This window comes from Polypterus senegalus, chromosome 12 (genome assembly GCF_016835505.1).
Source record: "Polypterus senegalus isolate Bchr_013 chromosome 12, ASM1683550v1, whole genome shotgun sequence".
Taxonomy (NCBI): domain Eukaryota; kingdom Metazoa; phylum Chordata; class Cladistia; order Polypteriformes; family Polypteridae; genus Polypterus; species Polypterus senegalus.
The window spans coordinates 76,881,684-76,943,008 of record NC_053165.1 but is presented as its reverse complement, the minus strand read 5'-3'; the positions used below and the strand labels follow the sequence as shown (position 1 = coordinate 76,943,008).

Sequence of the window (61,325 nt, the reverse complement as noted above, 5' to 3'; positions counted from 1 at the left end):
GCTCAGGCGCTTTGTCGTCTTGCGGCTGTCAGGATTTTCTGTGTCCATAACGTGATGACGAGGGACTCATACTGCAGTTTGACTCCACGTCATCCCCCCTCTTTGGACCCTCGTTTGCATACCCAGAAGCCACCACACGCACTGATCAGCCCTTCCCATATGTTAAACTGCCCAGTCACAGCCCCTCAGATGCCCACATTTATGAAAAGTGCCAACCTGTGCGTTTCGGCGCCACTCCTCTTTTGGCATATACACCATGTGACTGTGGGTGTCGGTTGGACCTCGTAGATCTGCCACTACAAGCCCCCGGACCCCCCTCGGCTGCTGGCCCTCTCGGTATCTCTGGTCAGCTCACCCATCTAAACGGCTGAGGATGTCACCAGTGTGTTCAGGTGACAGTAATGAGTGTCCCTCTAATGAGCAGTAACAGTGAAAGGCAGGTGACACAAAGTGTCCCGCAGGTGACGAGCCCGAATTGTCTACTCAGCTCCTAAGAACTTCCATGCTGATGCCGATCTTTAAGCTTGTGGGTGGCACAGTACCCAGTGCTGCTGGCCCACCAGTCCATCATCTTAACATGGAATACCACAAGACAAGACAAGACAGACTTGGGCAGTGGGGGGCTTCAGCCCTGGCAGGATTTCATTAAGCCCCCCTTTCTTATTATGAACCCCTTACTTTACTCTACTTTACCATCAGCCAGACACTAAGGAGATGTGGCACAGGCTGGCAGATGACTACCTATCTCGGGGGTCTCAGACTGAGCGCCCATGGTTTTTTTCTTGCGCCCGCTGTTGAGCTCGATGGCCCCCTCCTGCTCTCTTTCTGTCATGTCAGCCGTTTCTTCTTCCTGCCCGCTCGCCACACTGGAGCTCACAGCTTCACTTTTTCTCCAAACACAAATGGAGTCAAATCAGCGGTTTGCATCTCCTGCTGGTCTGACTGCCGGTGAAGGAGAAAGAAAACAGAAGGCCTGTGAGTCTGAGACCCAGCAGCAATATGGGGGCTTCTAATGGGACCTGGGAGTGGCACCACATCTTAAGCCAATTTACTCTGCCCATGTGCCGTTGGCATGTTCTCCCAGGGTCCTCAGGGTTTTTACAAACATGGGCGGGTGACTCTGAGGTGGTCAAGCGGGCCCTGCGTGAGTGGACCCTGTCATGGACTGGCACCCATACTACTGCTCTGCTCCCCTGGGCTGGTGAAGTGAATTTGTCAGTTGACGTCATCGTGGCACCTCGAGATCATTACACTGAAAATCGTGCCTGGCAGCCACACCCCCTGCCACACACACCAAGGTTTGTGTGAACAAAGCTGGCGACGTGAGAATGCCAACTCCATGACCCGCCGCAGAAGGACACCCCGCATGCACGCTCCGTGTCACATCACCTCTGGACAGAGTGACACCCCATGCCGTTGGTCCACAGCAGGCGCTTTGCTCTTCTGCTTTTTGGATTCTTCTTCTTTTTGAGAAGCCTGCTGTCTCCGATGAGAATCGCTTACACAACATTTTCCTTTTCAGTGTCTTTGTTGTTCCTCTTACTCAGTAATTCGACATCAAGAAATGAGAAGTCAGGCCACTGGGGCACACAGGAAGGACGGGGGGGATGGGGGGGGTGTCAGCAGGGGGCATTGTCTAACATCGTGTTCCATGCCACCCCATCCTTATTTCAGCTTGGCTTTGTGGGAGTCTCTGGGTGACATTACAGTGCTCACTGGCGCCCCCATAGACTCACTGGGGTAATATCGGGCAGGCCTTTCAGGTTTCCTCTCAGTGGCCATTTGCCAGTCTTCGCCAGGGTTCTGCCTCCACTGCTGTGAGGCTTTTCTTGAGTGGCGGGAGGCCAATCAACCCCTGCCAGCTGTGCCTCACTGCCAGTCCACTGGGATGTCTGTGCCACCGTCACCTACTGGACCTGCCATTTCAACAGGCCATTGAGAGGCATCTCCTAAGCTGGCATCCTGGCTGTGTGCCCATGTTGCGTCTTTGGCATGGTTTCACTTTTCTGACAGCTGAGCATTGGGACTCGGCTACAGAGGTGTCCATGTGACAAGTTAAGCACTCCAGTATGCCAGCCAGGGCACCAACTATGGCAAATGGTCTGATAAGGTCTGCTTGGTTAACCTCACCCTCAGCAAGTCACATCCTGGGCTCGCATCACCGCCGAGCAGGAAGTTAAAAGTCTGAACTCAAAGAAAGCGCAGCAGAGAAGGAGGAAGCAGCCAAGTGCCGAGTGCAAAGCGACCTGAAAGCCACCGCAAGGAGACCAAAGGGCCGCGGGCGTGCTGGAGAGCTGAGGACAGCAGGGCTTCACCCACCTTGACTTGAGCGACCGGGAGAGCAGGTCTGAGATGAACCTCAAAAGAGAGCAGAAATGGGGTAAGACCAGCTAGGGGGGCATGTGGGCGACGGTGGGCAGCCTGAGGGTCTGGGCTGACACGTCCAATGCTGGACGAGCCACGTGCCCCACCTGTGGCTCTCCAGCTATGGTTCACAGTGCTGCCAAGCACCTGAACCTCCTCTGCAGCATTTGGGCATCATGCCACTATGCCAGGGTCTTGTGAAGAAGTGCCAGCTCATCATTTCCATAAGATACATGATGGTCGCAGATCGAAGCCCTCTGTCAGCTCTACAACTGATCCACAGCTTTAGCTTCGCACCCTGGACGCTGTGTGTGCTCCATTGACTTGAAAACCAGCTCAATCCGGTTTAAGGGGCTGCTGGGCAACAGACCCGACCCCACACTGGATCTCGGCCCATAACAGGGGGCACTCGCGCACAACCAGGGCCCCTTTAGAGTCTGGGAGAGCCGAGGAAAATCATAGAAGAGCGGACCAGGGACGCAACTCCATGTCATTAGCCTGGCATTTGAACCCGAGACCCTCAAACTGTAAGGCAGCCATGTTAGCCACTCTGCCAAGCTGAAAAACAGTAACAGACAGAGTGGGGCATCAATGTGGCCACATGGCATGTCACACACTTAACTCTGTGATATAGGCACCGGCTGTCCGTCAATGGGCAAGTGTGCCAAACCAGCCAACAGCACAGTGGCACTCAGCGTGACATAAGGCGCTATATGAGGTAAGAACAGCCTGTATGGCACACAGCGGCCACCGAGGCTGCCACTCATGGAATAACCAGCGGGCGCCCATTCCAGTGTCACCCACCGTGCCCGCTTGCCCCCTTGCTGTAGCGCTTTACGCCCTTTCCTTTCTCACACTGATAAGCCTCTGTGAAGATGTTGGTCAACACGGGTGGGCGGCTCTGGTGTCCAGATTGTCATCTTTGACCTGATAAGGGCTGACTCACCGCTGCCTCTCCACTTCTCTTTTCACAGCTCTGCTGCTTTGGCTCCTCAGCCTCGTCCTGCCCACGTTCAGCAAAGGTGAGTCCTGGTGCCGATCAGAGGGACCACGGAGGGGACAGGTGTGGTGACCGGGGTGACCTCTGCCTGCACTCATTTCTTGCAGATCACGGGTGTGAAGAGGAATTCTTTGAGAAGGTCGCCCAGTGCAACAGCCGCCCAGCCAGCGGGTCTGGTCAGTATGAGGACTTCACTCCTCGCTCTTTGTCAAAGGCTTATCGATATGACGCTTGCTGTGAAAGGCGCTATATGCAGGGTGAACTCCGTGATTTGTGGAGCTCCGTCTCTCTGACATGTGATGGACGGAGCTGGTCACTTGATGGCAGTCAGGAGGTGAGGGGACGGCGCTGACCGTGTTTCCTTTTTTACTTTGCAGGTGACGGACTTGTCCAGTGTGCCACCAACGTGTCCTGCCAGGTGTCCACTCAGATCACTCTCGGTCAGTGATACAGGATAAGGGGAGGTGTGGGTGCGAGGAGCTTGGGGACAGACACTGATTGGTCGGTTCAGCGCTGACCTCAGTGGACTCAGTTCAAGCGTGCTGTTGCTAGGTTACCATGTAAACACTTCTCCTGCAGATGTGGACGAGTGCCAGCTGTTTCCGGGCCTCTGTGGCTCCAACGCCAAGTGCACCAATACTGAGAGCGGGTATTACTGCAGCTGCCACCAAGACTATCTGCCCAGTACGGGCACCAAATGGATTGTAAATAAAACCCAGTGCCAAGGTAAGCCGAGCCCATGTTGGGATCTGACCACACAGCCTTTAGTTCTCTGTGCCAGAGATGATAACCAGGCTGGCAGAGGGGCGGATCACTTTGGCAGTGCAGGGCAGAGTTACCTTGAACTCTGATCTCCCCGCAGAGTGGGCCAAATATAATTAGACTGTTCCTGAAATGCCCCCCAAAGATGCTGACATTCGTGGGATGCCAAGATGAATGAGAAGGGCACAATAGTCAGGGTAAGAGCAATCCACTGGGCTGTCATGCCAGGGCAAGCAGCAGCAAAGAAGTGGTGGACCTGCTGAGCCTGATGAAGACGCTGGTGGCCCTGGTGGTCCTGGTGGCCCTGGCACCTCTGGCCTGCCAGTGCTCAGTCCTCTCACCTTTTTCTCATTTCAGAAATTCAAGTGAAGAATTTTAAAGGTGACTGCGAACTTTCTAACCCCAAGGCAAGTAAAATGGCACCGGGGGGCTGCTGGGTGGGCTGTGGAAGGGGAGAGCAGCTGCATATTTTCTCATAGTAAACTCCCCCCCTTCAGCTATTCCAATGGCCACTCCCATTTGTTTCAAGTGCCAAATAAGGGCTTAGCTCCTCCCCTGAACCAAATACTGCCTGGCATAGCCAAGGCTCTGGCAATTCAACGATGCAGGTGGGCTTTTTGCCTCTCGAATTTGTCCAGGATTCTCCAGTCAGTCACCTGACCCCAGATGGGTGGCTGATCTTCTTGCTGCTCCTCCAGTCCTCAGTGCCCATCATTCTCTCGTTTTTCATTTTTTCTCTTGTTTTCTCTGCCAGAACACCTCCACGCCTGAGTTGTGCTTCCTCTTGAACTTCAGCCAGGGGTTAAATCAGAACTTCGACGGGAGCATCAGCTCCACACAGCAGCTGCAGGTTAGCCTGAGCTTTACTGTCCACTCGTCTGAGGCGGCTGAGTGGCACGATGAGATCATCTGATATCGGGGTCATCGGCCAGCTGCTCTTCTTGTGTGTGAAACACCTCAGGGGCTCATGATGTGACCAAGAGGATGAGAAAAGAGGACAGAGTGAGGGGCAGTCTGGTGACGAGGAGGACAGCTGTGAATATGCGAGGAAGACCAGAATGGAAGGCCTGGAGTGACCAGGCATACAAACTCGTAATGACAGACAGGCCACCAGAGACCCCCGATTAGACCTCCAAGTCCCACCCCTCAAGGCTGTGCCTAATGTCCACCCGAAGAGCTGGTTTTGGACTTGTTCTTTTATTTTGTCCTTTAAATTTGACGCCATTTTATTTTCTTCTTAGTAATATGACTGCTGTGGTGCAAAAGTGGTTGCTAAGGGCCGTGTTCCCAAAGGTGACATCCCAATATACGCACACACACGAGCCGCATGTGGTCATCTCTAAAGCGTTCTCAAAGATTTCCAGGCTCTGTTGTGCTGGACTCTGCTTTGGCGTAGTCGGCAGGACAGCCTGAGTTTTGCTGGTTTGCTGCTGTTGTTTTTGCCGAACCAATATTTGGAACAAGCCCCCCAGGTCTGTCTGGCTGGCTGGCTGTCCAGTACCCCTCCAGTACCCTCCACACGTCAAGAGACCCTGGCAGTCAATCGATAATACAGTAGAGTCTCGCCGATTAACCCTAATTTCATTTAATTAGAACTTCAGATGAGGATCCAACTTAAAGAAGCAAATGCTATGGCAGCAGTGCTGGGGTCAGTGGTCATGTCTGGACCAGATCCTTGAGCTCAGTGGCACCCCCTGCCCTTGGTAGATAAGCAGGACCAGGCATCTTCTGCATCCACACTATGGCCATGAGTTCTTATTTACGTTTCTCTCCTCCTTTTCAGCAAGTCGTGTCGGTCCTGGCCACGCCCGTTCGGACCACCTCTCTGTGGAAGAACCTGACTGTAGAGCAGAAAGCGCTGGCAGCGGACACATACCTGAAGAATGCGGAGAAGGCTGTCTTGAGTCTAGTAGACAAGTCTGTGGGGCAACCAAGAACAAAAGTGACCACTGAAAATCTAGGTATGACAGCGGCACTGCAAGGCGCTATAAAGTAAATCAGAGCTGGGGACTCAGTCCAAGGACAAGGCCCTCGGTCACTCAGCTCCACACACTAAATGCCAGGCTGGACATCCCCACTGGTCCTGTAGCCTCCTGGTAGTCCAGCAAGTGGTCTGCGTTGATGGCACTGTGTGGCACCTCATTCCATGTGTGAATTTGGCATTAGAAGCTACTATCTCAGGGTAGGCATGGTGCCAGTTAAGGGCAGGCCACATTTGAGACCTGCACAGGGCATTCATTCTTTTCACCTGTGTTGCTAGTGTTGGTCAATGAAAAGCTCAGTGTCATGGCGAGGGTCTCCAGCCTGAGGGGCAGGAGGTGAACGTCCAGACTGTATGTTGAGATTCTCCTTATCAGACACCAAGACATCAACTGAGTCTGAGATTTTCATCCCATTTCACTGTTTGTGTGGCACTTCTGCATGGGCGCCCATCAGTGTATGAGACCTGCTCATTATGAACGAGTGTCATAAGGTGAGTGGCACTGTGGCAAAGTGCCTAGTGCTGCCACCTCTGGGGTACAGTGACCCAGGTTTGAATTTTGTGCCCAGTAGATATTCTTTACACATCTCCATAGACGTTGCATCTCTGTGCCATGCATTGGACTGGCACTGTGCCCAGAGTCATTTCACAGTGTACTGCTGGCACTGGCTTCAGCTCAAGTGACTCTGGAGTGATTTAAGAGGGTCTCACAATTGTGGGGTCCAAAGTCTTACAGACATTTTCCACAGTTGGTTCACTTGCCTATGTCAGTGTGAAAGCACATGTCGGTGTTTCGGGCATCTAGATGTGTAAATGGACTGGCATCCTTGTTTTATTTGATGGAGTGCCACCCATCGAGGTCTTGCACCTTCACGGGTTGGCAATACAGGGGGCGGTGCCCACTTTGACAACTTTCTTGTGCTTTTAGTTGAAATGTCATCAGATGCCAGTCATGGGTTGTTAACAAACTGATTGACAAGGGGGTCCTTCCTGCTGCTGATGTACCCCGAGACTATCTGATGTCAGTCACTCACTCAAGAAGGTCTAGTGACTGCATGTCACTCTCTGGAATGTAAAGTCGGTCCGTTTTATGCGTTCAGACGATGAGGACATTGGCAGAGCCGAGCTGAAGGGAGGCACCGGGCACCGCGACACGCCATTGGCTGCTCACTCTCTCTCTCTTTGCTGTTCCTCTCAGCCATCCTCCTTTCCTATCGGCCCCTCCCACTGTCATGGTCCCACCTCTTCAGATCCTCTCACGTGGCACACCTGGGGTTGGCAGTCACCGCTCGACTCGCGCGCTCCGCTCGTGTGCCCCACCACTAAACGTCTCTTCTTTCTTTGAAGCTGTGGATGTGCTGAGGATTCCATTCAACGAGACGCTGCTGGACACAACGGAGGTCTTAGAAGCGGGCGAGAACAAGCTGGAAGTGGAGGTCCGGAGTCTTTTTGAGGACAAATCCAAAGGTAAGCCCTCCTGTCTCCTGTCCTCTCGCTGTCACTTCCATCTTTTATCTTTTTGTGCTGATCTTCTCTCATCTCATCTGAGACCCTGACCTTGGACAACTGCAGACTCCTCACCGTCAAACATAACTGGAGCCCCACGCCAGTCTCTGTGCCCCTGTAGGGCGCTTTATAGATGGCCTCCCTGCTCCAGGTGAGCACCATGTGCACCCGCCGCCAAGGTCCTCTGCAGCCAAATCTGTCGACCACTGCCATGGAGCAGAGGGTGGGATGGGGGGGGGGTAGAGCAATGTCAGGCTCAGAGCGGACAGCTTGCCAGGCGCTATATGAAGTGACCTCCATCCTCTTGGGCTGGGACACACAGAATCTGGCGGACGATCAGTGGGCACGGGGGTCCTAAGCAGGATCTCTGAGTTCTATCAAGCTTGCATGCCCGCTGCCACCATCAGCACAGAGGGGTGTCGCGTCAGAGGGTCTCCTGTCTCTTTCTCTCTTCACAGGCTTCTCCATGATCAGCTTATTGTCCTTTTCTGGAATGGAGTCCATCTTTAATAGGAACTTCTTAGGGAACGCAAACCTCTCCCAGGTGGTGGCAGTGGCCTTGGACAGCGGGCACCCAAGGAATCTCTCTCAGCCCATCAAGATTTACTTCTCCCACAAAAAGGTAATGATATGAAATGAAGCCACTGGACGTCACTCGGTAAGGGAAGTCACAAGAGCAGGGAGAAGGTCACCTGTCAAACTGACACATGGCCACGTCCCACGGTCTTTACTCTGGTGCCATGTCCCCAAGCTGAAAATGTAAAAGAACCAGAAAAAGGAGACAAGAATCACGCAAATCTAAGAGAAATCTGAGACAAAGACCAAAATGGCGCCCCCTGGATACTGGGAGGGCATGAGAGTCCTTGAGGGTCTGGAAGACATCTGGGGGACTTGGCGGCTCCCACCACCCAGGTCACACTCTCTCTGTCTCTGTAGGGTGGCTAAGCTGTTGTCTTTATGTGACAGCTGGATTGTCCCCATAGCCTACTGTCCTTGTCCTCCTTGACAATGGCCTTGTGTGTCGTTCACCGGGTGCCCATTTTGCCTCCAGCCACCCTCAATCTGATCACGTCCCACCACATCCCAGGGGTCCAGCCGCCCAGTGCCCTCCTGCCTCCTAATGCAGGTGGTCACCTTCTGTTTTGCAGCACCAACGAGGTCACGTGCAGTCATTCTGTGTCTTCTGGAGGTTTAATGGACAGGTGGGCTCCTGGTCCCAAGAAGGCTGTGACATCTTCAACTTGGATGACAACTTCACCGTGTGCAGGTGCAGCCACCTCAGCAGTTTTGCAGTTCTGATGCAAATGTCGGAGTCCAAGGTACTGAACTGGGAATGCCAGGTTAAGTCCTCCTGAGTTGTGGGCACCCCGGGTGTGTAGACGTAGTGGCCGGGCAGCTGGCCTGAGGGGTCAGAGTTTCTTAGCCAATCAGCTGCTGTCCAAGCTCCTGTACAAAGTGGATGGGGATGCCCAGAGAGCCCACCTGTTAGTCCTAACTGGGCCCCTTCTGCTTTCCTCAGAAATCCGAAGATCCCATCCTGTCCCTAATAAACCTCATCCTGATCACCACATCCCTAGTGTGCCTCACCCTGGCGATTGTCACCTTCCTCTTCTGCCGCTCCATTCAGAAGGCCACCAAAGCCATCCACTTGCACCTCAGCCTCTGCCTCTTTGTGGCACACCTGCTCTTTTTGGTGGGAATATCCAGGCACAGCATGAAGGTACATCAGGGTGAAGTGGGTGGGCAGCCGAGCGAGGCACTGTACCCATTCTGGTGGGGTGGGGTCAGGGCACCAGGCTCAGTGCCTTGTGCCCACACGTCCGTCCTTCTCCCAGGTCCTGTGCTCCGTCATCGCCGGCCTGCTCCACTACTTCTACCTGGCCTGTTTCGTCTGGATGTGCCTGGAGGGGGTGCAGCTCTTCCTGCTGGTCCGTAACCTGAGAGTGGTCAAGTACAGCACCCGGCAGGGCATGCGGCGCCGGTACCTCGTGCTGATGGGGTACGGGGTCCCGGCAGTCATTGTGGCCGTAGCGGCTGGGACATTTTCAAAGGGCTATGGAATGGACCAGTTGTGAGTAGCGCCGTGCGGTGTCTTGTGTGTGCCCGCTTGCTTGGCTGTTTCCCCGTTTAGTGCCCATCTATCTTACATCTCCAACTCGTCCTGTCTTTGTCTGCAGCTGCTGGCTGAGCAAAGAGAACGGGTTCCACTGGAGTTTCCTCGGCCCCATTTGCTTTATCATTACGGTGAGTGTTTGATGATGGCAGCAGGGGGCACTCAGCACCAGTGGCCTGACGTGGCCGTTTGTCTCCACAGGTCAACATCATCCTCTTCATCTCCATCCTGTGGATTCTGCGATCAAAGCTGGGCGACCTCAACACCGACGTGTCCAAAGTCAAAGACAAGAGGTGCCCGTCCTTCACGCCTCACGGGGTCTCCTTCACTGAATGTCAGCCTCGTGCTTGGGTTCAAACATCCAACCTACCAGGCCTGACTTTACACAGTGACACATGGTGCAAATGTGCGGGTAGGTGGGTCCTTTGGCAGACCACCTCTAATCTCCCGTGACTCTCTCTGCTTTCACTCCCATTAGGATGCTGACCTTCAAAGCCGCCTCTCATTGCTTCATCATGGGCTGCACTTGGATCTTGGGCTTCTTCCAGGAGTTCATAGTGTTTGAATACCTCTTCATCATCGTCAACGCCCTGCAGGGACCCTTCATCTTCCTCGTGCACTGTGTGCTCAACCACCAGGTATGTCCGTCCAGTCAAATGATGGGGTCAGGGCTCCCGTTGAAGTGGACTCCGCCCTATGCCAGTTAGCCTCTGAGCCCGCCCATGAGCAGGGTGGGCGTGTACTTTGGGCGGAGCTCCAGCACTCTGCTTTCGCCTGTGCTGCTTTCTGGATTGTGGGTGTCGCGTTGTCTGTTTGTCCATCTGTCTGTCTGTCTGTCTGTCTGTCCACCGGCCTACCTGCCTGTCTGTCTTTCTGTCCCTTAGTCCATCCATATGTCTGTCTGTCTCTGTCTGTCTGCCTGCCTGCCTGTCTGTCTGTCCCTCAGTCCATCCATCTGTCTGTCTGTCTCTGTCTGCCTGTCTGCTTGTCTGTCTGTCCCTCAGTTTGTCCATCTGTCTGTCTGCCTGCATGTCTGTCTGTCTCCTCCTTTTGCTTTGCAGATTTCTGCCTGGACCTGCTGATCCTGACCTCCACGTCTGCCACGGCTCACTCTTGTCCTGCTGCCCCTCAATCCAAATCTGCCCGCTTCACCCACCATTGAATGGTCATCCTGGTCTGAGTGACGGCGGGGAGACTTATGGTGGGATGCACCTTCCTGCAGTCGACAGTCCAAGTGGTCTTGTGTTGTCAAAGAGATGACCGCCAGGAGGCAACTGAGATGACCGGAAATGCATGGCATTGCCACCTCAGTGCTAACCTGCTGTTTCCACCTCGGCAGATCAGAGCAGAGTACAAGCAATGGCTGAGCGTTCTCCACAGGAAGAAGGACGTGTCCGAGTCCTCGGTATCAACAGTTGCAATGAAGACCCTGATGGTAAGACTCCGGGGTCACTCACACCATCAGGTCCACACATGGCTCACATGGGTAGCTTATGCCCCCCAGCTGCCACTAAAGCCACTGCAATGCCTGCCTGTGAGGCCTTAAGGGACACCCTAAAACACTTGCAGGCCCCTCATATAACCCCAGGGTCCACCAGGTAAGAGTGAGGGGTCACCAGGTGTGCCCATTCCCTGCCACCTCTAGAGCCATCCTCTTTCTGAGCCCCTTTACTGTGGCTGGGCACTGCTGTGCATCACAGGGTCAGGGCAGGGGTACCCACCTGTCATCTCTGAGATTTCACCGTCTTCTCTTTTGATCTTTTCAGACGCCAGCGACCTCAGACATGGCTCAGTAGTCGCCGATGTGGACGTGTGTCAATGCCAGGGACGCAGCTGATGGCCGCCCGCTTTCCGCGCTTGTGTTTAAAACCCAATAAATGTTTTCTGTCACCTTGTGTGTGGAGTGCCAGTCTGTCCACGTGTTTGAGAAGCCCCTGCCTTGGATTTCTGTGCGAGGCACAGCGGGCAGCTGACTTGGCCACAGTTACTTCAGCGCGGCTGCCCTTGCAGTTGGCTTTTCTTGAAAGAAGGAAACTCACTAATTATAAACATCCATGCCAACATGGCGGAACGGGGCACTCGATGGACGGTGAGCTGTGTGTACCAGGGTAGCCATGAAGGCTCATTATTGCGGCCACTAAAGTCGAGCGGACTAAAGTCTGGCCGTCTGGTCACTTTTCACATGGGGACACAGAAGCCATCTGAGACTCGTGGTGGTGGCCGTCACCTCTTGTGTCCTTTCATGACCAGAACTGCTGCCTTCACTCACCTGAGGCTGGCATTTAGGACAGCCTGCCCGTCTTATATAATGGGTGTCTGACCCACTAACCACAGACCTCCGCCATGATGCCATGAAGACCCCCAGGCCAGCAAGTGACAGTCGATGACACACGGCAGGGACAGATGGCAATCTTCAGCATGGCCTTTCAGAGCATGGAGGTGTATAGTTCCCAGTGGGGGCTTTATGGGCTCCACTGGGTCCAGAGTTGGCACTAGTAGCTGCCAGGGCTGTGAGAGGGGTGATGGGCAAGGGTTCAAGGTGGGTCTTATATGTTGTGCCCCCAGCTTTTCTGTTATTTTTCATAGACCTGTGGCTCCTTGGCATTTTTGTGGCCTGCAGAGACAACACAAGTGGACTCGCTGACCACGGTGTTGCCCATTAAGCTAATCAAAGCCATGCCACTGGCGTGCCACACTTGGTCTCGTCTAGCTGAACTCGTGTCCTGCAAGAGTCAAGTCAAGTGAGCCGGTGGGAGTGGGTGGGCCAAGCAGCCAATCCGAAATGGAGAAAAGCGTGACATGACCAAGGGGCAGCTGCTGTGGTCAGTGGGACGCCTCACCAGCCTCTGAGCCACAACGCCAGGGGCTGGCAGAGCCGCCGCTTCACTTCCTGATTGGCAGAACATAAAAGCCGCCAGCAGCGAGCCGAGAACAGACAGCGCAGCACTCAAGTCACACGTCCTGCAGCAGAGCGGCCACGAGGGGCTGGATGGCAGGTAAGTCGGGGTGGGCGCCGTGAGCCCCTCGCTGACCTCATCTCATTGACAGGACTTCATTGTGACTGTCCTGTCCATTCTGCTGGGATGTGAGGGTTCAGGACCCCGGGGTCTCGGCTTGTTTTAAGGGTTAAACAGATAAGCCCCCTGGCAGTGCCCCTGCCGAGTGTTGCGGTATCTTAGTGACCACTTCTAAACATCAACCCCAATGACTCCTGGGTGGTCCTGTCGCCTTGAGGTTTAAAGGGCATGAAGATCTGCGGCATACTGAGTGCCAATGTCATGAGGCGAGGGTCAGCTTTAGGGCTGCGTCTCTGTGCCCTATTTGTGTGGCATCTCCTCAGTGCAGTTGGGTCAGCTGATTGGAAGGATGGCTAAAGTCAGCTTGTAGCAGAGACACAAGGACAAGGGGGCAAAGACAAGGGGGGGGTGGCATGGTGCCCACTGGCTGGAGGACAAATTCTAATGGTGTGCAAAAAAGAGCAAAGGCAGCCAAGTGGAGAGAAATTCTCGTTTAGACCATCAGGGGGCAACACTGAGAGCTCAGCCCCCCAGACAACCATTTGGACTGACTTGATAGAACTGGGTGCACTGGCATGAGCAGAAGGGCTGCTGTGCCTCACCTTGTGATGCCAACCATGTGCCAGTGTGCCCAAGCCAGTTTCTATGCCTATCACTCCGAGCTGCACCACGGCTATCACATTTATTCAGGGTGGCATGGTTGAGAGGGTGAAGGTGCCAAAGGTATGCCACCTCAATGCCAGCTCCACCACAGCAGCTTTCTGCTACTGTGCTCGTCCCTCACCAGGCAATTGCAGCTGTGCCCACTGTCTGTAGGTACCCGAGGTGCTCGTCAAGCCCACATGGAAGGAGAATCAAAAGCCAGCACAGAGGTCGGGCACAGCTGGTGTTGGCTCCGTTCAGCACCACGCAGCTGTGCCCATGTGGTTATTCTGTATTGGGGCACGATGCCAAGCCGAGCCGATTAAGAATCGGGCAGCGCAGCGGGAAAGCAGAAATGAAAATGACGCCCCTCGCTTGTCTCGCTTGTCTCTTTTCCAGGTTTCGCTCGGATTTGTTTGCTTCTTTGGGGTCTTTATGCCGGTAAGCGCAAGTGGCGTCGCTCCGTCCCGTTGCCTCCTTGAAAGTGTCTCATGACGTCAGTGAAACAATCCTGGGGGTCTCCTTGCAGGTACCGACGAGTGCGAAGAGACCCCGCATCTCTGCGGTCCTCACGCCGAATGCGCCAACACGGCACGGGGCTTCTACTGCACCTGCAAGGGGGGCTACACATCCAGCAATGGCATGAGGACCTTCAGAGCCCTCCAGGCCACCTGCCTAGGTAAGCACGTCGTTCGGCCTCAGCCCCCAAATCCTAAAAGGCTGACCACATGGTGACCCTCATCCCCGTGTCTCCCTAACAGCTGACTGGAGAGGCGAAGAGGCGGCGCCGGACGGCATGAGGTAAGAGCGGCCGGGGGGCTGCGGCGTCGGGGAGTCCGGGGGGCTACGGGAGCCTCGCCGCCTCCTTCTGACCGCTCGCTAATTCTTGAGTTTAATGGGTGAGGGAGTCGAGAAAACCTGGGAAGGAGCGGAAAACACGGCGCTGAGCGGCCATGTGCTCCCCTGCTGGAGAACGCGAAAAAGGCAAAGGAAAGAAAGAAAGAAAGAAAGAAAGAAAGAAAGAAAGAAAGAAAGAAAGAAAGAAAACGCGATCGTGTGATGCCAGCTGGTCAGCGCCTTCGCGCTTATGCCGACCTCCGTGGGCACTGAACGACTACGGAGAGATGACAGCCGATGACAGAGAGACCGGCGGGCACAGGCGGCACTGGACGAGTGGGCGTCGGGGCGGCACGAAGGACGCGGGGGTTTCTAATGCAGCCCAACCTTCTGGGGGGCTCGCGATGGCTTTAGCTGGCGTGTCCGCGGTTTCAGACTCATTTTGCCGTTGAGTTGGGGTCCTTGTGGTCAGCCGACATGTTTGAGGGAGTCGTGAGGAGGTCTCAGCTGGTCAGTCGGTCCTCGGATGCCCATAAGTGGTGTCCACATCCACAGGTACTGGTGTGTGATGATGATGATGATGATGATTATCTCTTCCTTTTTTTAAGGCGGTCTCCTCACTTCATATCACAAAGGGGACTCCCGGAGACAAGTAGGTCATCTTCTAGATGTCACATCAACTCCTAAGATTAGAGGTCACTGCTCCCTTCTGAGGCACACATGTCACTTCGCAGCCTCCCTGGAGGGTCTTCAGGTGACCACGGGGTTTAGAAGCCACCACCCCTCATTGTTTTGTTCTTTTTTTTGTCTCTGACATTCCCACCAGGAGCGAAGATGGCTACGAATACTACCCCCATGAAGATTTCGGGTTCAGGTGAGTGCGGCTCTGGGGGTCTTTCTGACTGATTGAAAGGGGTAGGGGTGTGGAGGGGGTGCACCGGTGGGCGATGTGCCAGTGTAAAGAGTGGGCTCTTACAAATCAAGGTGCTAAAGTGGTTCTTCACAGCGATGCCATAAGGGAAACATTTCTGGTTCTCTGAAGTTCCATCCTCATGAAGGGCCCAGGAAGACCCTCTCAGTGTTAACAGATGTGTGAAGCCCCCACAGGTTCCTTCCACTCCCTTTAGTCAAACAGCTTCCAGTTTGGGGCTTTCTTTATCCCCCTGACATCCTGCTGCACTGGGTCGCCTTGAAATGCTGAGAAGCCTTCAGAGAATGAAGTGGCTGGTGGTCCTGTGATGGAGCTCAGCCCCCTGAAAAGCCAAACGGAGCCCGTGGGTTCCTCACACGTTTTGTTATTTGGCGGACACCATGGGTTCCTTTTCTTTTACCTTCTCCAGTGGTGGCCCCGGCAGGTGAAGTGACTCACTCAGGGTCACACCGCAGTGTCAGTGATGGGATTTGAGACCAAAGCCTCGGGATTTGAAGTCCAAACTCGCCAGATCTTTAAAAAATCTTTAATGGTCCGCGTCTTCATGAGGGTGCCAGAAATACACGTCACTGTGGCACTGTGTCACTGTGTCACCTGCAGAGTGGTGGCTGTCACCCAACTGATTTCAGACATGGCTTTCTTCTTTCTTTTCAGGTATCCAGTGGATTTTAACCTGGAGGAGATGAGTTTACCAAGTGGGCACAGCATGGGCACTGAAACAAGTAACCTTCAACATAGAGGCAGACTGGTCAGGTGGCCCAGGGAGGACACAGACACAGCTTGGTGGTTTGTTAGAAAGACCTAGAAAAAAAAAGGCCACGCGAATGAGCTGGCGAGCAGTTAAAAGGGTCCAGAGAAGCAGGGGTGGCATTATGGGCTTGGCAGGCAGAGGAGGAGGAGGAGGAGCAGGATGTGCTGTTTAAACAAAATACACAGACGTGACAAACGGGTGGACAGAGGGCCACCTTCAGAGTAAAGGCGCAGTTTCAGTTTACCACATCTGTCCATCCGTCCATCCAATTTCTAACCTGGCAGGGTGCATTCTGGGAAACACCACGGGGTTCAGCTCGTTCACCAGAAGGCTGGCGCAGGGCACCCTGGGAGGCCCGACCTTTAGCTGAGTCCACCGCCTCTTCTGCTCTTCAGATTTTCTTTCCTTTTTTTTGTCGCCATGTGTAGAGGGGCTGCTCATCTTGCGGCCCTTTGGCTTTCATGGCGACGCAGTTTGACATTCACGTTGGCAAAATTAAAAAAAAGCTACTGGATAGCAGGGGACACCAGCATTGAAAATGAAAGTCACTTCAGTTAGAAAGAAATATGAAGTTCATTTGTGAGATGTGGACGCCTTGAATGGAACTCACACTGCGCCCACGTGAGGACCTCAGGTGGCACGTTGTGACAACATCAACATAAAGCTTTGGAAGGCACACAAACACAACTAACTTTACACTGAGACACACTAAGTGAGGACTTGGGGACCGCCATCCATCGCAGCTCCACCCTTATCAGCATCTACTGTATATAGCGCCTCTGTGTGACACGTGTGTGTGTGTGAGAGAGAGAGAGACGGACGGGGACCTGAATCATTTAATGTTAATAAAGTTTACTGCAGCGCTCATTAGGGCAGCCCTTTGATTTATCATGCGCAGCAGAGTGGCGCACCGACAGGGAGCGGGCATCACTGTGATACCTGCTGTGCTTACTGGCAGCTTACTGTCAAATGTAAAGGGGCACATGTGGGCAGATGTGATGGGCACTAGCATGAGACCAGAAAGGCGCTGTATAGTGGATAGAAACATTGATAAATGGATGGATGAATGAAAGGCACTATATAATAGATAGATAGATAGATAGATAGATAGATAGATAGATAGATAGATATGAAAGGTGCTATATAATAGATAGATAGATAGATAGATAGATAGATAGATAGATAGATAGATAGAGTGAAAGGCGCTATATAACAGATAGATAGATAGATAGATAGATAGATAGATAGATAGATAGATAGATAGATAGATAGATAGATATGAAAGGCGCTATATAATCAGTGCACCAGAGAACAGATGGATCAACTCACTTCAGTTCAGTGACAGCTGACAGCTTTAGTGGTCCCGGAGTGGCCGGTGGTCTCCATCTCAGGCTTTTTGTTTGTTTTTTTTTCCTTTCCAGGTGACACATTTCTGGACTCAGAGACATCAGGACCAGACATGGATATTTCGGGGCTTATGGAGTCGAGCAGCACGTAAGAAGATTAAACGAAGTCAACCAGAATCGAGCCACCCGGTCCTGAAGGTCCTTTGAGTGACCAGATGGCCTCCAGCCTCCATCATCACCTCAGAGTCTTCAATGGTGTGGTGTGGCGTGGGGCTCGGGGGTCCCAGACGCAGCCCTAATGACGTGAGGTCAGCTGAGAGTGCAGAAGATGCAAAATTCCGCAATTCTCCTGCCTGTCGGGTTTAAGGGCTGCTGTTGCCTTTTGGATCTAACATCCCGGGTTCAAATCTTGTGCCCTGTCATCGTCTGTGTGCTGATTATGTGTGCTCTCTGTGGCTGGGTGGGCTTTTCTCCCAAGGACCACGATGGGCTGGTTGATCGGTGCATTGAGCAGTGCTGAGCTCGTGCCTCACCAAAGGAGTTGGTTGGCACTGTTGTTGGGTAACTGAAGCTCAGGGCAGCAGTCAGGAGGCACTCAGTTGGTATATGAAAGGTGAGCCCTACATGGGGAGTCTCAAATGATGAGCACAATGTCTGCCATCTTGCTGTTTTGAGCCCTGGTGCCTTAATGCCAGCATAGTGACCTCAGACATGGTCGGTGGGAAAGGCAACAGGGGTCAGCGGGGACAGAAGCAGGTGGGCACTTAGCTCTGCCTGGAGCTGTGACGTTGTGTTTAGGCGATTCCTTCAGTGGTGATGGTGATCTTTTAAACGTCACAGTCACTGTACTGTCTCTTTCTCTTTCTTTAGGGACAGTACGATGACGGCTACAGTGACAAGTCTTACATCACAGCTCATGGAATTGCGTAAGTCTTTCTGATGGCCCTCATTAAAAGCCCCAGGAGATTCTCAATGTGCTCAGTTTGCCAATCAGGGCAGCTGAGTGGTCCTGTCGATGGCCCCCTTTGACCCGCTGAGGCTGGCGTGCATGTAAAGGTGACCCGGACTGGTCTGCAGAGTGAGTCCTGTGGTGGCTGTGACTACATACAGAGATGGGCCCAGAGCCAGGGAGCTGTTGTCCATGTTGGTCATCTTCAGACCTTCTCCTTTGTAGCCCACGCTGATGTCACTTGAACTGCCTAGTAGCCTGCAGATGGCATGTGACACCTGGACTGGAGGCCCACACAGCTTCCAAGCTGATATCAAAGTGACTTGTGCCATGGTCCACCATGTCACCATGTGCCCTCTTCCCCATAATCCTTTGCTTGTGTGTTTCCAGGCACTCCAGACCAACATACAGAGAGAAGCTGCAATGCCAGACTTCTCAGTAAGGTGAGTGTGGGCACATTGAGAGGTGGCACATGAAGGGGATGTTGATGTCTCATTGATAAGACACGTTAAGTAAAGAGCTCAAGGGTCTCACTGTGGAGGGGTTGTGGTCTTTGGGGTGACAGCAGACATGGCCTGTCCCTAAGAGGTGACTCCCGTTTCACCAGGGTGACTGCATTAGCAGACCCCCATGGTGCTGTCATTGTGTGTCCATGGAGTTGGTCCACCACCACAGCACCATGCAGTACCTGCTCCACGTCTGAGGCTCCCGACACGTTCTTATCTTCTTTATCCTGCTGCCCATCAGTTTCAGATGCTAATGTCTGCACTTTGTCGTAGCCTGAAGACCGCAGCCAGCTGTCCCACTCCTCATCTCCCCTGTTATGCCTGCTCCAGAAGTGCCTGTCCTGCTCCGCCACAAAGCATCTGGAGGTGAGTCAAGCAAGATGGCCGCCTCCTCGGCTCTTCATCACGTATGAGGATGGTGGCCGTCTTCTCACCTCTTCATCACGTATGAGGATGGTGGCCGTCTTCTCACCTCTTCATCACGGATGAGGATGGTGGCCGTCTTCTCAGCTCTTCATCACGTATGAGAATGGTGGCCGCCTCCTCGGCTCTTCATCACGGATGAGGTTGGTGGCCGCCTTCTCAGCTCTTCATCACGTATGAGGACGGTGGCTCCTCACTGATTGACAAGTGTGTGTCCCATAGGCGCCATCTGGAGGCCACATTGGGTCTGTGCATGAACTCAGACCCAGCATCCTCTGCCTGCCTTTCCTTCGTATCACTAAGGGTTCACGTCACTTCGTCGATGTTGTGCTCTTGTCATTCCTAGAAGTTGTCCCAGAATCTCGGCGAGGTGCTCAGTTCTGCCAGTTTTTGGATGAGCCTTCCTCCCACCGACAAAGCCCTCATTGCCGAGTCCTTCCTGCAAGAAGTGGAGGCGACCATCTTGAACTTAACAGACGTCTCCAGCGCTGCTCAAAACTCAAGGCTCACCTTGAACATGAGTCACCTTGGTAAGGGACAGGGACAGGTGACATCCCCCTGTCATTTGTCATTAGACATTAGCGAGTTGTTCTCGTCCAGTCCTGTCACCCTAGTGCCTCTGCCCCCTAGTGGCCACACACGAGCCAATAACAACTCTGAATGACGTGCCTTTCTTTGTAGCCGCAGAGCTGAGGACAATTCGATGGAATCGAAGTCAGCCCGCCGACCGGGAAGTTTTACTGATCAACGGGAATCAACTGGAAGTGAAAATCGTCAGACTTGTGGAGATGAAGGCCGAAGGTCAGTGGAGTCTTGGTGAGATGAGCCTCGCCAGGCGCTAGCGGGTTTGCAGCAGCACAGTTACGTCGTCACAAAGGGGTCTTTCGCTCTGACTGTGTGGCCTGCTGTCCTTACTGCACAGATGGCACCCGCGTATCCTGCCTACTACGCTTGTCTTCTGTCTTCCAATGACCTGCTGCTCTTGCTCATCTTCTCTCCTTTGTCATAGCCCCGAGTGGCCCGTCACTTGACAATGCTGTCACCAAGGGGAGGCGTTTGTGTTCTGGCACTGAGTGCTGCCTTTTCCCACAGGTCCCCTGAAGATCGGCTTCATTGTTTACAACAACATGGAGTCTCTGGTGTCGGCCAGCTTCATCGATGGCTCCCTCAGAGAACGTCACTCCACCTCGCTCAACTCTCAGGTGGTCACGGCTGTTCTTGGGGAAGCTAAGTCACAGCGACTGCCTGAACCCGTAGAGCTGACCCTGCGGCACCTGGCAGTAAGACACCCACCTCCATGGCATCATCTACAAGGGCAGGTTAGGTGACGACAGGAGTGCTGGGCGAAGCAGTGTGGTCATTTGAGAGTGACCGGGCGATGAGTGTGCCATCCTCATGGTGCACACCAGAGTGGCCTCTGAGGTGGTGGTCTGCGGGAGTCCCTTTGCCAGCTTGTGCCATCAGTCCACCCTCAGGGACTGTTAGGTAGCCAGGGCCACTGAGCCATTAGCTGTCTTCTCAGTCAAAGGGGCTATAAAGTGGTCACCGCTGTCCCCTTACCACCTTGTGAGACCTGGTGTCATTTTGGGGTCTTACAGAGACTGTGCCAGCTGGGTCAGTCTGCTAATTGATTGTGCCCATCATTGAACTGGTGTAATCATCAGCCCCGAGGGCACAGCAGGAGCCACCCCTGCACAGGGCAGCCTTTGCTTCATTCATTTCATGTTTTCATTTGTCAGTTCAAAGAAGACAGTCAGATGATCTGCGTCTACTGGAAGTTCAACCAAAACAGCAGCTCCTGGTCCCAAGATGGCTGCCGTGCCACCGTGTCCAATGCCACCCACACCACCTGCACCTGCAATCATCTCACCAGTTTTGCCCTCATCATGGCCATCAAGGCCCCAGAGGTACAAGTGAGGGGCCTTCAATGGCCGGGCGTCTTTCGGTGACTTTACATTTAATGTCAAGGCCATCGTCTCAGATGACATGGTGGCTCTCAGCTCCAGGGACTTAGGTTCAGCTCCCCTGCGGGAGATGATTTAAAGGGGCTTTGAAGACGTCGCTGTGGTCACAAGCCCACGCCGGTGGGCTCCAGTCAGGTTCCCGTGAGGACCACAGCCACACGTCCACGTCACACTCCAAAGACTCCTCATGAGCGTCTCTCATTTTTGGTGGCTCCCCGTCCCGCTCACCCCCTCTCGTCCCTCTGCCCTTTGTGTCTGTGCAGCCAGTCTATGACGGCGTCCTCGTGGTCCTCAACTACGTCCTCGTGACCTTCTCCCTGGCCTGCCTCCTCCTCGCCATCCTGACCTTCCTCCTGTGCCGCTCCATTCAGAAGGCCACCACAGTCGTCCACCTGCACCTGAGCCTCTGCCTCTTCTCGGCCCACCTTCTGTTTCTGGTCGGCGTATCCCGAAGCGGCCACCGGGTAGGTGACAGGTGGGTGACCGTCCACTTTGCATCGCCCCCTGCTGAGCGCCGTCTCCCATTTCAGGTCCTCTGCTCGGTCATCGCGGCCCTCCTGCACTTCCTCTTCCTGGCCTGCTTCTCCTGGATGTGCCTGGAGGGCATCCAGCTCTTCCTGCTGGTCAGAAACCTGCGCCAGGTGAAGTATGGCAGCCGGCAGGGTGTGCGCCGCAGGTACCTGCTGCTGCTGGGCTACGGGGCTCCGGCGGTGGTGGTGGCCGTGGCGGCCGGCGTGTTCGCCGAGGGCTACGGGAGTGACACACAGTAAGTGGGGTCCGAGTGAGCGCCGATGGGGGGCTCCCCCTCCTTCTCCGGCTTACCTTTTCACTTTTGCTCCCCTGCAGCTGCTGGCTGAGTCGTCAGAAAGGATTCTTCTGGAGTTTCCTGGGCCCCGTCTGCCTTGTCATTGCTGTGAGTAGAGGGGCGAGATGGGGGGGGGGACCCCCGTGGGCAGTCAGACTGAGGAGAAGCCGAGTGCTGGGCCCTGCTCTCCTCCCGACTTTCCCTTCTTATTGTTTAGGAGGTTTTTCTCGGTGTGTTCTGCCACCAATTTGTGATGGCATCTCGTGCCATCTGGCCAGCGCCGCCGCGCTCCTGTTCAAGATGGAGGCTGACCACGATGGCAGGACGCTATGCCAGGATGCTATCGGGACACTTTACTCATTTTTCTTGTCTTTCTTTCGGTGTCCGTCCCCTGCGTGTTAATTGGGGACACTTTTGGGCCAGCTGGCCTTTCGATGAGCTAGAACACGGTGGCACTGCCATCACTTAAGGACCACAATACAATAATGTTGTGATGCCCCCAAACACGTGACCAACTGTGGCAAAAGACCACCATTAAAATAGCATCCGAACAATAAAGTAAAGGAAGCCTGAGAAATGTCCGGAAGACTTGAGCTCTCCTCTCCTGTCCCCTCCTGTCCCCTCCTGCAGGTCAACTGTGTCCTCTTCGTGTCCATCCTGCGGATTCTTCACTCGCAGTTAGGAGGCCTCAATGCCGACGTGTCCAAAATCAAAAGTACCAGGTGAGCTTGGCAGATGGGCACTCAGCTGACCGGCGGGCAGACAGGCAGAGATTAGGTGGCCACTGTTACAAGCTGTCTTTGTCCCCCCTCAGGATGATGACGTTCAAGGCCGCTGCCCACCTGTTCATCCTGGGCTGCACTTGGGCTCTGGGCCTCGTCCAGCACGTCCGTGTCTTTGAGTATCTCTTTGTCATCGTCAACGCCATGCAGGGTCCTTCCATTTTCCTCATTCATTGTCTGCTGAACCAACAGGTAAGATGTGGCTGTGACACCTGATGTGACACAGTGACAAGGTGACTGATTGGACGGTTCCCATCATGCCATTCCCAGGTCAGAGACGAGTACAGGAGATGCCTGCACAGGACCTCCAAAAAGAGGGACACCACTGTGACTTTGGGGTCATCCATCCCACTTGGCACCTTAACAGTAAGAGTCCTTTGAGTGTCCACCAGGTCCTCGCCTCAGCCTGGCATCATCAAGTGGTGAAAAACTCCACTGTGACAGCAGAACCTCACTGGCTTCTTGTTTCTATCCTTCCTACAGGCCAACCCCACCGAGGAGACCACCGTCATTAAAGACAACTGAAGGAAGAGCTCCATTTGAAGAGACGAGTGGGGGAGAAGGTCCGGGGGTCTCGTCACACTGGGCCACCCACAAGTCGCCATCCATAATGGACCCCCGCACACCTGTCCCCCTCTCAGCACCCCTCTGTGGTTCTCCGTCAGCCAAGGGCCCATTGTGGAGTTCTGGGACTCTGAGCTGAAACCCACAGCTCCACACTGTACCATGTGCTGGCATCTGTTTCTCTGCTTAGTGCCCTCTGATGCCCACACTGCCAGCCTCATCCCTGCATTGTCTTGTGCAGATTTGAAAATGAAGGCCTTCATCTTCATATAGTGAGCTCTAAATAACTACGCTTACTGCTTTCCATCCGGTGGCGCCATTGATCACACCGTCACCCGTGTCCAGTCATGCCATTTCTCAATCTCAAGACCACCGCCAGCATCCTCAGCCCCTTTTCACATTTCTACGTTCCTCCCTCATTGGATGCAGCAGCCAATCAGAAGGCTTAGCTCCACTTACTTAGTGCCAGTGGAAGAGCCGTGTGCCAAGAGCTACCAGAGCGTGGCACAGTGTACAGAATCGAAGGAGACCATCTGCAAGGTCACCATTGAATCAAAGACCAGGGCACAGGTGGACCACCATAAGCCAAGTCACCAAAAGATGTGGCTGTTTGAAGGAGGGCTTCACAAAGAAAAATGAAATAAATCAATCGAAGGGGCACCCGACCAGCGTTAGCACCCATGTGACCGCTCCAGTGGCATTGGCACTGCGCACAGAGAGATGACACCAGCACACCCACTTGAATTTGTGGACTGGAGAGACAGCTGATGGACGACCCTCTGGGGGCCTTGGCGCTGCCAAAACTACCATTGTTTAATGCTTGATCCCTGGCACACCTAACATGCCCTATTATGCCAATGTGCGCCTGGCATGTATGTTTTCACCCTTCTGTGCTTTTTAATCTTGAATGTTATTAAACTCACCAAAGTGTTCAGGTGTCTGCTCAGTTCGTGGTTCGTTTTTATTTCAGTTCTAATCACAAAGTCGTCTCCATTTCATTCACGATTCTCGTCCTCTCTCGTTGTGACGATGACCTCGTGCTCTTCGTCTCTCATTCCCAATAAACACAGGAGGCCTTTTAATTGATCAGCCCTCATCATTAAGATGGAATCGACGAGAAAGTCAGCTGTGCTGGTGGGAGCTGAGCCGCTGGCACTGGAAGTGGGCAGAGGCCTCGAGTCAGCAAGCACAGTGCCAAGGCCCTTCGTGATGCGCCCCTACATTCTGGTTTAGTACGCGTTGTTTAACCGATGGATTCACGAGGAGGCGTTGACATAGGAGCTGAAATGGCAGGCCACTGTGGCACCAGGCGGAGAGCAATGGCAGGCCACTGTGGCACCAGGCGGAGAGCAACGACAGGCCACTGTGGCACCAGGCGGAGAGCAACGACAGGCCGCTGTGACACCAGGTGGACAGCAATGGCAGGCCACTGTGGCACCAGGCGGAGAGCAACGACAGGCCACTGTGGCACCAGGCGGAGAGCAACGACAGGCCGCTGTGACACCAGGCAGTGACCTACCAGTCCAAGTACAGTGCCAGTCTAATCAACTGCCACAATCCATCTTGTTTTTAATGTGATCACCTGAAATGCTCGGAGCCTCGCCATACTTCTAAATGCTAAAAGGTTTCTTATACGTGTTCACGCGCTGGCGCGTCAGTTTACTGAGTTTCCTTTAAGTTTGGGGCACCGAAGGTTTTTCCAAAAATGTCTTTACACTCTGGGGAGTCAAAATGCCCAGCAGAGCCACCATGTCCCCAAAACAGGACCTTGTGTCCTCAGTTCTCTGGTCCTTAAAACCAACGACAAGTGAAAAGCAAGCACACGGGCGCCATTAACATTAAAATTAAGGGCACCTCCGTAAGCCACTTCAAAAGATGCCAAGCAACGCCTTTTAATGATCGATTGTTCTAAAACCAACAAGAAGGCATATGAACTTAAATGCTGGTTGACTTAACTATAAATGTGCGTGAGAGTAGAAGAGCCCAGCGCTGCTGCCCGGTGGTCTGACAGATGGGCACACGTTCAGGTAGAAGTCCCCTAACTTTTGATAATCAGCCCCTGTCGTGTGCAGACTCACCAAAATCATCACATCTGGTACTTTAACTTTACTGTCTAAGGTACTGAAGAGCCCGAAAACTTCTACATGCCATTGGAGGGCTTCTGTGTTTGATGTGCCAGCCTGAGAGTTTGCCACCCACTCACACAGGCACAAGTCCTGCACTTGCATCCTCAAAACACAACCTGCCTGTTTGCTTCCTCAGAGATGACGAAGACCTCGGCTCCCAGAAGCTCAAACTGAAGCCAGTGAGGGGGGCCGGTGGCCCCCCAGACACAACACATGGTGTCCTTTTAAAGCTCAGAGCACTAAAACTAATAATAAGGCGTGTTGACCCTTAATTGAGGGGGGTTAGAGTGGGGGGCCGAGGGCACGGTAATAAGTCGTGGACTGAAAATAACGGCCATGCATTCGCTTTACACACTTTAAGTGCTGGGCGGCACGGTGGCGCAGTGGGTAGCGCTGCTGCCTCGCAGTTAGGAGACCCTAAAGGGTTCGCTGCCCGAGTCCTCCCGGCGTGGAGTTGGCATGTTCTCCCCGTGTTTGGGTGGGTTTCCTCCCACAGTCCAGAGACAGGCAGGTGAGGTACATTGGTGGTCCTAAACTGTGCTTGGTGTCTGTGTCCTGCGGTGTGCTGGCACCCTGCCTGGGGTTTGTTTCCTGCCTTGTGCCCTGTGCTGGCTGGGACTGGCTCCAGCAGACCCCCGTGACCCTGTAGTTAGGACATAGTAGGTTGGACGATGACTGACTGGCTGACTGACTGACTGACTTTAGCTGCTTTTTGTTATAAAATGTAAACGTGCAGAACATCAATCCATCCATTCATCTTCCAACCCGCTGAATCCAAACACAGGGTCACAGGGGTCTGCTGGAGCCAATCCCAGCCAACACAGGGCACAAGGCAGGAACCAATCCCTGGCAGGCTGCCAACCCACCGCAGGACACACACCCACACCTACAAGGGCCAATTTAGATTCGCCAATTAACCTAACTGGCACGTCTTTGGACTGTGGGAGGAAACCCACGCAGACACGGGGAGAACATGCAGACTCCACGCAGGGAGGACCTGGGAAGCCAACCATTAAGGGTCTCCTAACTGCGAGGCAGCAGCGCTACTTACTGCGCCACCGTGCCACCCGCAGAACATCAACTTCAAATGAAATAAAAACTTATTTTAAAAATCAAAGACAACATCAAATAAATGAAAGAAATACTTAAATAATGACATAAAACGAAAGGGTGAACCTGTAATGACATTACAATAGCTGCTGTGATGGATGGCAGGGGCCCATGTCTGGCCGGGACGCCCCTTCACCACATCTGCCAGGGAGACAAGGGTGGGAAGCTCAGTATCTCCCCCTGGACGCTAGATGGCAGCCTCCCTGGGTTGCAGTGGTGCCTCGGACTCCCCCAGGACTTCGTGGGGGCTGGAGGTGCAGCTCTGTGGGGTTCCGCTGGCGCTGCCAGGGGGTGCTGCAGCAGAGCAGGGTGGTCCCTTTTGGGTACTGGTTTCGCCACACCCACTTCCGGGTACCCAATAAACGGAGCCAGCGACCAGAATCGGGAGGAAGAGGAGGAGGAGGAGGAGGATGAGTGGTGGTGGTGGTGTGAATGAAGAGTGTGGTGTTTTGGTGTTGTGCCTTTGGGGATTACGGGAAGGACGTGACCCACAGGTGAAGAAAAGAAAAGTTTCTTTATTTTATACTCGTGCCTTCCAATATAGCGCCTTTCTTACACTGTTCAAGAATAAAACATAAAGGCTGAATAATTGAGAAACAGATGCCAAAGTAAAAGTGAAGGCATTGATTTAATTTTCTTTTTTCTCACAGATATTCTTCTTTCTTCCTCTTATACTCTTCCTCAGTGTTTCACTTTCACCACATGATCTCTCTCTCTCTCTCTCTCCTCTCTCTCTCTCTCCCTCTCTATTTATCTCTCTCTCTCTCTCTCTCCTCTCTCTCTCTCTCCCTCTCTATTTATCTCTCTCTCTCTCTCTCTACTCTCTCTCTCTCCCGGCTTTCCCGGAGGTAGCGTCGTATATGACGTCATTAGGCCCCTCCCACACCCCGTTAGCCGTACGCCCCCTGACTGAGCACGTGACTGTGGTGAAACGATGCAGTTCGGCGTGTCGCTTACTTTTCTCATCTTCTGTGTTCTTCCTCCTCCTCTTCTTCTTCTTCTTCTTCTTCCTTTTCTTTCACATAACTTTTTTTGCAGCTTTTCGGCGCAGAGACCCCCTCTGACTGATCGCCTCCAATGTGACGTTCACGTACGCTTAACGTGACGTTGTGTTTCTGTGTGATTCCATACTCGGTCACAATGTGAATATCCATCCATCCATCCATTTTCTAACCCGCTGAATCCGAATACAGGGTCACGGGGGTCTGCTGGAGCCAATCCCAGCCAACACAGGGCACAAGGCAGGAACCAATCCTGGGCAGGGTGCCAACCCACCGCAGACAATGTGAATATGTCCCTTATGATTTGTCTTTTCTTTGTCACGTGGCCACACTGCTTCACTGCGGGGCCGTATAACCGATGAGATTTCGGGACACTTTAGGTCCGCCACCGCACACAATGACAATGACGTGGGGTGGGGGTGTAGCGGTCATCTGAATGATGGGTGCCCCGTAACCCTGGCGAAGCGGGACACCCGAGAAGTAACCCACCCGTGTGGTAGTTCGATGGGCGGCTGAAGATGTTTTTTTGGCGACACTGACAATCTGTTGAAATGACTCGGCAGAGTCGCCATGAAAGGTGACGGACGTGACGCTTTGGATTTTTTTCCAGCTCCAAGATGAAGACGGAGGACGTTGTGTCAAGATGCTGTCATGCGAGTGGTGACAGAAGCATTCGTGTTCTTCAGGCTGGTGACAACATAAGGACCCGTTCACCTGCTTTGTAGCAATTCGCCCATAAACTCTTTGTGCTCCTTGAAATGCGCTGCTGCTGCGTCTTCGTGATTTGCGTGTCAGACCCTCGGAATTCCAATAATAATTAAATAAACCTTCTCGTTTGGGACATTTCAAGCGCTCTTGGGGACCCTAAACTGTCGCCTAGTTCGCTTGTGCCTCTGCCGGCTCTGCCCCCCTTGCCAGGCTCTGTGCAGGTCATTTCATGGTGGGCCGTCACACGAAGCCCAGTCACAAGTCGTGAACCAGGGGGTCAGCCAGGGAGGTCACCCACAGAACAAGCATGATGGGCAGGGGGCATCAGGGCACCTCCACCACTCAGGGGGCTACAATGTCAGAGTACTGGTGGGTCAGTCAGTGCAAATGGTGACCACTCAAGACTTTGGCAACAGAAAAAGAGCCTCGAATAATGAGGGGGTCCTCGAAATGCATCACTGCTCCTAAAAGTGACAGAAAGACACCCAGAGGCGTGAAAGGCACTATATCATAGATAGCCAGATCAATGGCTAAGGTGCCCCCTGGCATTGATGCTTTGTCGTCTCAGCCTTTGCCTTTTCGCACGTCTCTAACAAGCCCCTTCAGTTGGCACAAGTGTTTCGTTTTTGTTTGTATTTTTGTTGTATTTCTGCCCCTCCCCCGGCTTCTCTGTGCCCAGTGCCCCCCGTTCCGTTCCCCGACTCCCAGTCACGTGGCCCGGACCCCCGGCTCGGCTCCTGTTTGCCCCGCTCCCCATTATTATGTGATGTGCACTTAATCGGACCCTCAGCACTGAGGTGGCACAGAAGGTGACAGCGGAGTTTTAGTTGTAGACTCCTCTGCCAGCGTCCCTGTGTGTGGATTCGAGGGGGGCATGAGGGGGGCTGCAGTGTGATTCTCTTCTCGGGTTTTGTACCCCTGTGGTGGCCCTGTGTCATGTGACTCCCCTTTCGGCCACTCAGCACGCAGCAACACAAGCCGACGTGACTTTGAAGTGACTCTCGTGGCCACGGTGGGCCGAGTCAGGTGGGCCGAGTTCTCTGTTTCTCATGCTGCTCATTTTCAGTAACCGCGTCGCCTTTTCTCAAAACCCCAAACGCGACTCTAAAACGTGTGAAAAGTCAAAAGTCAACGCCGGACCCCAAACGACGTCATCTCCGTTTAGGACGAACGTTGGCCACCAAAACACAGACGTGTGACTTCTGTCTCCTTGACGACCGCGCTGTTTACCGATGGGCCGATTCGAGCCGCGGAAGTGAAAGTCGACTCGCGGGCGTAAAGTGTGAAGGCAGCAGTTGGTGAGCGCGTCCCCAAAAATACTGTATGTGAGACAAAACTACAAAGACGGGAATCGACAAAAAGAAAAACCTGCAAACGCAGCAAAAATAAACTTAAAGAAAAGAGTCAGGCCACCTCAGCAAGGCAGAGAGGGTGACTGTCACCCGGGGGGACTCCAAGGCTGTCCCACCACCGCCACACCTTACTGTTGAATCCTCGTCACCCCAGACGATCACTCTGCGCTTGACCCCCCATGCAAGGTCACGGCTTCCTCTTCCTCCACCAGACACGGGGGTCTCACCCGCACACCTGCAGCTCTTCACCTGGTCCCCTCTTGGCGGAGTTCAAGTTCAACGTGTTAGCAGCCCAGAAAAATGGGAGTGAGAAACCGAAAAAACAAAAAATAAATAAATAAAAATAATAAATAATAAAATAAAATAAAATAAAACTACCGATCAAAACAAAAACAAAAGAGCAGCAGCTGACATTACGGGCGACAGTGGCGACAGTGACAACACCAGGGTTAAATGAGCCCGAGACCCCCTCAGGGTGACAGCAGCGCCAGTCTTTTTATGAAGATCTCGTTTAACTTGGGGGGCACACGACATCCTTCACACCCACCGACTCCCTCCTTCTCGAATTTAAAAGCCGTCAGAGCCGGAATGACACGAGCAGGGCCACAAATACAGAGGGGTCGCGGTGGGGGGACAACGTGCATGAAAGTGCAGACCATCACGTCTTTAAGGGGGACCCCTGCCACCCCTTGAGGCGACAAAATACATTCTCGCGTATCCAAGCACCTAGTTACGCCCCCTGAGACCCTCGAAAGTCAGCTCGGGCTGCACTGGCTTAAGCCTAACAGCAGGGGGCGCTGCGATCCTCGGGATGTGAAGGGAGAAGCGAAGCGCCGCCTTCGGCCACGAAAACCGATAGGAGCTGCGATATGAAGCCGCAGAAGGGGGGCGGCGGGCGGCTGTGCAAAGAGCAGAGCGACGGTAGATAAGAGCAGCCTGTGAGCGCCCTGAGGCGCTTAATAAAGAAAAGGGAAGTAAAACAACAAAAGGAAAGAAAGAAAGAAAGAAAGAAAGAAAGAAAGAATCAAAGAATCAAACATCTCAATGGGACCCCGCAGCAGAGACCACAAACACACAGAAACGCAAAAGCTGCAGAAATGAGGACCCCACAAGTCCAGCAGTCGGGCTCAGTGACACAATAGCGAAGGTGGTTTGGGGGGCTTGGTGGGGGTGGACAGCTGGCATTTGGACCCTCGTACCTTTAGCATCCTAGCTGTCTGGCACAGGTGTGTGGCTGGGTGGGTGGCATTGCCCAGCACTGAAGATGGAGCCACCTTCAGTCTGGAGTTGTATTATTAATGTCATATAGTGCCTTTCACTCGATCCATCCACCTGTAGTGTCCCTGTTATATAGCGCCTTTCACACTATCAGTCCCTCTCTCTGTCAGTCTGAAGGGGGGCTCAACAAAGAAGCAGCAGCTCCTGGTTTCAGGATGAGTGCCATGCCAAAGTGTCCAGCACCACCCACAGCATCTGCTCTTGTGACCATCTCACCAGGTTTGCCCCCATCACGACCATCAAAGCCCCAGAGGTGAGACGGGGTTGTCGCTGGTGGCCGTATGCCAGTCCATCGTCACCTCAGATGGTAGCTCACTGTTCATCTCTGCTGTGCCCACCTGGGTTCAACTCACCTTTGGGTCAGAATCCATGGGTTTCTGAGTGCCCCCACATCTCCAAGATGGGTGGTCCAGTTTAGGGTGGCCTGCTAGCCTGATCTGAGTGGTGGTGTGTGTCTGGTGACAGACGTTCAGCCCGGCATAAATCACAAAACTAAATCCTTTGGGGCTATAAAGACTGGAAGCTCACAGCAGGGCAGCTGGGCATCACCAGCTTTAGCACTTATGAGGGGCAAACCCTGTGGAGGGGGTCCATACATGTCAGAAAGCAGAAAGGGGGTGGGCTCCTGAAGATCAAGAGCTGGACACTTGAGATATCGGGGGCTAAAGGCTAATTTAAATGTTGGTTACCTCTGCATCATGTGACTTGGCCAAGGTGACTGATTGGTCCATTCGTATTATGGCAAGTCAGAGGTGTCCAAAAGAAGGTCACGACTGTGACTTCAGGATCACCCGTGCTACTGGAAACCTTAATGGGAAGAGTCACTGGTCACTGGATGCTGCTCATATCAGGCTGGCATCATCTGTGGGCAGTTCAAGCCAGTAAGACCTCAGGTGACGTGCACTGTGACACCACATCCTCAGTGGCCTCTTGTTTCTGTCCAAGGACCACCAAGGAGTCTACCATCATCAAAAGAAAGGAGGACCTCAGTAACATGGTCACCATCCCCAACATCACAAACGTCAGGGCCACCCCAGACACAGGCAAGCTAATCAGCTGCTTTGCTCCCCTTGGCCACCAGAGGGCCACCATTGTAAACTGAGAGAAGGGACGGTGCCACAAGAGTCAGCTTTTGGTGGCCTTAAGGACACTGCATCATAAAGTCAGACTGGCCCACCTCTTCATGCGTCTTGCTTTTTGAGGACCACTATGGCAGGCTGGCACACAATCAGTGATAAATGGACCCAGGGCTCTCAGCTTGAAGCACAGCTGGCACTGCTACAGGCAGCCTGGCACCCATCTGTTTAAACTCAGGTGGGCCGAGGAGTTCTTCAGGCGGTGTGTTCAGCAATGGAGAGGGTGGCCGGGGGGGAATGGGGGGGTGTTGCGTCACAAGGCCATTCAGGCCGTGCCGCCCCCTCACCCGGATGAGGGCTCTTCCTTGGAAAACGGTGGCTGCCAGATTGTTCCAGACGCGTCGGCTTTGTCTCGTTTCCGTCTCTGTTGCCCTTGTGTGTTGCTCTTTTTTTTTTGTTGAATCTGCGCCAGCCTCTTTGCGGGGTCTTCTCAGCGTGTGAACTTTTCCAAGCGAACGACTGAGCTCTGCGTCTGAGTTTCCTGTATTACTCAATTTGAATTTTCTGAAGGCCGTCGTGCGGCTGGGGCGTCACCTAAAACAAAGATGGCGCTCGTCTTCAGCTGGCCTTTCATTATTCTAGCAGAGTAAGTGACGCTGTGTGACACCGGGAAGCCCCTGCGTCCTCACAAAGGGACAGCTTGTGCTGAGGTGCCCAGCGTGGCCCCCCTGCTTTCCCAGTCTGACATTTCAGGCTGTTTTGTCACATTTTGTACAACATGCAGAATCCCCTCAGCTTCAGATTTGAACCCGAGACCCCACCAAATGAAAACGTTCAGCGCTTTGGCCAGGCCTGGGCCTGCTTCACCGGAACTGGACACACGGTGGCGTGTCACCAGTCAGTCATGGGGCAGATTTAAAGTCACTGGCCCTTCAAAGGTCCACACACGGCCCACGTCAGTGCAGGGTGGTCTTTTAGGACCCACCGCCCATCAAGCGCTTTGCTAAGCCACTGACACCACTCAGGATTTGGGCTTTTCCAGCAGAATTGGTGAGAAGGTGGCAATCTACCCTGAAAAGGATGCCAGTCTGTCAAACACACACACACACCTTAGGATGGGGTCAGGTGGCCAGTGGGGGGGACAGGTGGGCTTGAACCGGAGACTCTTAAGGTCACCACACATCCCTCCATTTCATCTTCCCTTTGCCAGTTTGGGCTCTGAGTAGGCGGGGTCTATTTCAGCAGTATGGGCACAAAGTAGGAGCCTACCCAGGGGGCACTAGTCCACCATGGGGTCAGACACAGGAGACGCTTTGAACCCGAGACCCTCTGTTTTGCATAACAAGTCGGACAAATGAGAGGAGGTCATTCAGCCCACCAAGCCCGTGTCTGAGTTATGCCATTCAGGCTTTGGGGGGTCTTTATCAGCAGAATTGGGCAACTAATGGAAACACACCTTGGACAGGATGCCAGGCCATCACTGAGCACACAAACATGGTTCAGTATAACATCTTGGAGAACGTGCCCGCTCTGTACCAGCTCCCTTTGAACCCGGGGTCCATTGCCATTAATGCCTGCATTGCGTCAGTTGGGCGTTCCTCCAAGCTGGACGTTGGCACGTTGGCGTGTCTCATCTGGTCAGCCCTGCACGGCCGCCCTGGCAGTGCTCAACGGCGCCCCCAGTAAAGCACACCCAGTCGCCTTTGTCTGATGTGACTCTTTTATTGACACATTCGATGATTTAAGCGCACAAAGAGCTGAAGTACCGTGGATTTTCTTCAAATGCTGGCATTCCCTGCAGGTGCCCTTTTGTGCAGTACAGCCCATAATAAACAGAGTGGTACTTCACGGGCACTGGACACCCCAGCAGAGCTTAGACCAGACGGTTCAATGGGGCATCGTCTGCGCCCCCTGCAGGCCGTCCTGAGCAGCCATAAATACGATGAGAGGCCAAGCAGCGCGGTGACGGTCACTTCAGTGGACGGTCAAACCAACGTCTCCTTGACCGCCGGCTCAGCTTCGGCGTTTTCCTAAGCCCCCCCACCCATCCAGATCAGTTTTATTCCATTTAAGGCCTCTCAGGAACATTGGGGACAAAGCTGAAGCCAACCCAATAGGGGGCGCCGGTCACACCCCCCAAAATGTGGGGTCCCCCTATTTATGAGGTGTGACTCCCACCAGCAGTGCAGCCCCTCGGCGTTTTGACATTCAAAGCTGTTCAAGTTTCAAACTGTGCGGGCGACACGACGGCTGCCATGAGTGCATCACATCGAGGACAGCGGGTACGCGTCTCGCTCTACACATGAAAACGGCTCAAGAACTGGAGAGTGCGGACCCTCCTAAACGACAGTGTACCCCTTTTAAGGTGGGCTGTGACTCACTGCTATCATCTGACATCCTTCTGTTAGGGTTATGTGGGGTGGAACTGGGCACAAACTATGGATTGGGTGCCAGTCTACCAGGGGGCACAGCCACAATCTCAGGTTAAAGTCCTCAGTCCTTTTGGCACACATGTCAGGACTTGGGGACTTGCGAGAAACGGCGCTTGAAGCAAAGCCCATCTTCAATGGTGACCAGGAAAGAGGCGGAGTCAAAATGAAGAAAGGGGCAGGATTTGAGATGCACTCGGGGGTTAAGTGGGTCTGACATTCAAATGAGGGAGGGGTGCACTGGGGTAGATAAAGGGGCGGAGCAGGATGAAGAATGGGAGGAGCTGGAGATGCGGTTGAGGGTTTAATAAGACTAATGAGTGTTGGGTGTGGATGGGTGTGGTGGGTTTTGACACTTAAATGAGGGGAGGAGTTTAGATAAAAGGGGCGGGGCTTTACAACCAAACAATAATAGAGCAAAGCTTGAGACTTGGTGGGGAAAGGGGCGGGGTTTAACATCAAAGTGGGCGTGGCAATGCGACGAGGGTGACTTGGCCTATCACACCATAGTCGGGGTCAGGGAAAGGATGGGGTGGGATGAGGCAGGGCAGAATGTGACAGCTGGCCAAAGGGGTGGGATTTGACACCCAGACGAAGACCACGGGTCTGCAGTGACTTGTGCAGAACATTTAACAGAAAGCCAGGATGGCACCAAATTCAGAGACTTGTGTGCAAAGGGGCTACCATCTGGGGGCTTCGGGGCGAATCTGCCAACAGCTCCCTTTGGAAGGGAAGTCACAAAGTGTAAATCCATCCCATAAATTAAGTATATACAGCATCGGACCCGCCATGTCTACCACAGGGACCCTCAGAAAGTCGTGGGCATTGTGCTAAAGGTAAGAAAAGGGCTGAAGTGAAGGCGCCTCCTTTGTCCGACCGCTGGGATGGTCCTCACTCACCAGGCCATGTGCCCGACGCCAGCCACCTCAGACATGAAAGGAGCAGAGTGGACAGAGTACGTGAAGAGCAGCGCCTCCTGCTGGGTGGAGCAGCAGCACCTCAAGACGAGTTTCAGTGAAGGCGGGTGACCCCCTCTTGTGGGAGGGAGCATCCCGAGGGACTGGAGAGCTCCAAGCAGGAATCGAGTTGACAGGGTGGCACCTTGAAGGCACAAGAGGCAGCAGGCGGGCAGCAGCGTCAGCCTCCTCCCGCTCTCCTCAGTTTGCGTTGCATAGCAGCCATCGGTGGGGAGCTGAGGGTCCTACATGTGCGACTCACCCGTGTTCTGGACGCTCTTGCTCTGAGGAAACACAACTCAGGTCAGAGGTGGCATTCGCCTGGCATCTGCCACTCGCATGGAGGTGACGGCCCCGCCCCCCTCACCTGTGCATTTGAGGAGCTGTTGCTTGTGCTGCTGAACTCCGAGTATTTGGTCTTCTTCTTCAGGTTGAAGGTCGTGGCCATGAAGTTCTTGTACTCGTCCCGTACCTGCAGAACACGAGCAGGCCAGAGGTGAGCCGACCCCACAGGAGTGTGTGCCTCGGGACCCGTCGGGTGACACGACTCACCTGATTAGAGAGCAGGCAGTGCATGATGAAGATGAAGACGCCCTGCACGCTGTTGAGGATGGTGAACAGGTACGTCATGACGATGGAGCCGCCCTCAAACTGGAAACAGCCGAAGATCCACATGGAGCCCAGTATGCACAGCTGGGCAATGGCCGTGATCGTGAAAGCCCTGTGGACAACACGAGGGACAAGCTGAGCGGAGACGAGGGGCTAAAGGTCGAATCCAGCTAGACGGCCCCCTCTGGCCTGAGAAGAAGCCAAGAAGGACCCCGGGGGTCGCTGGCTTACTTGACTTTCTTCAGGTTGGGCATGTCCGGGTTGAGGCTTGTGAACTTCTCTGCCAGCTTCCACACAGTAATGATAAAGAAGACCACATTCACCTGCAAACAAGAGGAGGCAGATCAGGGAGGTGGCCAGTCGGCAGTGGGCACCACTGAGGGGCACCTGAAAGTAATGACTCACCACGATAATTAGGCACACCGGGCCGAAGAAGCTCCAGATGAAATGGTCGTCCAGCGACAGCCAGCAGCTGCAACAAGAGATGTCACACGGGACTTAAATGACGACGTTCACTGGCAGCCCGTGTGTTCGACGACCTGCCTATCGATTGTGAAGGCCGGCCCCCAAACATCTGACCACACAGATAATAGAAGCTCCTCCCACAAGCTGCTCTTCCCCTCCACTAACCCATCCTTTAAAGCTCCTCCCACACATGTTCTGTTGATCACATGGCAGCCAAATATTCTGTGGTTCACAAGTGAGCTGTAGTCACCCCCACACTGGCACTGGCACTGGCACTGGCACTTACCAGATGACCAGTGTTTAAACTTGTCAAGCAGACCCCAATAGATTTACCAAGTGCCCCCATTCACTTAGTGCCCCACCCGCCCCAATACTCACTAGCCAGTGAGACTTAAGAAGTGAAGCCCCTCCCCAAAGCTGACTCCGCCCCCATAGCCACTGTTAACTCAGGTCAACTCTGTGAATTTAAATATCTGCTCCACCCCACCTGTGGAGCCTCGCTTGCTGAGGCCACTCCAACACACACCCACGTACTTGAAGCCCCGCCCTATCCCTGATTGGCTGCTCACATTTACTACACAGCCCCTCTCACACACTGGCAGCCCACCCCTCGACACTCATTGTCCCACCCACAGTAACCCCCCACTCACTGCCACTTGGTCCCATAGCCGCTGCTTTTCACTGAGGCCGAGATGAGCACGATGGCTGCTGGGACACCGTAGCCGAATGCAAACATGTAGAGCTTGTTCAGCGTCGTATTGAAGACGAGGACCACCATGCGGTAGAGCTGAATCCCCTCCAGGCACATCCAGGTGAAGGCGGCCATAAAGAAGAAGTGCAGCAGCCCTGCCACCACCGCGCAGCCCACCTGTGGAGACACAAGTGTGATCAACCAGGCCAATGGGTGACTTTCTCAGGTACCTGTGCCCACGTGTTCAATGGCTCTGATGGCCCGGCTACCTTGTTGTTTGTGCTGGAGATGCCCGCCAGGAAGACAAGGTCAGCGATGAAGAGGCTGATGCACAGGTGCAAGTGGATGGTATTGCGTGGGCCTTGGATGGCACGGCAGTAGAAGAAAGTGAGGATGCAGAGTGCCAGGCAGATGAGTGACAGCGAGAGGCCCACCCAGGTGATCACCTTCAGCTCAAAGATGTCCTGCCAGAGTGAGGTCAGGGACAATGTGAGGACCCAGAGTAGTGGCAGAGTCTCCGGCCCACCCCAAAGAAATGCCCCTCGCTCACCTCAATGTTATAGAGGGCCATGAGGACAGCGAAGCTGCTGAGGTGATCGGCACGGCACGTGGTGTGAGTGACATTGGACATTATGGTGTGGCAGCCATCTTTGGACCAGTAGCTCCTGCCGCCTGATGACTTCCAGTAGACACACACCACGTGGAAGTCAGTGGGGTCCTGCAAGTCCACAAAACAAGAGAATTATTATGAGCACCAGACATGGGGATGGACTTGTCCACTTGGGGGGCACACAGACCTCCAGGTTTGAAAAGGTCAGATTCACAGGTCTGGCCAGGTTGACTTCTTTCCTGCTGCCCACGGAGGCCGTCGCGATCTTGGAATTCAGCTTCACGTGATCCATGCGTCTCTGCAGGTCCTCTTCTATGGACTTCTCCGTGTTGGCCAGCTTGTCACCATAGGTGACAAGAAACATGGCGGCAAAGCCTGTGAGGGGGAGCACAGGGCACATGTGTGGCATTCATTCTGGGGAGGCACCGGCGGGCCGGGGAAACACACCAAAGCCGACTGACCTGGACTTCCGTGTCTGACTGCCGTCTCCCAGTCCGTCTCCATGACGACGCCTTCTGTCTGCAGCACCACCTGATCGTTGGCCGAAGTGCCTCTTCGGACCCGGACTGCGGCGTCTGTGGTGAAAGTGGCGGTGTGAGTTATGGTGCCCACCCTTGTGCGGTGCTGTACATGCACACTGTGAAAGGCGCTATAAACTGTCGTGTCTCGTGTGCCGTAGACGAATGCTGGATAATCGAGAGAAGTTCCAAATGCGGGGGATCCTAAGAAGTGAGTTCCTGCACCTTTCTAGTAGGGCCGAGTCCTGCAATGCGTTCCTCGCCACCTGCTCGAAGCGGACCCCATAACCCCTGCCCTCGAGTCCTTGCACTGGCTCCCCGTCACAAACTTTTCACACATAACGGACGCTGCTCTGCTGATGTATCTGGCCTGTCATTTCTTACAAACCCGGGCACACGTGAAGATCTCGAGATGCCAGCCTGCTAAACAAGTGGAGACTGTGGCCATGCAGCTCTGGAGGGTCTCTCAGAGAGCCCCCTTTGCTGATTAGAGCTGCTGATTGGCTGTGCTTGTGGTGTTTCTGTTTGTTACTCATTTGTATAAAAGTAGAAGTGATGCGATTTTCATAAAGCGTTCCTGACCCCCCTGCACCCTGCTACTCTGCCCGCTGTTCTGCCGTGCCCACCTGGTGCCACCTCTCCACTGCAAAACTGCTCTCCTGCCCATGGAGAAGTCATCTGAGATACTGGGTGGCATTGGGAGGGAGGAACTCAGTGGGTTACACCCCAGATTTTATATTTGGTGCCCCCCACCAGGTTATAGTGTCATTTATTACACTAAAGTTGAAATGCCAAGGCAGATGCCACCCCATCACTTAAAGATGTTTGTTAATCTGTGAACTCTAAAACTCTAAGGGGGGACCCCGACCTCCCCCTGCTCTTCGGTGTTATAAACGAAACTCGCAGGGTCAGGCGCTCGGCTCTCAAGAAGATGGACGAGGACGCCAACAACACGGTGGGGGACCGTGGAGATTCGGCTCCAACTCCAAGTGAAATGAGACACCGTAAAGGGGGGCTGAGACCCCGAGACCCTCAAATCCTGGATTAGCGTGTCTTTATGTGTCCTCATTGGTCCCTGGTAAAGTCACATCGCTCAATGAAGGGCGCTATACACAAAAATGAGTAAAGTGAGCAGCGGGCTGCTTCAGGCTGGCACAGGAGCCAGGGGCACTACAAGGAGTGACAAGAAAAGCCAAGAGAGCTCACACCTACCAATGCTGTCCATGGTCTGTTTGGCTGGGTCATCTGGCAGAAGTGGAGCAATCAGCATCAGCGTGTCCTCAACTTGATTGAAGAATTCTGAAACGTTGGCGCTGCCCACCTGACCTCTGCTGATGATACCCTCAATGTGACCTACGAGATTCTGAGTGAGAGAGACACACAGGTAAAGCAAGCGGGCACACCAGACAGGGTGACACAGAGTGGCCGATCATGCAGGACCACCCATTTACAGTCAGTAGGGGGCGCTCATCCTACTCTACATGGCTTACATCTGCACACAGAGTGGACATGGGTGACTACAGAAGATGGTCTGTTACGTATCGTGCCTTTGTTAATTAGCAATTTTAATTACGTCATTTACATAAAGAATGTTGTGTGCTTGGCCTTGTGGGAAAAAGGAAGTGCTGTACACTCATTGGAAACTGAGTTGAGTTACCGCTGTCTCTGTAGTTATGATTATTGGAGTTGGAAGGAGTCTGAATTGACACGGTGCGTGGTAATAATTGTAAAGGAGCGGCGAATAATAACCATTAAGAAACGGTGACGATAAATCAAAAAAAAAAAAAAAAGAGACGCCGTTGGTTGCGCAAAGGAAGCGTGGCAGGAGCAGAGAAGACGCCGTGAGTACTGATAATTGTAAAAGAAGTTCCCATCCATCCATTTTCTAACCCGCTGATTCCGAATACAGGGTCACGGGGGTCTGCTGGAGCCAATCCCAGCCAACACAGGGCACAAGGCAGGAACCAATCCAGGGCAGGGTGCCAACCCACCACAGGACACACACCCACACACCAAGCACACACCAGGGCCAATTCAGAATCGCCAACCCACCTGACCTGCATGTCTTTGGACTGTGGGAGGAAACCCACGCAGACACGGGGAGAACATGCAGACTCCACATAGAGGGGACCTCGGAAGTAAACCTTTAAGGGTCTCCAAACTGCGAGGCAGCAGCGCCAACACTGCGCCACCGTGCCGCCCCTTGTAAAAGAAGTGAAATCGCCTTATTGTGAAGTAAGAGTGACTGTGATTCGAGATGGCTGGCGTTGTCGGAGTAATCGGACCCTTCGATGAGAACGTGGAGCAGTGGAGCGCTTTGTTAAAGCAAACGATATTACCGATGTAAAATGAGTTCCTACGTGTCGTGGGCGCAAAAACGTTCAACTTACTGCGTCGTCTTGCGCAATCAGATAAGCTCAGAGAAAAATCGTATCCTCCGATTGTTGGAATTTTGAGTGCTCATTTTTCACCAAAGCCATTAGGAATTGCTGAACGGTTTTGATTCCACAAGAGAAATGAAGAGGAAGGGCAATCGGTAACAATGTTTGTGCGGCACTAAGGAAGTCATCTGAACGTCGTGAATTCAATGAAGTGCTCCACGGCTGGTATGTGGACTGAGAAGTGACGCCAGACACAGACGGCTTCTGACAGAAAGCGCCCAGAAACTTGCAAAGGCAATTGAAATACGTGTGTCCGTGGAAATGGCAGCTAAAGCGGCTCAGCAGTTAACTGGGCAAATTCATAAAGGAAATATAAAGAGCAAGGACGCTGGTGGAGGGCCGTGCTATCGTTGTGGAAGACACGGTCATTTAGTGCAGGTTTAAAGACCAAGACTGCAGGAGTTGGGGAAAGAAAGGTCCCACCGAGAGAGCATGTCCACCCGAGGACGCTACGGAGAGATCTTATAGACATGAAGGTAAAAAAGAACAACGTTCATGTGCTGCAACCGCAAGAATCAGAAACGACATTAGGAAGTGGAAGTGTTTTTCAATATTTTGAGTCGTGAAGGCGGCTCACAGGGATGCCAGGCATCTCCATGGTCGGAAGGACAAAAAGTATGCATGGAGGTGGAGACGGGGCGGCTGTTTCTCTCGTGTCGGATAAAACGTACTTCACGTTCCTGAGGCTCCTTCCACTAAAGGAAACTAATAAAGCGTTAAAAACAGGTGAACCGGTGAATGTGAGAGGCCTGATAAAGGCGACTCTTCAATTGAATGGGCAGGAAGCCACTTTATGTACTGGGAGGAGATCACCCATCATTACTGGGAAGATCCTGGTTTTAAAACAAATCATACTGGATTGTCCAAATGCTTGTATGCTGCTCGCTCAAGTTGGATGCAGGACTTGACAGACATGGCGAGTTGTTTTCTGGTGAGCTAGGGAGCATGAAGGACGTCACTGTCAGACTGGCCACTAAACCTAACAGTCAACCCTAATTTCTGAAGGCCCGGCCACTTCCCTACGCTATTCAACCAAGGGTTCAAGCTGAACTGGATTCCTTAGTTACGTCTGCTGTTCTGGAACCTGCGAGTGTAAGCGAATGGGCAACTCCAGTTGTACCCGTGATTAAAAAAGATGGATCGGTACGTATATGTGGGGACTTTAAGGTGACCATCAGTCCTGTGTGGTCTGCAGAGCAGTATCCACTTCCACAGATAGATGGAGGACAGCAATTCAGCAAAATAGTCCTGTCCCAGGCATATCTCCAAATACAGTCGAGAGAACTGCTAACTACTGTGACCCTACGGACCTCCTCCATTACGGCCACCTACCCTTTGGAATCACCTCGGCTCCAGCTCAATTCCAAAGAGCAATGGACCAAATCTTCAGTGGGCTTCCAGGGGTCCAGCGTTATTTGGATGACATTCTTGTGCACCTTCAGCACCAGGATGTCACTCTTCAGCGCCTAAAAGAATATGGCCTGAGGGTTCACAAGTCCTCTATAGAATATTTGGGACATGTGGACTGCGCAAAGCACCCTCAAAAGTTAAAGCAAGTCCTCAGGATGGAAGCCCATTACCTTCATTTCTGGGACTTCTCAACTATTATGGAAAATGTATTCCAAACTTGGCAACTCTTTTGAGGCCATTGCGCCAGTTGTTGTGTCAAAACAAAGCTTGGAAGCGGACAGAAGAAGGCAAAGGACGCTCTCATAAAATCTGATGTCCTCACCCATTTTGACCCCCACTGCCACTGCAGCTTGCCTGTGATGCTCCTCCATATGGAGTTGGTGCAGTGATGTCACACGTGATGCCCTCCGGCGTGGACAAACCAATTGCTTTCGCTTCACGTACTGTACGTTGAATAAAGCTGAAGGTGATTAATTATGGACAAATTGAGAGGGAGGCACTGGGAATCATTTTTGGAATTCGCACATTTCATCAGTACCTACATATTCAGGAGAAAGTTACCCCTCCTTACAGACCACCGACCCCTTACTACCATCTTCGGACCTCATACTGCTCTACCATCTCTAGCAGCTGGTCGAATGCTAAGATGGGCATCACTCTGACCAGCCCATACATATGAGATCGAATACCGCAAGTCTGAGTTGCATTCCAGCGCAGATGGACTCTCACGTTTACCTTTGCCAGTTACCTGTTCAGATAGTCCAGAGACGGATGTTTTATTACAAGCAGGTAAATGAGACACCTGTGACCTCAAATCAAGTAAAACCATTCACTCGAAATGCACCAGTACGGTCTAAAGGAATGGCCGTGGCTCTTACTGGTAGGAGTCCTAGTACTTTACCAGAACTAAAACCCTGCGTGTCTGGGCAGGCAGGTCGCCGTGTCATCATTCCTCCTCCACCACCACCACTGCAGAAACGTGCAAGTCATGTTGGGATGTTGGGATGAAGGACATTGCAAGAAGTTATTTTTTGTGTTCAGGAATAGATGAGCATACTGAGGAGAGGGCCAAGGCATGTTCTTCTTGTCAGAAGATTACGAATGCCCACAGCTGGCACCACTTCACCCATGGGACTGGCCTGAAAGGGCTTGGCAGCGCATCCATGTGGATTCTGCAGGTCCCTTTGAGGAAGAGATGTTCCTGGTGGTTGTAGATGCCGATACTGTAGGAAGTGGCCAGAGGTTGCTGTGATGTGCTGCTGTTAAAACAATGGAAACGCTGGAGGAATCATTCTGTCGTTATGGCTTCCCAGAGCAACTTGTGAGTGACAGCGGTCCTCAGTTTGTGCCACGTTCCTACAAGTCAACAGAATCTGCACATTCGCTCTGCACCACACCATCCGGCCACAAATGGTTTAGCAGGAAGGTTCGTTCAGACAGTGAAGCATTCACTGAAGGCATCGCAAGATGAAGGCCCTCTTCATACCCGTCTGAACCAGTTCTCACTGTCTTATCGGAATTCTGAGCACAGCACAACTAAAGTTTCACCTGCCGTCCTAATGAAGAAAAGACAACTTCGTACAATTGTTGATTTGCTGAAGCCACCAGAAACAAAACAAGTGCTACGTCATCAGCAACAAAAGCAAATTGAACATCGAGACAAGAACGCCAAAGGCAGAGGGTTTCGCCCGGATGACATCGTATTGGCTCGAGGGTTTAATACCAAATCCACCGTAATCAGTCAGAGTGGACCTGTTTCTGTTTTCACTGTCCGCACTGCTGATGCTGCTGTTTGGTGAAGACATGTGGATCAACTGTTGGCCGCATCGCCAGCACCCACTGAGCCACCAAATGTGGACTGTCCTGAACTGAATTATGATGGTAGTGAACATCAGTGTCCTGTTACTGAGGATGAAGTGCCACCTATGGAAGTAGCAGAAACTCCATCGCCTCCTGTGAACGAGGAAGAGTCAGCTAGAAAATCGACAAAATCTCCTCAACTATCTCACTTTCAAGAGATGCCCACACTGAACGTCGTTACCCTGCTCGACGTAGACAACCGTCCACATTTACAAGACTCACTTTCAGGAATGGGACAGTAAATTAAAAAGAGGAGTCAACTCGGATTTATTGGATTTCTTGTTCTCGTGCTTGTCCTGCGGTGGGTTGGCACCCTGCCCAGGATTGGTTCCTGCCTTGTGCCCTGCGTTGGCTGGGATTGGCTCCAGCAGACCCCCGTGACCCTATTCGGATTCAGCGGGTTAGAAGATGGATGGATGGATGGATGTTCTCGTGCTAAACACAATGTGCACTTTTCTTTAAAGGGGGAGGAGTCTGTTACGTATCTTGCCTTTGTTAATTAGCAATGCTAATAACTTAATTTACATAAAGAAATGTTGTGTGCTTAGCCTTGTGGGAAAAAGGAAGTGTTGTACACACATTATGGAAACCGAGCACAGAGCCCGTTGAGTGACCTGTGACTCTCTAGCTATTATTTGTTGGAGTTGGAAGGAACACAACAAATGTGGCGACGAGGAAGAATAAGCCAACAAACAAGTCCCAGAGGTGGCGGACCCCTCAAAGGCCCTCTCAGCCCTGGCCAGTGAAACTCTGCTTGCGGACCCTTAAAGCTCAGAGCTTACCTTGAAATGCGTCACGTCCTGAGTGGCCTCGTGGCTCATCTGCTCCTCACAAAGCTTCTTGGCAAAAGACTTGAGGTCGGCCATAGCCTGAAAACCAAGAAGGACATTGCAGCCGTTTAGGGGGTCAGCCAAATGAAATCAAGCGCCATCTGCAAGAAATGGAGGTCAGGGCCGAGGGGGAAATGTAAGACAATGAAGAGTTAAGGAGGAGGACGAGGAGGACAAGGGTGAAAAAGGCGCAGTCTGAAGATGACAGTCACACGGCTAGAGCACCGGCAGACTAGAAGGTACAGTAGGTGGGCACAGAGCGGGGTGATGGCCCTGGCATAAACTGGCATCAAGGGAGCACAGACCACTGCCAGTCACACTAGCCCCCTGTGCCCAGCTGCTGTTCTTCACGATTCTCACTTCCTGGTCCACCAGTAAAGAGACCACCGGCACCAGGACTCTCTGTGGACCTTTGAGGAGCTGCTATGGCCGCCTGCTCCCTCCTTGTTCTTATTCTCCTCCATCGCTTCCTCCTGCTCGTGTCCTTCCTCATCATGTCCCGCACTCCTCCTCCTCACCTTTAAACCTTCACTCTCTTGTCTCCTCCTCTTCTTGTCTTTTGTCTTCTCTTTCACTTTTTTTCCTTGTCCTCCCTTCCCTTTGCCCTTTTCTTTCTCCTCCTTATCCTCACTCCTTCCTCCTTTTCCCACTCCATCTCTTTTCCCTTTAACCCTTCTTTTTCTTCTGCTTCTCCTCTTCCTCACTCTGTTCCCTTCTCCTTTTTCTCCTTCCTCTCTATTCCCTCCTCCTCCTCCTTTTCTACTCATCACTATCCTCACCCTTCTCTTTCTTCTCCTCCTTCCTCTTCCTCACTCTTTTATTTTTTCCTACTTGTCCTTTTCCTCCTCTTCATTCTCGTAGTCCTCATTTCACCTCCCCTCCTTTGCTCTCTTCCTCTTCCTCCACCCTTCTTTTCCTCCTTGCCCTCACTCTGTTCATCTTCTTCTCTTCACTTTTCACCCTGTGCTGCTCCTACTCTTCCTCTACCCTCTCTTCTGCTCACTTCTCCTCTTCCTCCCTCTTCTTCCTCCTCTACGCTGGCCCAAGTCCCATGTTCTCCACCTCCTCACAGGCCCGGGATGCTCAGGTGACGGTTACCGACTTCAGAGCTAGACGTGTCCACCTACCTGGGTCTCATTTGTGTCAAACTTTGAGCAGTTGAGGGCTAGAAAAGACAAAAAATGGGCACCTCTGGTTAGTGGACAGCAGCCATTCAGGTGACTAACACAGAAGTCTGTCTGGTTTGGTGACATGTGAGGGTGACGCCTGAGGCCTAATAAGGTCACCTTGACAGCACCAGTTGTGAGCCCTGATTTGGGGCGAGTGGGCGTTGTGATTGAGCGTCCAGCCTACTTAAAGGGCAGACGAGTTCCACTCAGTGGCTCCCCAAGTGGACACATACTGTAGTGCTCCTTGGAGGACACTCAATGGGTGCCACCCTACGAGGACAGCACCCCCTGGTAAATGGCATTGCTCTGATGGACATGTTGGCCAAAGCTTTAGCTAGTGGTCCACAGAGCAGGCCTTCAGGACACACTGCCACATGATCACATGACAGGGGGCACCTGAAGGGAGTCTGAGGAGCAGCTCTGCTGTCCCACCATCTATGTGTATGTCACCTCATCCCTCACGACCCCCGCTGCCACCCCCAACCCATCAATTACCTTCACAGGTGGACTCGTTGGCTCTGAACTGATATATTCCTGCGGTGGACATGAAGCCTTGAGAGCAGGAGCAGCTGTAGTTGCCCAATGTGTTGGTGCAGTTGGCATTGGGCCCACAGATCTCAGGGGTCTCTGTACATTCATCGATGTCTGCAGTAAAAACGAAGCACAAAAGCTTTAGTGGTTTAGATGGCGACTTTCGACACTCATTGATGTCTGCAGAAGGACAAGAAGACAACGACTGGGCATTGACCAGCTGGCCACCTCAGTGTCAAATAGGATGATGTGCAGGACTTGGTCACTAGGTGGCAATTTGACTTAAGCAGGTTAGCGGCTGCCAATGCCCTCCTGGCACTAACTGGCATTAATTAAAGAAGCATTACCCTGGCAGGAGGACTCGTTGGCTCTGAAGTTCTGCTGTCCAGATGTTGAGGTGAAGCCCGGTTGGCAGGAGCAGGTGTATCTGCCAGGTGTGTTGGTGCAGTTGGCATTGGGCCCACACATCTCGGGGGTCTCTGTACATTCATCGATGTCTGCAGTAAAAACGAAGCACAAAAGCTTTAGTGGTCTGAAGGCAGCCATTCCTGATGCTGTGAGCTCATTACTCTCACATGATGTCCTGGTCACTGCGCGTGCTGACCACACTGGTCACCTGGTCCCATCTTTTCCTTGCTGCCTCCAATTTTCAAGCTGGGCACACCTGAGTTGTGATTTGGACAGGCGTCCACTCTACTGATGGACACAGACGTGCTGTTAATGTGGACCACAGGACGTGCCAACTGATGAAGTAAAGGTCCAGTGGAGCATCACGCCCACCGAGAGTCCAGGTGTGACAGGTGGCACAATCCAGCTGAATCTGGGTGAAATGCAAAGGGCCCTGATGGCACTACAGCTGCTGGACACAGGCCTTCTAATGTCCTGCACCTCTTCATCTCAGCCATGCTGTGGTCTCACTGGGTACTGCAGGACTTACTGGCTTTAAGGACCGCGGCATGGCACTGGCAGGGTCTCATCAGTATGTGGAAAGGGCAGCAGCAAGCGGGTGGATTAAGGGCAAAGCTGAGGGACACTGGACAGGAGGAGGAAGAGGTCAGTATGTCGGGTCCTTCAACTTGCTGTGGCAGAAGCAGCATCTCCTACATGCTGGCCACAAAGAGTGCCATGACATGACACAAGCAAGGCACACGTGACACCAGGCCACTGTTACCTTCACAATGGGTCCCTCGGAGTGGCGGCTGCCCAGGTGGCACCCTGAACCCTTGTATGCAGGAGCAGCTGAAGCTTCCTGGCGTGTTTAGACAGACAGTACTGAGGCCACATGGGAAAGGCGACTTTCGACACTCATCGATATCTGCAGAAGGACGAGAAGACAATGACTGGGCATTGACCAGCTAGCCACCTCAGTGTCAAATAGGATGATGTGCAGGACTTGGTCACTAGGTGGCACTTTGACTTAAGCAGGTTAGTGGCTGCCAATGCCCTCCTGGCACTAACTGGTATTAATTAAAGAAGCATTACCCTGGCAGGAGGACTCGTTGGCTCTGAAGGTCTGCTGTCCAGATGTTGAGGTGAAGCCCGGTTGGCAGGAGCAGCTGTAGTTGCCCAATGTGTTCCTACATGTGGTGTTGGGGCCGCAGAGGCCGCGCTGTTCAATGCACTCATTAATGTCTGAGGGGAGGAGAAAAGGGAAAGGAGGTGAAGTGGAGTCGGACAGAGACAAGTGAGCGAGTGGAAGGGCACAGAGGTGCCAGGCGGGTGATCTCCTTGTGCTCCTCGTCTCTCTTACCTCTACAGTTGGATTCATTAAAAGTGAATGTGACCTTCTTGTTGTAGTTCCTGTAGCCGGCCTGGCACTGGCAGTAGTAGCTCCCGTAGGTGTTGACGCACAGCGAGTTGTTTGAGCAGAAGTCAGGGGTGCTGCACTCATCGTGGTCTGCAGAGACAGGAAGCAATGACCACCTCACACACTCATCTTCATGGCCCCTCACAATGGACACGGGCAGGAGCAACAGGACAGCACTGATGAGGTGCCCCTTGCCACCCGTCCACTACACAGGTGGGCCACAACCCTCAGGGCTCTAAAGCCACATAGAGCGCCTGTCACTGTCACCTGCTTTGTGTCCTTCCAGCCCCCCACTTCACCCTGAGGCTTCACAGAACTTACCCACTGAGGTGCCATTGGGTAACTTAATCAGGCCATCACCGGTGGTCTGCACACAGGGGCCGATGACCACCCAGAAGAACGCCACTGCAAAACAAAAAGGACAGTGAAAGTGAAGGCTCCTCGCTGTGGACACCGGTGCCCTCCAGAACTGGGATGCCCAGCCTGGCACAGCTGCGCTTTGGACTATTTCAGACTCAATCTTACTGGCAATCCTTACTCACATGGCACACACTGGCACAGTTTGGCACCACAATGAACTTCTTTTTATTATGAACTTCTTATTATAATGTAGGCAATAAAGAAGAGAACAGGGGTGGCCACTGAGTGCTGGCGTGCCCGGGACCCCTAAGATGTCTTTGAAGGTGCCACTCAGCGTCCCTCACTCGCACTTCCTCTTTTGATTGCCTCATCAAAGCCAGCTGGCCATTCAGATTGCCCACCTACAGGGACCGGGCACACACACAGACTGTAGCAGATGATTTGCCCACCGGGGGCCGTGCATATGGCGATGCTCTTGGGTACGCGATGGACATGGTGGACGTGCCGCTCCTCCCACAAGGAGCCGATGCCAGCATCTTCCGAAACAAAGCAGGACGCAGACTTCATTGCATTAAACTCTGTAGAATGACAGCTCGGTGGCAGTGGTGCCCAGCGGTTATCTAGGCATACACTGGGCCTCTTAATACCAGCTTACAATGCCACGGCATGCCTAAGGTTTGCTGCTGACCATGTCTACCCCTTTACCAAATGGATAACGTGGCACATCACAAAACACCCTCCACGTCCAGCTGAATGTAATGGTGACTTCAGTTCAACTGAGCGACCTGCCCAACACGAGTGTGCCAGGCGGCCGAGAAATGCCAGTGGTGAGTGGTTCAGACCACCTATCCAGGTCTGGGCGGCCATTTTAAAACATCGCGTCTCATATTTATGTCCATTGCGACCATTTTTGATTCAAAGCGTGCAAAGCACTTCAGTGCCCTCCAGATTATGCCAGGTAGTGTTTGTTTTTATAGTGCCTGGCAGCACAGCATGGCTAAGGTGCCACACCCTAAAGCACGAGACTGGTGGTTCAAGCTTGTGTGCCACTGAGTCAGCCAGTTCACTGAGTGCGGGTAGCATAGAGCACAGTGTAGTGGCGTCAACCACAGAAAGGCACTATATAAGGCATGTGATGCCAACTGTTTGTGACACTTGTCTGAGGACACGTCACCAAACATCAGACACACAAATGCCACCACATTTCAAAAGTGTGAAACCAATGCACCCAAAATACCAGTCCACCAGGGGCCAGTGGCACAAATCTCATTCACTGCTTCAAGCGGGCAAAGCAACCCAGGACTGCCAAGCCAGCGATTCCCAAATGATGACCTAATAATTCCCAGGAATTCTGCAGTTGGCCTCGGTGCACCGATTGTAACATTTACAAAGCCGCTAACTCCAGTTCAGAGTCACCAGGTGCCCATCCCAGCAAACACGGGGCACAAGGCAGGAGCAACACCTGGGCACGATGCCAGTCCAGCACTCTTCTGCATTCAGACTCACAGTGATGTTTGTAGTGCCCTGTTATCACTGGGGCCTGCCATGCACTGCCAACCTTACCCTCATGGCAGCCAGAGCAAGCTGGTCATAACTCTGAACCTGTAAAAAAATGATGTGTTATATAGTGCCTTTCACGGGCACAGCACAGCTGGAAAAAGTGGCTGTGAGACAGCAGTGAGGCTGCCTGGCATGGCAAAGACCCCCGGCTGGTCACAGTTTTCATTACTTGACAGCGGGGTCACCGCTCAGCCATTCATCTGTGTTTTATATAGTGCCATCTCGAGGCGGACAAAAGGACAACTACTGGCACCTGAAATGGCAGGTAGGAGTTCTCCGCTGTTCTCCTTGGGGGTCTCACTTTTCACTTCTTTTGACGGATGTTTTTTAATTTTTTATGTTTATTTGTTTACTTCAGAAGTTCGGCGGCCATTTGATGGGCTGTGCCTCGGATACGGACTTGTGGGCTTCACAGGCAGACATGTCACATGTCACCGGTGATGCGGGCTTTGGGTCTGAGACCACCTGTCCACTTTCTACCAGTCTGCTACTTTGTCTCCATTCACATTTGTACCCGTCAGGGTGTATGGAGAAATATTTCGGACAAAATGAAATAAAAAATACGCAAATAAATAAAAGTACTGTGAAATGTGAGCACAAATAATTAAACGTGTCATGAAATATGTTTTTCGTTGCTTATTTATTTATTTCATTTTGTCCGTAACATTCCTCCAAACTATCATGAAATACGACTTGAAATCAAACTGTCACTTCACTCGTCAAAGTTGAGAGGGCGGGCTCTAACACGCCCTCTAGTTACTGATTGGTGAATCGATAGCGCAAGAATTAATTAGAAAAATGCTTACTACTGCCGATGAAATGGATTCTGCCGAAGATATTACGTATTTCAGAGAGAGAATTGAAGATTTATCGGAAGAAATTACAATGTTGGCGGCCCTTTTAGACTCCGATGTTGAAACTATTACTGAAAATATCGAAGAACTGGTGGAAGGGACTCGACTGACTACACTGCAGTTCAGGTGACGCAGTTCTCTGCTTTGGCCGTCCATCCTTTGACATTCCAGCTGAGTCAATAAAAGACCTTCTGCTATGCGGTTTAAAAGTACAAAAGATTACAGATCAATATGGTGTATCGGAGAAGACGATCACAAGGCGAATGAGCCAGTTTGATATACGACTCTATTAGTTTAGGTACTTTGACATGGAATCGCCAAAGCGGCGCCAACTAATATTTTGAACTGAGTATTTGACTCTTGTTTTACGGGTATAAAGTCAGGTGCGTATTCACAGCTACTTTTTCACACAACTTTACAACTCTGATCAGTGGCAAACATTGTAACAACATTGCAATTTCTTCCGATAAATCTTCAATTCTCTCTCTGAAATACGAAACATCTTCGGCAGAATCCATTTCATCGGCAGTAGGAAGCAGTTTTCTAATTAATTCTTGTGCTATCGATTCACCAATCAGTAACTAGAGGGCGTGTTAGAGCCCGCCCCCTCAACTTTGACGAGTGAAGTGACAGTTTGATTTCAAGTCGTATTTCATGATAGTTTGGAGGAATGTTACGGACAAAGTGAAATAAATAAATAAATAAATAAAGCAGCAAAAACATATTTCGTGACACATTTATTTATTTATGCTCACATTTCACAGTAGTTTTATTTATTTGCGTATTTATTTATTTCATTTTATTCGAAATATTCCTCCATAAGGGTGGGGGGCTTACCTAAGAAGTGTGGAGGAATCAAAATGGACGATGTGCTGTCAGGCTAATGAAGTGGAGCTCTGGGGGTCTGAATGTGGGGGTCTCAGAACTGACAGAGGAGCTCAGTAGTCACTGGGCGTAAATCTTCATGTGAGGATGTGCCCATCTAAATATCTAAGCAATATTGTTCTTTTATAGCTATTATATAGTGCCTGTCACTCAAATCACAGTATATAGTGCCTTTCATATCTATCTATCTATCTATCTATCTATCTATCTATCTATCTATCTATTATATAGTGCCTTTCACTCCTATCTATCTATCTATCTATCTATCTATCTATCTATCTATCTATCTATCTATCTATCTATCTATCTATCTATCTATCTATCCATCTATCAGTCTGTCTGTCTGTGTTATTTACACCTTTTCACGTCCTTTATGTAGGGTCTTTTCTGCCTATTACAGTATATAGTGCCTTTATTACCTATCTTTCTGTTATATAGTGCCTTTCATAGCTCTGTTATACAGCTGTTGTCACATGTGTTACACAGACCCCTCCAAACCATTCACACTACACAGAGCCTCTCCTATGTGTCGATCTATCTGTATGACGTGAACCTTTCTAGAACTCTTATATAGCGCCTTTCACTTCCACCTGCCCCTCTAACAGAGTGCCCCCCCCCCTTCTTTCTTTCTAGACGAGGCCGATCGTGCAGTAGCCCCCCCAATCTGGCCGCCTCAGCTCACTGCTCCCCCTGGTGGTCGCTCGTCTCCCTCGCACTCCACACCAAGCCCTCAATCGGAGCCCCGCGGTTATTTTTGGCTGCCCTCGGCTTTGGTGACCACAAGCGCGATTTGTTTAAAGGCGGCGTCGCCTCGGGCACGGAGATGGCTGAGCCGATCTGTCATTGTCGCTGCCCCTGCGGTGGCCTGCGGCTGTGCGCGCCGCGGTTTTGCTCCGTGCCAGCTTGGCAGAGCAGAGCAGAGCAGGGCAGGCGGGCAGAGGCGGCTCCTGTGGCTTCCCGGGCCTCCTGACGCACATCCGCCGCTCGGTGGCAGGAGAAGTGCGCCCTACGGAGCCCGAAGGGTCCGCGTGAAGGACGTGGGATGAGGCGATCGGTGGGGAGGCGACGAAGGCGGAAAGTAAAAGTAAAAGTCGAAAAGGGCGGCAGAAGACGCGGGCGGGTGGTCGGCAGATGGAGGGAAGCGCCAGTGAGTGGGACAGACAAACAGCCGCCCGTCCTGTCAATGTGACATCAGAAAGGGTCGATCGGAGACCCCCGAATCTCGAGGACGCTCCCAGCTCCCCCGTAGCCCTCCGGGTTTTGTCCAGAAGCTCCGGCCGCGACCCGCTCCATCACTTTTGGGGTCCAGCTGAGGGGCTTCTCGGACGTTTCGTTTCGTTTTTTTTTTTTTGCTCCCCATTCCGATCGCTTCTCGTTTTCCACGGACGTTTGCGATTCCTCCGCGAATTTTATTTTTAACTTTTGCTGTCGTGCTGAAGTGTCGCCATCCGGTGTGTCACTCGGGGCGCCCACTCGGGTTCATTCAGTTCGCCTTCCTCCACTCGTCGCGCCGCTGGGACCCTCAAATGGCGCTGGGGTGGTGGTCTCTGTGCTGAATGCGTTCATTTGTGTGATTTGAAAGAAAGGAGATGGCGGAGTTATGTGGACTGTTTATATTGTGCGACAATAAAATGGAGACGTCGAGCGAGTGGATCACAGCAGTGGAAGGTGGCCTGGTGACTCGTCTGGTGTTTCGCTGATTTTATACTTTAACACGTTAAACGAACGGGCGGCACGGTGGCGCAGTGGGTAGCGCTGCTGCCTCGCAGTTAGGAGACCCTTAAGGGTTCACTTCCCGGGTCCCCCCTGCGTGGGTTTCCTCCAATTCAGTCCAATGACATGCAGGTTAGGTGGATTGGTGATCCTAAATTGTGTGTGTGTGTCCTGTGGTGGGTTGGCACCCTACCCAGGATTGGTCCCTGCCTTGTGCCCTGTGTTGGCTGGGATTGGCTCCAGTAGACCCCCGTGACCCTGTGTTCGGATTCAGCGGGTTGGAAGATGGATGGATGGAGTTAAACAAACGCAGCGACCTTCATGTTGGTCAGGTGGCCTCTTCATGACATTTTTACAGGCACTTTGGTGGCCTTGCACACCACCCACCGAGACTGCTGGCTCCAAACGCAGGACCCTTCCTGGCATTAAGTTTGCTGAGTGACCACCTGGGGACCTGCAGACAGTGCAGGGGACATGGTGACAAGTGAGGGGACCAAAAAGGACACACACCTAACGTCATATTAAGGGCTCTTGTGGGTTGGTGGGCAGCGCTGGCACGTCACAGATGTGCTTTTGGGGACTCTGCACCTTCTCCCTGTGACTGCCTGCCTGCTCACAGCTCAGTGCCGCCAGGGGAGGCTCCTGTGTCCCTAAGCCTGTCCAATGAGGCTCTTGTGCTGTTTCTGCATGGTGGGCTGTTGACGATCTCCATTTTAGGAGTGTGACCACCTGAAGTGTTTATTTAGGGCCTTCTGCTTGGGTGGCACTTGGAGGTTTAACACCCACCGCGTTCTTCATTTGACACAAATCAGTTTCGAAGAGTCTGGAAGAGGTCAGGCCATTGAGCCCACCAAAGCCCGCCACTCCTGTCCACTTGACTCCTCTAAGATGACACCAAGTCGAGTTTTGGAGGTCCCTAAAGTCCTCCTGTCCACCACAGTACCTGGTCTCCTGTCCCACGTGTCTGTGGTCCTCTTCCTAATGATTGTGTGACCCTTCACAAGTCCCCTTCAGCGGTGTCCCCCCGTGTGTTCTTCATGAACACTCCAGTCAGGTCAGCAGCTCATCTCTCAAAAGGCTTCGCTCCCTCGACGTCTCCTCACAGCTCAGACCCCTCAGACGACCCTCTCTGGACTTTTTCTGGCGCTGCTTTGTCTTTAGGGAGGCCAAATGTGCACCCAGTGCTCCACAGGAGGCCTGATAAAGTCAGTGAGTGGTGCTGCGCACAGCATGGCGCTATATAACCTGGCACCCGACGGTGACAAGTCCACTGCCACTCCAAAGTCCTGAGGCGTCCTTGCAATTTTCAGACCTCACACTTTTAGTCCCTAAATTTCCTGTCATTAAGTGTCACCTTCCCTACCCCAGCCTGATGTGTCCTGCCCAAGTCCCCCTGTGAGGATTCTATGCATTAGAGATGGTCTGTCAGCCCACCCAACTTGCCGCTGGGTCTCAAGTCAGCTCAATTCACGCGACAGTGACATGTCAGGACAACACCTGTCCGTTCACAAAGGTGGCCTTGCTGGGCTACACGACAGCCTCCTAAATCGTTACGAAGGGGAACGGCGGAAATGAAACGAGAAGATCAGCCAGGAAGAGGAAGAGCTCGGCGGCGGGGGTCCCCGGTGCGTCTCTCGAGCCCACGTGAAGCCCCCTCTCGCTGTCTTTTCTTATTTGTCGATCGCACCGCCGAACCTCCCGCTTTACGGACCGAAAGGCCACCCGCTACCAGTAGGCGGCGCTCGTCGTGGACGGCAGGTGTTGGTGGAGGTCTCACCTGCGGCGCCGACCCTCAAAGCGTCCCAATGGACGCCACCCTGCCCTGCCCCGTGCTGTCCCCTCGTGTGTCTCTACTTTGTCACCGCACGTGTTTGTTCTGATGCTCCACCCCAAAAGTAAACGAGCGTCACGATGCCAAATAAAGCCGAAGCAGTGGAGCCCAAGTGAGCGCCATGCCCGCCCAGCGCCGTCACCTCTTTTTAGAGCGCCCACGAGTAACGGCAGCCGAGCCCCCGAGAGGGGCGACGCCAAGTTCACGGCGGGGTTTTCCGTCTTTAGCCTACTTAGTTCCGCTGAAGCGCCTTCCCATTTTGTCTTCTGCACTCTCGGCGGCGCTCGCTGGGATTTGCTTTCACATTCAGTGTGCCCCTGGCACGCTGCCACCCCTCTGTCTGCCAGTAGCGCCCACACGCCCCCGGTCCGCTCACGTCCGACTTACCGAAGAAAGCCGCAGAGGAGCTCATGGATGCGCCAAGTCCCCGCCGCGCCTCGATGGGGCGGCCCAGAAGAGTGAAAAGTTCGTCTGAAGGGTCGCCTCCGTGGCCGTCTGTCCCCGTTTGTCTCCGCCGGTCTCCGCCGATCCGCTACGTGAGAAGCTGCGGCTCTCGTCTGCCGGCCGATCGCGTTACACGGGGCGGCGTCGGCGCTTTTTGCGAGCAGCAGCCAGTAGGCAAGTTGTGGCCTTTCTGGCGGACACACCCAGGGGACCGCGACTCGGAAAAGGAGGGTACGGGGAGCGCGGCGTCTGATTGGCTCGCGCGGAGGAACAGACAGGAGGTGTCCAGCGTGGGCGTGTCTGGCGCGTAGGACGAACCTGGGCAAACGAGCTGGCACGGGCAATGCTTGGGCGGCTGGCAGGGCTGCTCCTGACACCGGGCGCAGGGTCCCTCCTCGAACTGGACTGCCTGCCTCTGCTTGTGAGGGGCTTCGACTGCCCGCCATTTCAGTTTCGTTTTCCAGTTTAAATGGAGAAGCCGGCTTGCTGTCCAGCTGGCGTGACCGGCTTTTCACCTGTAGGGGGCGATGTACGGCTGAACCTTCGAAAAAGTTTCAAGTTGAGAGGAGTTGTGGGCCTGCAAAGGGCGCGATAAAACAAAAGGGCGCTTACAGAGAAGATGCCCCTTTAGTCTCCATGCAGTCTTTAGACGCCACTCCAGACTGGCATACCCTGACTAGAGGTGCTGGCTGGCTGCGATTGAGGAATACAATCAGTATGACCCTCTGAGGACCCCCTCTGTTCTATTTGTCTTCTCGGTGTCCTGCTGTGCCACTTGGTGCCCAAGGAAAGACACTAAGGTACTGGGGGCCTTGCAGCCAACGAATGGGGGGCTGTTGTCTTATTGGACTGCCCAGCACAGACTGATGTAAAACTGCAGAATGGCCAGTAGGGGGTGGGTGACCAGTTGGCTGAGGTCTCCAAGACTGTGTCTGTTATGACCCACCGTGGACCCCAGTAGTGTTCTTCTCTTCGTTGTCCTGATGACCTCAATGGACGGACGCTGTGAGGAGCCCCCCAAGTCCGTTTTCCTGCACCTCTGACCGTTTGTTCATTTTCCGTTTGTCATTTGTGTATTACAGGTACACTTGAGTCCACACTCGGTGAAAGGCGCTATACACAAATGGACTCCTCTCAGGCTCCGACTCCCCATGTCACCTTTTGTTAAAGTGACACAGCTGAGGTCCCTCGTCACCGTCCGGGCTTCTCCACGGCTCTCATGTCCCTCCACGTTGTGGACATTCACCTCGTGCAGTTCTGGACAATTCCAAGACGAGGTCTTATGTTCAGGGCGCAGTGGGCTAACGGGCTCTCCGGGCGGACCTTTGGCTGCTCCAAGGCCCCTCATTCTGCCAGCTTTTCCTTCCTTAAATTAATTCCTACGACGGCCACAGGAAGCTGAGCCCGGAAATACGATGAGGCTGCCTGTCTTGTTGGCGCTGACCCCCCGACCCACTTCATAGACGGTCACACGCTGCCTTGTCAACACTCTCGGGCTCCACTGGCTCTCTTGGCATCCTTGGGTAATCAGAATTGTCACTTAGCGGGACGCCCCGTGGCATCAGCCTTTGCCAGCTGGCCACTCCCTGTCCAGTTTAGTGTCAGAGCCTGCTGTTGAGCCCTGATCAGGTCCTTCCTGAAAGGTGCCAGGATGACCACTCCACTGCCACTTAGCTGGAGGGGGCACATGCAATGGATGTGTGGGTCAGAATCACAAGTCACAGACTGGCACCCCACCTTTAGTTCCTCTTCCTCTGGGCAGGACTTCTAGGGTGGCACAGGTGCCATTCAGTCTAAACAGCCAAGTGAAGGCGTGCTCACCAAGATGGTTTTCTGCCCTTGTGTGCCCGGTGCTGGTCCATCTCCCCTTCACCAGGTGACCAGCAGCTCACCTGAAGAGGGCACTATACATGTCTCCTGCTGTCCTACACATTGGGGTGGAGATGGTGGGTGGTGCCACTTTGCCTGTGTGCCTGGGTGTTGGTGGGGGCACTGGGGTAAATGTTAGACAAGGGTGTAGATGCAAGTTGCACCCCCTGTGCCTCATGTCTGAACATCTTCAGCTGGACTGCTTCATTGTCCACCTCGCTGTCACCGTCCCCAACTTCTCGTGAAAAATGAGGAAGGAAACAAAGAAATGCAACTGAGAAAAAAAAATCATTGAGGACGTGAAGAAAGAGGGCAGTGACGCCAAGATAAGTGGGCGTGAGATGGCAATCACCGGCTCAAAGTGTGTGGCCACCTGCCAACTGCTGGCCTGCCCAGTGTTACTCCAGGACTGTTGGCCGCCTGCCATCTCACCATCCACGGCCACATGTGTTTCCTGATACCAATTTATGCCATCCAGGTGTCAACCCTAGTGTCTCACTTCAGACCATTGAAGGTCAATCAGCTGTCCACCGGGTGAGATGTCATGTGTGAGCTCAAGTCCACCTGGTGCCAGTTTGTGTGATTTACCAGGGTCGGTGACATTGGGTGGCATCAGAGGGAACCTGTGTGTGTCATTCTCTACTTTAATTTGCCCCACAGGAGAGATAAAGTCTGCCTTTGAAACTGAGAAGTACCCCAAAAGAAGTCTGGTGGTGGTGGGGGGCACTACCACCCTGAAGTGCCCCCCAATCAACCACTGAGTGATCATTCTGGAAGAAGACAAGATCTGCAATAGTGCTGCTTGTCGGCAGGGGGGCGCTAGCGGCCACTTTAGCAGGTGGCACGAGGCTCTGCCAGGGCACTAACACCAACAATGCTGGCCTGCTCATCAGGGGAAGTGAAAGAGTCAGAAAAGTACAACGCCAGGAAGAGGGCACCAGAGGGGCAGCAAGCTGGACAATCACGTAGGGGCCCTTGGAGGGGCCGACCAGCACAGCAAAGAGATGCCCATCTTGTCATGTGTCCTCTTGATAAGCCCACCATGGGCATAGACATCTCTTTGGATGCCCCCTAGACACTCGTGAAGTATGGGGGGGCCTCCTTGTGACTCTCGTCCTCTAGGGGTGGTGGAAAGGTTCTCGAGTGCCCCCTTATTTGTTGCCCACAGGATCTTTATACCTTTTATCTGTGTGTGCCCCCCTTGTGTCTGCTCTGTCAAGATTTGAAGTTTGGAGGACCCCCTGTGGCTCTGGTGCCCCTTGTTCCCTAACCCCAGTGTGCCCCTGGCTGACTTGTACTCTGGGATCCCCCTGCCCTGCCCTGCCTGCCCTGTGTGACTCGGCCCCTCCTGGGCCCCCCACACTCCTGCCCACCTCACGCAATTGGCGGAGGGCTCAGGACGGCCCGCCTCCCGTGGGTTTTTGGCAGCGATTTGGTCCCACAGCTGCCCGGCTGACTTTCTCACACGCTGCGCTTTCTGTCTGCTGAGTGCCATGTGAATCGTCACAAATGTCACTTTGGAGGAGCTCGGCCGCTCTTCACAGATGAGGATGCCGGTTCAGGTTAGTCGGTGCCAGCGGTGCTGCCGTGACAGGGGTGACCCGTGGCTGCTGGCACTATGACAGTATCAGCCTTGGCACTTGTTCAGGAAAACAGAAATCTGCCCTGCATAGACATGTGACTGTCTGTATAGCGCCCTGCACTTGGTGTCTGAGCTGGCACCGTGAATCCCTAGCTTTTTAGGATGGTAACTAAGTGCCCACCTGACTGGCTGCCACATGTTGCTGTTGCTGAAGGTGGGGTGTTGATTGTGAAAGGCGCTATATGAAACGCAGCAAGTAAAGAGCAGAGCAGCGTGAGGTGGGCACAGCCTGGGGCATTGGGACATTGGCAGCTCCCTGTGCCTGCCGGGTGACAAACATCTCTGCAAAGCGAGTCCCCACCCCGATGATGATGCTCTGCTGGCAGCCCACCGCCAGTCTTGGCCTCATACACTGTAGTCCATTGGGGGTCTTGAACCCAATAGCCCAGTGGGTGAGTTAAAATAAAGTGAGCAGTATATTTTATGAGTGTGCCCCTCCTGTGCGGGTGGGCAGTAGGTGACAGTCACCAACATAACACTGTATGCCCCTCTCTCTACATTTGATGCCAGACCACCAAGGAGCATATCAAGCTTCCCATTCAAAGGGGTCTTTGCTTGAGGCTGTGGAGGTGCCAACTTTATTGTTTAAGGCCAGGGGCATCTCTAGTTCCCCAACTGGTAATGCTGCCAGCCCTATAAGAATCTTACATCAGAAAGCGGACCACCTTGGACCACATTGGCACGAGTCATCCATGCATGTTAGAACTTTGTTCTCGGGGACTGGACAGAATGCCCCAGAATGCCCCCACCCATGATGCCACTGCTGCAGCCCCAGTTTTGTGGCCATTGCCAGCTGGAGGAGTTGCCCTTGTGCCACCCTGATGGCATTAAATTTGAGCGAAGCCGCACCAATTGCCAGGCCTGACCCCAAGGGCTCGAGTGTCAAGTGGACTTCGGCTGTCACTGTCGTGAGCTCGGGGTCCTGGACGCTGACTGATGACAGTCCCCAAATGTGATTTTCACTTTAATCATGTGAGTGCCACCTAGCGGTGCTGGCCAATCAGCCCTGTGATGCCACTCAGCTGTTTGCTGCAATGAGACCCAGCTGGTCACTCTGAGGGCCCGTAAGTCAATGTGGGCATTCACTCTGATGCCAGACTGACAGGATTCCAGCGATGCCCAGTGAGGACACAGGCGTGCTCATTCGCCAATCATCTGAGGAGTGCGGCATCAGGACCCCTGGTCTGGCATCTGCCCAATGGCGTCCACTCAAGTTCAGGCCGATTCCCCCACATTTGGAGTTTTAGTGCCAACTTACCAAAGAGCCAAGATTGGTGACCCCTGGTGAATTCTGGAGGTGCCAATCAACACTGACCTGCCTCAGTTGTGCCACTTGGCTCCTGTGGTGGTCTCGGACTTAGAATCACCAGCTCAGGGCGGCCACTCACATCAACACATGCAGGACATCCTGAAATGGCCGAGTGTGACGTGGACTTTATTTGGTGCCCCCCAGGTGATCAGGAGCAGTTCGGCGAGGCCCATCATTGTCGGTGCCCAGCTGGCTGTGCCCCTTTGCTCCTTCCTCCTGCTCTGTGACGATTTGCTGGGACACTCAGGCCCCGTGTGACTTATCTGTGATATAGCGCCTTTTTTTCTGCCCTCCGTCTCTCACTTCCGCTCACACACTCGACTCCTCCTCTCCTCCTCCACGGGCAGCGAGATCAGAATGTGAACGACGGCGGAAAAAACGATTTAAACTAACGACGTCGGAAAAAAGCCAACGGCGCCCAGGGGGAGTCCAAGTAGACACGTCCCACTGCGCCAGGCCGTGAGAAAGGCGCTATATACTGGAACACGGCATTCGAGCCAATGCTGGCCTCCCTGCCCCCTCTCTCCAGTCTGCCCACGCACTGGGCACCCTGGAGGCTGCTGCCTGCCCGCATTGGTTGTGCTTTGGGTTTGTCGACCCGCAGCCCTGAGCAGCATGCTGCGGTTGCGCCTTGCCAG

General features: G+C 53.1%; 3 protein-coding genes across 8 annotated transcripts; 2 read left to right on the top strand and 1 right to left on the bottom strand.

Moving 5' to 3' along the window:
* The first annotated feature begins 2,183 nt into the window (after window positions 1-2,183).
* On the top strand, window positions 2,184-11,616 carry LOC120541103 (adhesion G protein-coupled receptor E3-like). 2 transcript variants are annotated; one of them, XM_039772415.1, is made up of 18 exons: window positions 2,186-2,380; window positions 3,339-3,386; window positions 3,472-3,540; window positions 3,742-3,804; window positions 3,944-4,090; window positions 4,484-4,533; window positions 4,881-4,976; window positions 5,910-6,087; window positions 7,455-7,574; window positions 8,072-8,235; window positions 8,762-8,932; window positions 9,133-9,333; window positions 9,449-9,684; window positions 9,791-9,857; window positions 9,928-10,019; window positions 10,205-10,364; window positions 11,066-11,161; window positions 11,493-11,616. In XM_039772415.1, exons 1-18 carry the CDS (start codon window positions 2,353-2,355, stop codon window positions 11,520-11,522), a joined length of 2,016 nt encoding a protein of 671 aa, XP_039628349.1. In that variant the 5' UTR covers window positions 2,186-2,352; the 3' UTR covers window positions 11,523-11,616. The 2 variants fall into 2 exon arrangements, with proteins under 2 accessions (XP_039628350.1, XP_039628349.1); XM_039772416.1 differs by lacking the exons at window positions 11,066-11,161; window positions 11,493-11,616 and adding an exon at window positions 10,788-11,058 and having other exon boundaries at window positions 2,184-2,380.
* Window positions 11,617-12,624: 1,008 nt separating this feature from the next.
* On the top strand, window positions 12,625-24,192 carry LOC120541100 (adhesion G protein-coupled receptor E3-like). Of its 4 annotated transcripts, none has more exons than XM_039772406.1 (21): window positions 12,625-12,722; window positions 13,785-13,826; window positions 13,915-14,064; window positions 14,147-14,186; window positions 14,831-14,874; window positions 15,049-15,096; window positions 17,326-17,398; window positions 18,121-18,176; window positions 18,590-18,642; window positions 18,979-19,071; window positions 19,475-19,658; window positions 19,810-19,929; window positions 20,221-20,447; window positions 20,868-21,035; window positions 21,356-21,556; window positions 21,623-21,858; window positions 21,939-22,005; window positions 22,528-22,619; window positions 22,712-22,871; window positions 22,950-23,045; window positions 23,163-24,192. In XM_039772406.1, the coding sequence occupies exons 1-21, from the start codon at window positions 12,716-12,718 to the stop codon at window positions 23,202-23,204; spliced, it is 2,199 nt and encodes a 732-aa protein (XP_039628340.1). In that variant the 5' UTR covers window positions 12,625-12,715; the 3' UTR covers window positions 23,205-24,192. The 4 variants fall into 4 exon arrangements, with proteins under 4 accessions (XP_039628340.1, XP_039628341.1, XP_039628342.1 ...); XM_039772407.1 differs by having other exon boundaries at window positions 12,626-12,722; window positions 20,221-20,408; XM_039772408.1 differs by lacking the exon at window positions 21,623-21,858 and having other exon boundaries at window positions 12,626-12,722; window positions 21,356-21,567.
* Window positions 24,193-33,596: 9,404 nt separating this feature from the next.
* Window positions 33,597-56,071, bottom strand: LOC120541092 (adhesion G protein-coupled receptor E1-like). Of its 2 annotated transcripts, XM_039772392.1 has the most exons (20): window positions 55,811-56,071; window positions 48,542-48,625; window positions 48,164-48,310; window positions 47,896-48,045; window positions 47,585-47,728; window positions 46,761-46,910; window positions 46,378-46,527; window positions 45,841-45,878; window positions 44,666-44,752; window positions 39,385-39,535; window positions 38,116-38,229; window positions 37,842-38,029; window positions 37,595-37,762; window positions 37,314-37,508; window positions 37,004-37,221; window positions 36,294-36,360; window positions 36,120-36,211; window positions 35,832-36,000; window positions 35,647-35,751; window positions 33,597-35,563 (listed from the first exon to the last, which is right to left on the bottom strand). In XM_039772392.1, the coding sequence occupies exons 1-20, from the start codon at window positions 55,833-55,835 to the stop codon at window positions 35,525-35,527; spliced, it is 2,481 nt and encodes an 826-aa protein (XP_039628326.1). In that variant the 5' UTR covers window positions 55,836-56,071; the 3' UTR covers window positions 33,597-35,524. The 2 variants fall into 2 exon arrangements, with proteins under 2 accessions (XP_039628326.1, XP_039628327.1); XM_039772393.1 differs by lacking the exon at window positions 47,585-47,728.
* Between the last annotated feature and the right edge of the window lie 5,254 nt (window positions 56,072-61,325).

Coding starts and splice junctions, on each gene's coding strand:
- LOC120541103 (XM_039772415.1), top strand. CDS start 2,353: ATGAACCTCAAAAGAGAGCAGAAATGGG. Junction 8,236..8,761: donor TTTACTTCTCCCACAAAAAG/GTAATGATATGA, acceptor TCTGTTTTGCAG/CACCAACGAGGTCACGTGCA. Junction 9,685..9,790: donor GGCTATGGAATGGACCAGTT/GTGAGTAGCGCC, acceptor CTTTGTCTGCAG/CTGCTGGCTGAGCAAAGAGA.
- LOC120541100 (XM_039772406.1), top strand. Junction 18,177..18,589: donor ATCACAGCTCATGGAATTGC/GTAAGTCTTTCT, acceptor GTGTGTTTCCAG/GCACTCCAGACCAACATACA. Junction 20,448..20,867: donor GGCATCATCTACAAGGGCAG/GTTAGGTGACGA, acceptor TTCATTTGTCAG/TTCAAAGAAGACAGTCAGAT.
- LOC120541092 (XM_039772392.1), bottom strand. CDS start 55,835: ATGAGCTCCTCTGCGGCTTTCTTCG. Junction 37,222..37,313: donor TCTCCAGCACAAACAACAAG/GTAGCCGGGCCA, acceptor GTGTCTCCACAG/GTGGGCTGCGCGGTGGTGGC. Junction 36,001..36,119: donor CCCAACCTGAAGAAAGTCAA/GTAAGCCAGCGA, acceptor TGTTGTCCACAG/GGCTTTCACGATCACGGCCA.